Source organism: Sodiomyces alkalinus (genome assembly GCF_003711515.1).
Source record: "Sodiomyces alkalinus F11 unplaced genomic scaffold SODALscaffold_15, whole genome shotgun sequence".
NCBI lineage: Eukaryota > Fungi > Ascomycota > Sordariomycetes > Glomerellales > Plectosphaerellaceae > Sodiomyces > Sodiomyces alkalinus.
Window position 1 is genome coordinate 113965 of NW_021167093.1, and position 72089 is coordinate 186053.

At 40.6% G+C, this 72089-nt stretch overlaps 4 protein-coding genes across 4 annotated transcripts; 2 read left to right on the top strand and 2 right to left on the bottom strand.

The window, feature by feature from the left end:
- Positions 1-26489: 26489 nt before the first annotated feature.
- SODALDRAFT_285700 (SNARE complex subunit Tlg2) lies at positions 26490-27638 on the top strand (the record flags this gene model as incomplete). Its single annotated transcript, XM_028608497.1, has 2 exons — positions 26490-27066; positions 27127-27638. The coding sequence occupies 2 exons, from the start codon at positions 26490-26492 to the stop codon at positions 27636-27638; spliced, it is 1089 nt and encodes a 362-aa protein (XP_028462592.1).
- Positions 27392-30377, bottom strand: SODALDRAFT_329471 (hypothetical protein). The gene has a single exon (XM_028610954.1). It carries the CDS (start codon positions 30248-30250, stop codon positions 27863-27865), a length of 2388 nt encoding a protein of 795 aa, XP_028462593.1. The 5' UTR covers positions 30251-30377; the 3' UTR covers positions 27392-27862.
- A 538-nt stretch (positions 30378-30915) lies between these two features.
- On the top strand, positions 30916-32743 carry SODALDRAFT_329472 (HlyIII-domain-containing protein). Its single transcript, XM_028610955.1, has 2 exons — positions 30916-31841; positions 32004-32743. Exons 1-2 carry the CDS (start codon positions 31245-31247, stop codon positions 32391-32393), a joined length of 987 nt encoding a protein of 328 aa, XP_028462594.1. The 5' UTR covers positions 30916-31244; the 3' UTR covers positions 32394-32743.
- Positions 32744-32835: 92 nt separating this feature from the next.
- SODALDRAFT_329474 (hypothetical protein) lies at positions 32836-33112 on the bottom strand. The gene has a single exon (XM_028610956.1). The coding sequence runs from the start codon at positions 33035-33037 to the stop codon at positions 32843-32845; it is 195 nt and encodes a 64-aa protein (XP_028462595.1). The 5' UTR covers positions 33038-33112; the 3' UTR covers positions 32836-32842.
- Between the last annotated feature and the right edge of the window lie 38977 nt (positions 33113-72089).

Consider the following 72089-nt stretch of genomic DNA (forward strand, 5'->3'; position numbering starts at 1 on the left):
TAGGGTCCTCGAAAAAAAGACCTTTATCCCCCCTATTAACCTATACCTCTTAAGCCTTAGTGCCCGAAAGGTCCTTTAGATATAGAAAAAGGGGACCGAAGATAAGATATTAGCCTGAGTATACGCCGCGGCGAGAGCCTTAGCGATACCGAATCGGTATTATAGGACCTACGCTACCCTCGCGTAAATAGCCTAGCTTACCGCCCTAATAACCTAGGCCAGAACCTCGCCCCCGAGGAAAGCCCTTATAAGGGAATAGGGTAACGCCTAGGCGGAAACACGGCGGATATATACCTATACTATGACGGTACTAAGCCGCCCCCCGATATAACGCTCCCTCCAGAAATAAAGAGGACTACTTAAACTATACAGCTTTATACTTACTTAGATTATATTAGAAAAACTAGGCCTATGAGCTTTCTTAGCTAAAGTAAGGGTACCGGGATTCCTATTAACGCGGTGCCCCTATGGTAATAGAGAGGCAGAAATAGCGGTGTATATAATGCTTTAGTGCTAGGATATAACTAAGGAAAAGCGTAGGGACCTTTTCGGTACTATAAGGAGATCTATATAAGGTACTAGACTATTACACGGAAGCCGGGGCGATAGCTTTTTTTCTGAATAGTTCCTATAATGGAAGACGCTTAATAACTTCCGCCTTGCCCTTAAAGTTATAGTGTAACCGCGCAGATCGGTTATTAGGGTCAGGATAACCAATCAGGTCGGCCGCACGTTTTCTACCTAATAAAGTCAGGGGACCGAACCGGTTAATCGGGTTAACAGGATGCATGTGACCGATCCGAATTATATAAGGACCGTTTCATCCGACCTTCCTATATCTAGAGTTTTATCTATTCATCCATCTTTGGATCAAGCATTATAATAATTATCTGGCGTTCTAGTGCCGGAACGTCCCTGCGCAGTTATAATATAGCAATTAGAGGCGAATTCCTTCGGTATTCTGGACGCTCTTATTAATCTAATCAGGGTAACCAGGGTGCTCGAGAGCAGTTCCGGCCTGCTTAAACGAACTGCTATTCACGCGTTTAGACCGTTATGCTTATCGTGATACCTATTATCTAGGGGCTATACCAATTAGATGGATCGTTCTTCTAACCTTCTTTTAACCGATATTATTACCCGACGTTATATCGCCGGGATATCCCTTTTAATCTGAATACTACTGTAACTACGATATACGATATAGATTCGACTAACTAGAGACTCGGTCAGGGCGTTATATACCTAAAAACCAGTACGGATTCGGCTAAGAGAATACAGAACCGCCTTGGTGAGGGTAACGTAAGCCTAAAAAACGCGTTTAAAGGTAGAGATCTGTTTAGAGATACGATACTGTTTATCTGAATAGGATTCGACGGCTTTATATTCTGCCTTCGGTTAAGAGTATACGTCCTCGCCTTCTTTTTCTCCCTCCGGAGGTACCGCGGGGGGGCTATTTCGTTATTAAGTAGTAGGTAGGCTATATAGTCTTAGAGGAAGCTACTAATTAGGGTAATAAGCTAATAGAAAAAGCCTTTCCTTTTAAGTACCTTTAGGAGGCGAGAGTAAGGGATAATATCGAAGGCGCTTTTAATATCTAGTTAGAGTATGGAAGCGGTGCCGCTATAGGCCTAGCTTACATTTACGGCCTCCGTGACTCTTTATACTACTATTTCTATACTTTACCCGGTCCGGTTACCTATCTATCCCTCTAGGAGGAGCCGATACTCCTCCGTTATAACAGCGATATAGTCGGCTAGTATCCCCTTAAAGACCTTACTTATTATCCTAAGGAGTAATATCGGACGCTAGCCCTTTACTATCCCGTAGTCGGCTAGCGGCTAACCTTTTTTTAAGGACTATTATAGTAGCGTAGCGGCACCTCTTCGGATAATAGCCTATTTCGAGGCACGCTATAAAAATAACACTTAGTCTTTAGTATAGAGGGGGTCTATATACTTTTAGGAGCCCTGCCGGGAACCTATTAGGCCTTAGTACCGCTTAGGGTTTAGTCTTTTTAAGGTGCCCCTATATATCGGCTATAGTAATGTTATGGCGGACGTCCTATTTAGGGGGGAAATTCCGCTCCTAGGGGCCTAAGGGCGGGAAAGGGGGGGGGGGAAGAACTTCCGGTTAAGGACTTTAGCTTTCTTTATATATATAGTGGCTAAGTTATTACTATTATCTTAGCATAGTAGCGGTACTAATAGGGGGTTTAGCAGTACTCCCCCTTAGTTTATACCTATTTCTATAGTCGTTAGAGAAGGTTATTATTTTTCCTAGTCGAGTAGAGTAGATGCCATTTGTATAGCCGCTTCGCTACTATTACGGCCTTATCTTAGCTCCTCTCCGCTTCCTAGAACTTGTCCTATCGGTTCCGGGACTTCCTAGATATATATCTACGGTGGAGGCGTTTTATACTAGATAGGTAGTTATAAGGAGTAAGAAAGTAGTAGCGAGAGGGTCCCAAAGGGAATAGGCGTGGGTTAAGTGGTGGTCACGGCTAGTCCGAACATAGGTAGTCCTAAAGAATCCGAATAATCGCTGCCCTCTCTATAGTAAGGAGGGGGCACTATATAAGCACTCTATACTCCTAGGCTAATACTAGTATAGTTAAACGGATATCGTAAACGGATATCTACGTATAAGCCTAGGCCACGGCCCTATATAGTGGTATCGGCCTAGGGTAGCTATAGCCACGTTAAGATAGAAGCCCGGTCTTGTCTACATGGGAACCCGTTATATACCTAGCCTTTATCTCCTAGGCAGGGGCACCTAATAGGGCGACCTGCCCTAGAGTACTCCTATCCTTGGGAGCGGCCGGTGCCGGATAGGGCCACTTTTCCCGACTATACGCGGCGTCGGCCTATATTCCTACTATCCTTCTATTATTAATCCCGTACACGACCCCGTCATGGTCCCGTTATATTCCTATCCTTAGTCCCTTACTCTAATCCTATAGTCCTTTTATCCTTAATCCCGCTTACGACTCCGGTATAATCCCGTTATAGTTCTATCACTAATACCTTACTCCTTTTCCTATAGCTAGCGTCCGCCTCCCTTTAATTCGTATAAAAAACCGGCGCTGGTATCCCTTTAATCTAAATACAGAACCAGCGCCGATATCCCTTTAATCTACATAAAGTGCCGGCGCCGATATCCCTCTAATTAATATAAAACCGGCGCCGATTATATAATATTTCTAAAACCAGAAATTTATCTCCTTCCTTCTTATAACCCTTTTACCCTTATACCTTCTTTATAGGCAGGAACGGTAACCATATACCCTTTAAGGGGGATATCTGCCTTAACGCCTCTATAACTCTATTCTCTTCCGTTTTCCTTCTACTTCACGCCTCCAATTTTCGATTTCCGCTATATTCCGTAAGTTAACCCTCATAATGTTTTCCTTATAGGAGTAGGGCGTGATAGTTATTCTAGTAGTCGTTAATATATTATAGTATTATTATTCTTATAATATTTCCCTATTATTTTATAAATATCCTTCGGGAAAAATAACTTATATAGCTTCGCTAACCACCTTATATAGCCTCCCTCGCCTACCACTATTATACCTCCTAAGGAGACTAATAATAATAATAATAATAATAAGCGGCCGGTATCTAAGCTAGCGGCTAATAGCGTTTCTAAGAAGCGTAAGACTATAACGACTATAGCGTTATCGTTATTAACCACCGCTCGTTAAAAGGTGGTGGATATTAGGGAAGAGGCCTGTAGAGGCTTAACTCTTAGAGACCTTTACTCCCGCTATGCTAGCTAGCTAGCTAAGATTAATTTTAGTAATAAGACATCTCGCCTACGGTTCGAGTTATACCGGTACTCCGGTACGATCTCCGCTAAGTATACCTTTTACTTTAGGTATAATAGTCGTCGTTATAATAAGCTTCTTACCACGGGCCGTAACGCGGCTATTTAGTTATAGAAGGTCCTTATTATCGCCGCTACTAAGGATAGTCTTAACGATAGCTATCGCGTAAATCCTTTTCGGGGGTAACCTAATATAGGCGTATACTAACTATACTATAGACTATAGCTATAGAGTGCTAGAACGTCCTTAAGGCCTCCCTGGGTAAGCTTAAGAGGGAGATAACCTTTACCGCCGCCGATAAGTCTTATACCACGTATCGGGCGAAGGAAGAAGTTAATAACGCCCGCTAGAAAATAGCAGATAAAATCCTAGAGTCTTTTTAGGATATCGCGTTATCGTTTCGCCGGTATATCGATTAATAGAATTAATAGATAGCTATGCAGGAACGCCTCGCCGTCGCCTTTAAGAGGGTTATTACTAGTATAGTGTATAGCCCCCCGGTAATCCCCCTTCTTAATACACTATTAACTTCTCTTCCTCTCCCCCTTTCTTTTTTATAACTAGATATCCCCCCTCCCGCCTTTACGCCCTTTAATTTATTCGCCGACGATAAGGATAATAACGATAATAGTATATACTAAGACCCTCCTAACCCCTATAATATCCCCGAGTCTAAGCCTATAACGCTCACCCTTACGCCGCAGAAGAAGGCGCCGGCTAAGAAGGCTACGCCTAAGAAGATAACGCCTTTAACGCCCTTACCGAAGAAGAAAAAAAAGCAGTAAAAGGCTAAGCCTCCTATTATTCTCTCGGATAACACACCGTCTATTAACGGGTAAAAGGTAAAAGGGGATAATACCTATATAAGTAAAAGTGCTACTACCACGGGGTAGAGCGAGGTATATATAAAGGAAAATAGTGAGGGCCCTTAAGTACCTATACCCTTAGATTCGGAGTTAGAGGGTTACGCCGATAATCTATAACTGTAATAAGAATCCCTAGTAGATAGGGATTATACCGAAGATCTATAGCTATAGTAGGTAGTTAAAGGTATATACGGAGGATTAAGTAAGGGTTACGCTAAGGACCTATAATTATAGTAAGCGGTTAAAGGTATATAAGGAGGATTAAATAAGGGTTATGCTAAGGATCTATAATTATAGTAGGCGGCTAAAGGTCTATACGGAGGATTAGGTAAGGGTTATACCGAGGATCCATAGCTATAGTAGGTGGTTAAAGGTATATACGGAGAATGTTTTTTTTTTAATATAACTTATAGGGTACGCCCGCTCACCACTTTAATTATACCCCCTTAATAGTCCCGTCGTGACTTATAACCGTGTAACTGCCTAAGGGGAGGAGATAGAAAAGGAGGAATAAAAGAAAAGGATAGAAGAAAAGAAAACGCTTAACCACTTAAGGGGAGTAGATCGAAGAAGAATAAAGAGGGGAGACTTAACGGGTTAGTCGTGGTACGGTGCTTTAGGTATATCGTGGTTCTACAGTGCTCTAGTTATATCCTAGTCCTACGGTGCTTTAGTTATATCCTAGTTATACGATCCTTTAGTTATATTATAGTCCTATAATACTCCTGCTATATTAAGCTTTTACTTAAAGTAAGTATTAATAAGCTTATCCAGTATATCACGCTTAGACTCCTATATATTCTCCTTATCATTATAGCTAGTCTATTTAATAAGGTTTTAGCGCCGTCTCCCTTAGTAACGGTAGTTTAAGATTACTTCGACTTTATATTTATTAGAGTCCGGTTTTATATTAACGTCCTATAGTTCGGGCACCTTTTTATTATAGGTCGTTTATAATTCTAGTAGCGAGATAAGCAAAACGTTATAGATCCTTATAGTTTTCGAGGGGGCGAGTTAATATACTAGTCTATACGTGCTTATAACCTTAGTGATTTTATATAGTCCGATAGACTTATCGCTAAGTTTCTTCGAAGGCCTACACTATCGGATAGAGTAAGACGTATTCGTTAACCGTAAATTATCTTTAGGTCCTCCTATTATTATAGTATTATTTATACGTTCCTTAGGCTTTTTTAATTAGTTCTATATAAGAGGGGCGGCTAGCCACGAGTTACTCCGCACGTGTCTCGGCTTTAGCTAAATAAGCCTCCCCCGCTTTAGGTAGTTATACTTTATTAGGGCTTTTTGGATTATACCCTATTAGTGCGTCCGCAGGTATTTATTATATAGCGGAGTGCTACGCCGTGTTATACGTAAATTCCGTAAGGGGTAAGCGGTCTATTTAGTTATCCTATTCCTAGGAGTAGAAGACTTTAAGGTAGTATTCCACGTTCTCGTTCTATTATTTTATCAAGCTATTAGTCTACGGGTACTACGCTATAGATAAGCGTCGCTTAGTACTTAAGTAGCGGTAATAGGTAGCCTAAAAACGGCTTATAAATAGGGACTCTTAGTCTGATATAATCCTATTAGGAATCTTAAAGGTTCGAAAACTATAATGCTATAATATATCCGTAAGTCCCTTAGTAGTAAGGCTACTACTTATAGGGATATATAACAAATACTTTAGTTGATAATAAATGATAATAAGGATCGCGTTATATTTCCTGCCCTTATTATAGATATGCGGTAGTCCTATAATAAAGTTAATCGAAATCTCTGCGAAAGGATAATCTAGGATAGGAAGACTCACTAGCTTACTATATGGCTTATAATACCGTAGTTTCGTTTATTAGTATATCACATAGGTAGGTATAGGCTTTCTAGTATCTTAAGGGAGATAGTCCTAAAAATAGAAGTCCGATACGCGCTTTATAGTATATATGACCCGTAATAACCCGTACTAGGTTTATCGTGGAAAGCCTATAGGATTTTATCTTATAGCCCTAAATAGTTTAGCACTAATACTTATCCCTTAAAACGGAGGACGCCCTTAACGTCTCTAGATTAGTATCCCTTTATAGTTATATTACTATAGACCTCCCGCTACCGGTTATAGAAGGGGTCTTTAGCTTATATCTTAATAACCTCTTATACTAGAGTAGGATCCGTTAGCGCTATAAGTATAACTAGGTCCGTCGATACTAGAGGCGTATTAGGGTTTATCGATGCTATAGGTATATCGGGGTCCTATACGGTTCCTATACTAATCGCGGCGAGGATAAACTTCTTAGAGAATAACTTTACGGCGCGGGTCCGATTAGCGAGTAAGGACTATTTATAGGGGTATACTACGGCTTCCCCGAGAGGCTATTAGCGGGGTTTAACGTACCGAGCCTATACCTAATCTCGAAATTAAAAGGGGCTAGTTCTTCTAGCTATGGCGCGTGCTACCCTTTTAGTTATAGCTTATCGAGTAGGTAATAATAGTTTAGGTAGTCCGTGAGGACTATAATAGGGCTTTAACTATAAGCGACGTAGTGCCACTATATCCAAAACGATTTAGTTATTACCATTACCTTAGAATCGGGCATGCTATAGTTTAGCTCTACGCTATATAGCTTTCAGGATATAAATATAACGGGTCTCTATAAACTATCTTCGTACTAGCTTATTACCGCGCTAATAGTAAATATAGAGGTATCGGGTTTAACACGCATAAGTAGTATAGGGTTAAAATATCGTAGTACCGGGGCGTCCTAGAATACTAGTTTTAACTAATTAAATACGGTACTGGTATATAGGGAAAGGCGTAAGAGCCCGGACTAAGCACCTTTTAAGAGGTTAGTAAGGGGGGTAAAGACCTTAGAATAGTTTTTAATAAAGCGTTTATAGAACCTAGTAAACCCGAGGAAGATTTAGATCTTCTTTATACTATTAGGTGCTTCCTAATCCCGGATAGCCTCGACACGACTAGGGTCTATACATACCCTATTAGGGCTATAAATAAAATTAAAGAATTCTATATTATAGGTCTTAAATTCGTATTTATCGGGGTTAGCGTAAAGGGATTACTCCCAGAGCCTAGCTAGAACCTAATATACGTGTTTTCGGTAGTCTTCTAGGGTATTACTATAGATAAGGATATTATCTAGGTATATAATATAGATCGTATTAATATATCCGGCGAGGGCCTAGTTAATATATTATTAGAAACTCGTGGGGGTATTAGTTAGGCTAAAAGGTATTATAAGGTATTCGAAATAGACGTATTTAGTACGGAAGGCCGTTTTCTATTTATCGCCCGCGCTAATCCGGAGCCGGTAATAAGCGTCCTTAAGGTCTAGCTTAGTATAGTATTACGCCGAGGATAGATAGTCTAATATCTTATAAATTAGTAGTAGCAGGGTACGTTCTTTAATAGTTACCTTATTTAATCCCCTATAGTCCATATAAAGGCGTAGCTTATTATCCTTCTTAGGGATAAATAGGATAAGGGCCCTATAGGGATTAGATAATAGTCGGATCTAACCTTTACGGATAGCGTCTTAGATATACTAGCGAAGGACCCTAAGCTCTTATATGGCTATTAGGTTAATAGATCCAAAAGGGGGCTTTTTCTTTTCTTTGATTTTAATTATATAGTCCTATCGTTAATAGGCGAGGAGCCGTCCGGTATCGTTAATACTAAATACGTTAACGAAATCTTAGTATAGTTTCGGGAGGATAGCCGGCTTAGGGGGGGATATTGGATTAAGAGGATAAGGCTTAAGATTAAGGCTTACCCTATCTACGCATTAGACTAGTATAAAGGAGGATAGGGTTAAAACCGTTATAGCCTCCTTTATAGCTTTCCGTAATTCTTATCAGCTCGAGAAAACGTAAAGGTTAGAGCGTTCTAGGGGGTAATTCTAGGTACTAGTTTACTAATCGATTATAGGGTTAACGGCTACTAGCCAGGGTTATCCTGGGATAATTCGGGAGCCCTTAGGGTCTAGGTTTATAACGTGAAATTTAACGCGTTATACTTTTCCACATTTCTATTAGTCGGTTACGAAGATAAGTCGAGTAACGGAGCCGAGGGTGGATTTCTTTTATCCCTCGGTGATCTAGGATATAGAGAGGGGGGGTCTAGAGGGGACTTAGTTAGGACCTAGAAGGGATTAGTATAAAACGTTAATATCGGCTCTTTTATCTAGGAGAGCCGGGGTTTATACTTATTCCCTACCTTAGCGGAGGGAGATATACGCCTTTACTAGTATAGGCGTCTTTACCGGTATAGGCGCCTTTACCGGTATAATAGTAGTAATCGCCGCTTAAGGTGGGGTTAGTTCCTAGGCTATCTCGCTAATAACACGACCTACTATCGGACGTATTAGCGAAAGAGGTAGTTTATTTAGATTAGTATAAGTACGGGAGGGGTAAGTACTAGTATAATAACTCTTTTATTTATAGGTAAAGTATATAATAAGTTTAATTAGGGTATAATACGGCCTAGCCTAATCCTATAGTTCTCCTATATTCTTAGTAGTTCTAAGCGGGTTCGAAGTCGCTAGTATTTCAGGGAGGGTTACTCGGCTATAGTTAGTAAGGGGGGTAGGCGGGTGCTATCCTGTTACTAAGGGCTTGATTTTCAGTTGCTCGGCCCTCTTATATTTCTTATTATATTCTAGGTAGGTTTTCGGAGTTCTATATATAGATAAAATATAATCCCGAATTAGGGGTAGGACTTAAGTAAGGACTATCTATATCCGCTATTAGTCTAGTAGGCGACTCGGGAGTTCCGCTTTTAGGGCTTCTTACCACTAGATAAACTTTATAAAGGGTTCGCCGGGCTTTTAGTCTAAATAGTCGTTAGTTTATATCTATAGGGCGACCTTAAGTAAACGTGTATCGTAATCGTCGACCTATTCGCCTAACTAGGTTTTTAGGGCTTTTTAGATAACGCGGGACGAGTTATTATTATAGGCGTGCCGGAGGTAAGATTGCTATCTTTTCTTAAGGTAGTTTAGCAGGGAGGCTATAACGTAGTAGTTCTTCGAGGCGTTATTAGGAAGGCTATTAGGGTTAATTATAAACTATTACTTTACCTCTTTGATAAATATCCGGTATTTTATCTATAACTCGCTATTCTACTTAGGGACTATATAGTTAACCTTCGCCTATAAGAAATTAGCCCTGGATCTAGTAAGGGTCCGGGGGGGATTAGTATTAACGTGGCCCTAAATAGTGGAAGAAAAGGGGACTAAGGACTAAGTATCTAAAACGCAGCGATAAGGCTCCGCGATACGTTATCGTATAATAGCATAGCCGTTAAGGTTAGGATAAGTCAGGCAACTAGTCCTAGCGGCTTTAAGGGGGATAAGTCGGTCGAGTTTACGCTTCCGCGCCTCCGATACCTTAAACCACTTAATCCGTTCCTTAACCTATATATCGGTTAGCTAGTTATAGGGGATATCCTTATAAGGATAGAGTAGGCGGGATAGGGTAGGGGTAATAGGGGGTACTATGTGCTAAGGGGATAGGGGGTAGGGATTAAGGTCTATCTCCATTTAGGGTATAGCTTAGTTATATCGTGCCTATATCGTGGAGGCGCCTAGACGAAAGGGGTTATCGATATTCGGTAAAAGGTCGGAGGGGCTAACTATATTATAGGTCTAATTATTCTTATAGAAAGATATCGTTTTCCTATTAGTACTCCTTAATAGTCCTCGTGCCCTTTAGAAAGGTAAAGCGATTATTATATTAGATAGGTAGTTATAAGGAGTAAGAAGGTAGTAACGAGAGGGTCCGAAAGGGAATAGGCGTGGGTTCAGTAGTAGTCACGGCTAGTCCGAATATAGGTGGTCTTAAAGAATTAGAATACTCGCTACCCTCTCTATACTAAGGAGGGGACACTATATAAGCACTATATACTCCTAGGTTAATACTAGTACAGTTAAACAGATATTAGAAACGGATATCTACGTCTAAGCCTAGGCTATAGCCCTGTATAGTGGTATCGGCCTAGAGTAGCCGTGGCTATATTAAGACGGGAGCCCGGTCTTGTCTACACGGGAACCCGTCGTGTACCTGGCGTCTATCTCCTAGGCAGGGGCACCTAATATCTTACCTCCTAGGTAAGAACGGTTAGCTCCGCGTTCTACTAAGAGGTGGGTAAGAGTCCCGGGGTACCCCCGTAGTAGCGTGGTACGGCCTTATTAGCTAGGGTTATAAGGTCCTTAATTAGGTTATTTAGTACTAAGTTAATATCTCCTAGTATTATAAGGGGGCTAGTCTATTATAGTTACGTGGCGGCGAGCTAAGGGACTTATAAAGGATTAAAGTCCTTTTAGACCTAATAGAGCCCGGCTATGTGTTATAGTGGTATTGTCGCGGTACGCGCCGCGATATCTATCTCTATATAGATTCGGGCTATCTATAAGTAGTGATCCGGCCTAACAACGGTTTTATAGGGGCCGCTAAAGTCGTAGCAGAGCCTTTATATCGCCTATATAAGATCGATAGTGCTAGTATACTAGCCCGGGCAGTGCTATATAGTAGTTCCGGGGAGGGTTACTAGATTTAGGTTCTACTAGGTTATAAGGGTAAGCAGGGTATTAGCCCGGGGGTAGTATTATGGTGGCTATAATTATAAGGGGTACTGTAGGTCAAAGTCCTCTATAAGGACATGGCGGCCCTGTGGCGGTGCTATATTAAATATATCATATAGGGGTGTATTCTAGGGGGTCCTGGCTAACTAGTAGTTCTCTAAGTACATAGACTAGATTATAAGGGCATTATGTTTAGTCTCGAATATAACCGCATAGGCGTTATAGTAGGCCCACTATATCTATATATATAGCGGGTGTCTTTTATAGATATATAGGAGGGCGTGGCCCCCTCCTTAGATTAGCCGGTATACCCCTTAGGAGGGGTAGGCTAGGCTTTTCGTGAAAGGATTAAGGCCGGGTTCCTGGATTACTATTATATTATACTCGGCGCGGTACCGGAGTAAGAGCTCCCGCCGCGCCCAACTTCTCCCTATATTCTATAAAAGGATATAGATTCTTATTAGTTAAAAGGGGGGGGGGGTTAAGATAATATACCCGGTATAACCAGGGTCTAGCTTTAGGGCTTTTACTACGGTACCTTACTAGCCCCGCAGGAGCTATATAGGCGCTTATTAGGCCCGGTATTAGGGAGCCCTTTTATCCTTTAGTCCTTTTCAGGGGGCGTCCTCTACCCTTATAGAGGGGTTAGTCCTAGTCCTAGGCGACGATAATCGGGGGGAAGATCTACGGTTACTATAGGTATACCACTTCGGTCTAGCGGGTAATATTAAAGTCTTTAGCCCGGTGCTTATACGCTTTATAAGTCTTCTTAGCCTTTTTCCTTAATAATTAGTATAAATCGTTAAATATATTATAATCTCCGGTATAAGTAGTATAGCGGCGGGGGCGCCTAGGTACTATAGCGTTATAGTATTCTAGACTTTATAAGTACGCCGATTCGGGCTTAGCGTAGTAGCGGTATACTTTCTCCGCTATACTCTCTCCGCCGTAGGGCAGCTATTAGCCCTATAGCCGAAGTATAGATATTTATAATACCTTAGGGGGCTAAGGTTAGAGTTATATAGTTTATAGATATAGCTACCCCCCTTAAAAAGGGGGGTATTCCGGATAAGGCTTATTAACCTTTCCGGCGAAGCTAATTCGATAAGGAGAAGCGTTACTTTACTATTGTCGTGGCGGAGTAGTCGCTATTATACTCGGAGGATTTTAGCCTCGGAATTCGTGTCTTATAAGGATACTAATAGGTCTTTTTCGGATAAGGCGTTAAGGACCTCCCGGGGGATAGTCTTAGCTAGTATAGGGTAGGTACGTATAGCTAGGGTAGCTCCTTACTAAAGGCCTTCTTAACCTATTACTCCTTATAGGTAATTTACTATTACGCCCTTTTAGTAAAGTTAAGGTGGATATCCCCGCTTAGTAGGTTCTATACCGCTACGGCGTTATATCGAGTAGTCGTGGCATTTATAGGTTAAAGAATTTCCTTTAAGGTCCTGGCTTTAAGGGGCTATTCTTCGGGGAGGGTTCCTTAGCGGACGATTAGTTCCTAGTAGTATTTAGCAGGGATTATTTTATAGGGGACGGGGTCCCGTGGCGGTGCCGCCGTAGGAGCCTAGGCTATAATATTAGCCTAGGTCTTTTTTACGCCACTTATTCCTTTTCGGAGTTCCTCTCGGATAACGTAGCGGACGGAGGTATATAAGTATACTAATAGTATTATGCCGGTATTATTACGGGTAGTATATATCGTGATTAGTTCTTTTACTAGCTCTATAACCTACTTAATCGTGTTCCTATTAGCTAGTAGGGCCTGAGTTTCTGCCTTAATTTTAGCTGCTTTTAGTTATTAGGGGCGCGGTAGTCCCTTTTCGGTCTTATTTCGGTTCCACGCTACGTCCTGCCTTAGGAGGGGGGGGAGCGCTTATATTATAAAGAGTGGGTCTATTACGAATTCTACGTGGTCGAGGTCGGAATAACGCTATCCTATAATTCTTCTGCTTATACCGTAGCGCCGGTATTATGGTACCGCTACGACGGTATCCCGGGAGGGAGGCTTTAATTATAATCTCTATCTCGGTGGTTTTATCGATTTTACTCCTATTACGCGCCCGTGGTGGATAGGCGTGTCCTACATGAATCTACATATTTCTCTTTAAGGTAGGACAAATCCTTATATTTATTTATAGATTCTTTAGTCGCGAGCATAGCTAACTTCCTTTTTTTATAGACTTTATAGCTCCGAATTTCTAGTATTTATTCATTAGATATATTCATAGTATTCTTATTTATATATTATGAAGCAGTGGGGTTAATATAATCTATGCTATAGTATTATAGCGTTATGTTCTCTTTGTTATTTATTATTTTCCAGCGGTTATTTCGGTCTCTTTATTCTATTCTTTACTCTGCCGGTTCTCTTTATTCTATTCTTTGTTCTACGACCTATGTATTTCTTTATGCCCCTGAAGAGTCCGTCTTTAAGTGGATCTTTTCTAAGACCGTGTTCTTTATGTCTGACTATTTCTGTATTCCTGGAATAGTCCCTTTCTTTATTCCTTTCCTTTTATCTAAAATAGTTTTCTTTATTTCTGTTATATTTATAGTATTATAGGGCTATGAGAACCGTGACGACCCTATTACCCTCCTGTATACTAGGGCCTGTGCTAAAGCCTAGTAGAGGCCGTTTTGTAAAACGTCTTTAGTATAAGCGTCGGTGGATTTATTTTGGTTATTTTGGAATAGTATAAGCTGGTTATTTCCTGTAAGGCCGTATATTTTCTTCTTATCTGAGACGGGAAGGCTGATACTATTAGTATCTAATTCGGGAATATATAAATAGTTCTGAAGTAGTATTATTTTTCCTGAGTCCTTGAATTTAATATACTAGTTATTAGTACCTCTTAGTTTTATTTTATTCGTATTACCCTAGCTAGCAGTACTTTGAGTAGTTCTATAAGTAGAAAGGAGTGTTTGACTTGGAATTACGTGTGCTGTAGTACCACTGTTTATGCAGAAGTTTAAAACTAATTTAATTAAACTATCTAATATTCTATTAATATTTTCTACTACCCGTCCCATATTTATATTAGTATTTTAAAGGGTTTTATTTATTTGGGGTTTAATTTGAAGGATAAATACTTGTTTAATATGTTTAGCCTGCGTGGGTATCTTAAGAGCTCCTGAACAATATGTATTTTATTTATTTTGGACAGGAACTGACGAAGTTATAATATAAATAAGGACAATAAGTTCTTTCTTTGTTCTTCTCTTTATTCTGACTATAGACGTGGTTACTATAGCGATACCGTTACTCGTGCGGGTCTAGAGTGGAGCCGGTATATAGTTCTTTATTCGCGAGGATTCTAAAGTGGGTCTTCGCAGAGCGAGGGGATTCACAGTCGTATAGTAAACGCGATATTTATATAGAATTCCACGGTCGGAAAATATATAGATGGCGAAATCTAAGGTAAAAGAACTAAAGACGTATAAGTAATAAAAGATATCTTAGTATTATAACTAGAATAGCCCTTATAGTATAGTGGTTATTATATCTATACGTAAAGAATAGTGTACCTGTTTAATTCACGTAATCGTAGCTTTTATAATTTTTCTTTAGATTTTATAGATTTATAAGCGTACGACTAAGCCGACTAACCGATCGAACCGTAGGATTATAGATATAGGTATATAGGTTAGTAGGTGGGTAGGTAGGAAGGTAGGAATAGAGACTATTATTTTGAATCGGGGTTTCTTGTTTTGGGTTATGACCGTAGATAATTAAGGAATTGTCGTATGGGCACACGGACTATAACGTGGTCTATAGGGGATCCAGGGGGGATCCACGCTATGACTAAGGGCTTTGGATATCGGGGACCTCGGATATTAGGATATAATAGGGGCGGATACCGGAGAAGACCGGATAGGATCTAAATGACTTAGTACCTATAATAGAGTCTTTACTATGTAAATTAAGGGTATAAGAGACTCTCCTAGATATAACTTAAGATAATATATATATACGAGATTTCTGCTCTACTAAGTTAATTATCTAAGTGCCATTTAACGTGCGATAGTTATAAGCCCGGTTTATAACGCCTAAATAATAAATATTAATAAGGCTACCCTTATTCCACTATAAAGAAGTAATCACGTTTATATAAGCACTCTTAAGTAATTACTATCGACCTAATTAAAGTAATTAAGAGATTAAGTAACCTACCTATTAATTAACTAACCGATAAACTAGTAAAGATATCTTCTAACGTATCTAACGCCGAATAGAAGCCGGTCGTTACTACCCTTATTAACTAGAGGGATTAGGTAGTATAGGAGCGCGCCGTACATGGTAAATCTGCCTTCTACTAGGATAACTATCTTAATCTAAAGCTAAGCGATAAGGAGGCTAACGCCTATCTCCTCCCTATACCTGCGACGCCTAATATCCGTAAATACGAGCCCTTTACTGTAGACCCTAAGACGGCGGAGGAGGCCACGGCTACTCCGTCTTCTACTATTACGCTAGAGGGCGATAAGGCTATAAACGCTACAGACACCGCCGCTACTATGGCCGCTACTATAGCGGGTATAGCCGCCGGTAAGAAGAAGTCGGCCGCCCGCCGGAAAGCTACGACTATAGCCGTAATGAAAGAACTAACGACTAGGACGCCTACGTCTATCGATAACCTCTCTAAAAAGGGGCGTACGCGTTACCTATAAGATCGCCGTGTATACCGCGAGGAAAAGGCGGACTACGACGCGTAGTAGAACGAGTTTAACAAGGTACGCTCTTGTATCGAAGGGACTATCTATACCACGTTACGTAGCCTCCTCGTCTAGCTATAGGATAATACCGTAAATAACCCACGGGCTTAGATTACCCTCCTATACGCGTATATAGGACTAACCCCTATAAACCTCTATAAGGAAGCCTTAGTCCTGTATCGACGATATACTACGCCTATAAAGGCTATACTTAAGGATATAGACGGCTAGGTTATAAGCTAGAAAATAGCGATAATAGACTATAAATATATAGGCGTTTTAGAGCTATTAAGCCTGGACTATTAGGTAGAAGACGCGTTAAAAGCTATGAGACCTATTACCCAGGAATAGAGTAATAACTACCTCGTAAATAACTACGATAAGATTACGGAAAACGAGCTAACGATTAACGACATCGTAAAGCCTTTAGGGGCGGTTCTTAGTAATATAAAGAGCCTATAATCCTCCGCTATAAAGCCTAGAGTCGGGAGAGGCACCTTTAATACCCTCGGGAACCTCCCCGATAGTAAGGATACCACTAATAATAAAGATAATAAGAAGCGTCCTTATAGTAACACGTCCGTAAAGGCTATCCCTCCCGTAATAAGGAGGCCTTACGAGATATATAAAAACCCCTATACTACCGCCGTCTATTAATATATAAGGCCGGATATACGCCCTTATACCTAGCGCGGCGGCGAAGATATTACGAAGGTTATAGAAAAGAAGATACGTAACTATAGTTTTAAAAGCCGCGTGGATACCGCGACACAGAAAAGGCGGGAAGTAGTAGGGGCTATTACCGCTAATAAGATAAAGGAAGTCTAGGACAATCAACTCTATAATACTACGCCTACGACTATAATAGTTTATAAAGACCTATCCGTTATAGCGATAGGACTAGGAGCCCACTTAACCTAGGGGGTAGCGTGTTGTTATACGATAATACTATTAAGATTATAATAAGAATAGAGGGTATCCCTTTCTATTAACTAAGCCAGAGCGCTATTATACTACCCACGGATACTTTATTATCTTTTTACGTAGGTACTTATAAGGCTTCTATCGTCGGATACGGAGATATTAAGCTATATATATAATCTCTATTAGGCACGAAGAGGCTATTACGCCTCCGTGATATTATATACTATAAGGAATTCGTTACTAATATCGTCTCGGAACGCTAGCTACGCCTATAAGGCTACCGCTAGGATACCGTAAATAATACTATTATTAACTCCGCCGATGACCGGCCTATCTATAAGCTACTAGATATCCACGGCTAGTATATAATTGAGCGCGCGGAAGCCACGGCCGCTACCGCGTTCGCGGTCTCGGTAAGGCACCCCCGCGATAACCCGTATAAAAGATCACGATAACCGCGGTAACCGTAAAAGACCACGGTATAACGGTGGCACGAATACCTCAGCCACTACGGTACCGATACTCTTATAAAGATCGTCGACGCTACTTAGGGGGTAAAGATAAAAGGACCTCGTATAACGTACTATAACGCGTATAGGTAATTATAAGTGCCTACATAGATCCGGCAGATACTATCCCTTTACCCGTTAAAGCCCGGAGAGACCCTAGCTATTAATATTTATAATCTAGAAGAGGCGGAATCATTAGTAGGCGGCCTATATAAGTCTATTGTATTTATTATAGACGTGTATATAGGTTATACGTGGGATTACTACCTATAGAAGAGAGACTAAGGCTCTATTTTACACACGCTAAAAGACGTTTTTACCCTGCTTAAGACCTAATTCGACGCTAAGCCACGCGTCCTACGGGTCGATTCTAAGATATTTTAGCACCTAGAAGTCGTTACTTTCCTCGCTACTAAAGGGGTAAAAGGCTAGCCGTCGGCACTATATTTATAGAATTAAAACGGTGTTATAGAACGGATTAAAGGTATCATTAAAAGAAGGGCGAGGGCTATAAGGATTAGGGCTAATCTACCTATATCTATCTAGCCTAAGATCTTTAAGACTACTATATATCTATGTAATAGGACGCTACGATATATTAACGACTAGCGAACGCTAGGCCTACGCGGCCGTTAACTTAACCTTACGCACCTACGAGCTTACGGCTATAAAGCCTTTATAAAAACGCGCGATACCTAAGCTAAAAGGAACCGCCTATAAAGGCTAGAACCAAAGGCATAGATCGGTTATTATATCAGATACTAATCCTTGAATAGCTTCCGTATGTAGCTGCTATACCTAACGGATATTATCACCACGAGAGACGTGGTCTTTAACAAAGACGAGATATTTAACGGTAGGATTAAAACGCTATAAGGTATAGCTTCCGCCGAGGAAATCGGAGAACGCCTATAATCTATCCGTATCACCTAATCTAATAAGACCGCGAATAGGCTACTATTAAGGGGCATAGCCGTAGACGTATTAGATCTTAAGTCAGAAGACTCTAACGCTACCGCTATTACTACGGACAAAGGCGAGGCTATCGCTATTACTACAGATACCGATACTATTACGGATACTCCGGGGTTTACCGCTACGAGGTTCGAATCGTTTCCCATACCTCTAATATCCCCAGAAGGTCCTACGCGCGCGTTCCTTATAGCGTTAGCGGTAGTCAAGGGCGTCAAGGTAGAAGGAGATAAGAATAACTAATAGGCAGCTCTAGATACCCCTAAGGGGTGCCTATTAGCCGCACGCCTATTACCCGCGCGCCTATCTATTATAAGTATCTATAAGACCGAGAAGGTATAGAACGATAACCCCTAAAAGGCGTTCTTTAACACTAGAAGGACTTATAACCCTATACGCGCGAGGAAGTAAGCTATTAACGATAGTGATATTGGTACTATAGATTCTACTCCCTCTAATACCTCCTAGCCGCTATCGCACGTAATCCGCGAGGATCTCCCGCCTTTACTAAACCACTACCGCGATATACGCCTTTACCCGTTACGGGAGCGGTGGTTATAGGCCGAGGGGGAATACCTTAAAGGGCACCGATAAATAGGCTATTAGTAGGAGGTAGGCGGTGATTAGGCTAATAAGTAATAAGTCCTCGCCTATAAATAGGTATACACCTATAAATTTAATAAGGAGGGCACCCTCCTTAAGTATAAGGCACGCCTTATAGTATAAGGGGATTAATAAAAATAGTTAGAAACGGAAGATAACTACGCCGCTATATTAGCCTTACGGTCCTTTCGTATACTAATAGCGATCGCCGCACGATTTAATCTAGAAATAAGGCAGTTCGATACTATTAACGCGTTCGTTAACGCTAGCTTTAAAGAAGAACTATTTATAAAGATCCAGTAAGGCTACGAAGTACTATGTAAGGTCCTGCTACTACGGAAAGCCCTTTTCGGTTTAAGAGTATCGCTACTACTGTAGTAAGAGGAATTTAGCGGTACGCTATAAAGGATAGGCTTTATAACCGTCATTAATAATCCCTATATTATAATCCGCGACGGTTTAATACTATTCTTCTACGTTAACGATATCGGACTTATATACTATAAAGACCGTAAGACGGACGCCGACGACCTTAAGGCTGCCCTTAAGCGAAGCTATAGGTTTTTAGGAGGCGAAGAAATCCGTTAGTTCCTAGGAATTAAGGTCCTAAGGGATAAAGCTACCTATAGATTATAGCTGTTATAATCCTCCTATGTAGAGAAGATCGCGGTTAAATACTGTAAAGATATACTCTGCCGAAGACTATTAAAGGTCCTATTATTAACGATAGAACCGCTAATACTACGTGATAGCACGCGCGCGATGATTTCCGAGGTCCGTTAGTATCAGGGTATAATCGGTTTTATCCTATACGCCGTTATCGTGATAAGACCCGATATCGCGTTCGCCTATTCGAAACTTTCCTAATATAATATTAACCCCTCCTCTAACTACCTTAAGAGAGCTTAGTAAGTGCTATTATTCTTATACTATATAAGGTATTACTACCTGGAATTTGGTGGGGATAGACTCTTCCTGACCGTAAGCGACGCGTCCTTTAGGGATAATCTACACTGTAAGAGTTCGTAAGAATATACGATAAAGCTCTTCGGCGGTACCGTTAACTAGAAGGCGGGTAAATAACCCATAGTCACGACGTCGTTAATAGAATTGGAATTACTCGCTCTTATAAAGGCCGCTAAAGAGACGTTAATTATTAGCCGGATATTAAGGGATTTAGAGCTTCGGTTAGACTAATAGTAATTATATCTATACTACGATAATTAGCAGATTATTAACCTTATTAATAAGAAGGCATAACGCCTACGAATAAGGCTACGGCATGTCGATATTTATAATTAGTGGGTATATTAGTTAGTATAGTAGGGCCTCTTTAAGGTTATATACGTTAACACGAAGGAGATAATCGCGGACGGTTTAACGAAGGTATTACCAGAGGTAGGGATTAAAAGATTATAGTAATAGCTTAATTTAACTAATTAAAAGGATCGTATTAAGTAGTCTAAACGATTGTACGAAGAGATTAAACCCGCTAAAGCCACGGCCGTAGCGACTATAAAGGCCCCTAAAGGCGTTGTAGATCCGATAGATATAGATTCGATTAATTAGATCCGGCTAATTAGGATTAAGAAACTAATTAAGATAGAATTAAATTAAATGGTTAAATAGGGCGGATTTAGATCCCTTTTACGAGGGCATTTTCCCCTAGCGGTTGATTTTTCAATGGAAAAGTTAAGAGCGTTTAGTTTAAACCGAAGCCTCTAATTAGTTAGTTAACCTAGGAAGACCCACCTTAACTAAGAGGGTGTATCGTATAGGCACACGGACTATAACGTGGTCTATAGAGGATCTAGGGGGGATCCACGCTATAACTAAGGGCTTCGAATATCAGCGACCTCGGGTATTAGGATATAATAGGGGCGGATACCTGAAAAGACTGGATAGAATGTAAATGACTTAGTACCTATAACAGAGTCTTTACCACCTACATTAGGGTATAAGAGACTCTCCTAGATATATATAACTTAAGATAATATACAAACACGAGATTTCTGCTCTAATAGGTTAATTATCCAAGTGATATTTGACGTGCGATAGGAATGTGTTGTTTGGAGATTTTAGTCGAGCTTTTCCGGGCTTATAACCTTTTAAAGATTTTTCAAGATAGCGGATAAGCGGAAGGGATAAAAGTCACGAAAAGCTGTGGAAAAATAGGAAGGTAATAATAGGATTATAAGGTAGGATTTCTGCGCGCGTATGAATTAAGAAAAAACCGATTAAGAAGAAGAATAAAGAAAGGGAGAACCGAACCGAGGGAACGGGTTAATATCCTTTATTCTTTATAAAAGAATCGATATCGTAATACTATCGTAATTATTTGTCTGACTCGTACTAGATCCTTAATTTGACTCGTATTAGATAAACTAACTCGAAAGAGAACGGTCTAGGCTTGCGGGCAAGATATCCTTTATTCGAGTACGAAGGATATACTCGAAGGATATTATTAGTAATAATGATAATATCAACAAGAACTAAGGGGTAGTAATACTATCGAAATCTATACTAATACCTCCTTTATCGATATTATCCTTAATCGTAACAGTAGTTAAGTATTCGTAATACGATTATTTAGAGGAACTATCGCGTAGCGCGCTAATAAGTAAGATACGGTTAAAATATTAATAACCGAAGTAGAGCAATTAGTATTAGTATAAGGTATAAGGAGGGTATCTTTATATAGCGGCTATTATTTAGTATAGGAGTAGAACTTAATAATCGGGAATTAAGGATCGCATACGATAATAACTAAAAGAGTTAGTTAGTTAATTAAGAAATTAGTATATTAATACTATGTCTTCGATATATAGATATCTATACCTAGTAGTTATATTAAGTAAAGCAATAAGGGTAAATACCGATAACGTATATTACGAGCGTAGAAATGGTCGCAGATGGCCTAATAAAGGCGTTATACGGTGAGAAGTTAGAGATATTTAGGGCCTAGGTAGGCGTGGTGAGTATACTAGAACGGTTATACTAAAATACGCTAGAGGAAGTCCGGGTAGAACATTTAGAAGACTTAAAGAATACATTTAAGAGCGGCTATAGCGAAGAGATTATATAGCTATTATATCTGCCGGTTACGAATAGCTTTAGTCGCCTAACTAATATTTAGCGCAATTAGGGAGTATATCGAATAGACTATAGTTTTTACGGTTATGTAATAGACCGGATTTAACCGAGATTATAATCTCGGCCACTCCGGGTAAACACCTGCAGAATTTGCACGATATAGATTACGGTAGTAGCGGTTTCCTAACGGTCCTTATATAGCTATAATTATACATAATTGCCTTATTTAATTTTAACCTATTTTATAACGTTTTTAACTACACTTTATCAGATAACAGTTACTCTATATCGGACACACCGTAAGATTGACAGTTACGTAATGGGCACCGATTTGACCGAAGGATTATACGCTTAGTAATCGGGGTAGACACCTGCAGAATCTTCACTATAGAAACTACGGTAGCAGGAGTTTCCTAACGGTCGGGGATTTTGGATAGTTATATATATATATATATCTGTAGACTTATAAGCTTTAATTGAATTAACTGGATTAACTGCCCTATTACTATTCTACGTGATTATTTACGGTTACGCTGTATCTAATACTTAAGAGTCTTATATACTATCGACGATTTATCCCTTTTACTTATCGAACTACCGATTAAGAGCCGTCTAAGCCGAGCCGGTGTAGCGAACCTTTTATCGAATCTCTTATAGCATAAAGAAGCTAACCAACTATTAAGATCACCGTTCTGTAAGATCTCCGAGGTTAATACTATATAGAATTATACCTAAAGCTATTAGACCTTGTAGAAACGAAGTAACGACGCGACAGCTATAGCCTATAGCGTTCGGAATAAATTTACCAATCTTAAAGATAATCCCCTTTCTATAAACCGGCCTTAGAGCCGTTACCCTTATTCTAACTACGATACCGCCCGCCGGACTAAATCTAATAACTGCCGGAACGGCCGCGTATAACGTTAACAATACTACCCTTATTCTAACTAATATACCCTTAAATACTTTAACCGTTTACCTGCCTCCGTAATAGATCTAACGGACTACTGGAACGGCCGTAATACCCTTAGTTAATTTAATAACCGCGCCGTCTACCGCGCTAGATCTAATAATTACCGGAACGGCCGCGTATACTCTTAACTACGTCAACGGTTTACCTGCTTCTTATATTAGATCTAACCACTACCGGAATAAGGATACCTTCGTGGTAGATCTAACTGTTATCAGAAAGGCTACCTAATAAGGATACCTCGGATACCTCCGTGGTAGACCTAATAGTTACTAAAACGGCTACCTATAATATTCAATAATAACCGAAAGCTATTATACGTGTACCGAAGATAAGTTATAACCTTAGAAGAAGACTAGTATATATTTCCTGAATAGCCTACTCTAGAGTAGGCTTAAGGAATCCCCTTAAGTCCGTAGGTCGAACGAGTACTTATCTAGACCCGAAACTACTAACTGTAAGACTGCTTAGGAGGAGCCTTTATAAGAACTATTTTAATAACTATTATAATAAGTATTATAACTAAGGTATATCTATAGTAAGAGCTACCGCCTACCCTGCCTTTAGAGGCCGGTATATAATAACTACGTAATCGCCGGTAGTATAGTATTACTAATCCAAATACCCACTACGAGTAGAGGGATTTAGCCTGTAAGCTAAGTTATTTCTATAATTAAACCGTTATATAACTACGTTCTTTTAATAATACTAACTATCATAGCTACCGTCGTAGCATAGTTAGATATCCTCTTAACGGTATATACGGCTCCTGCCTACGCGGTGAATTATACTGATTTTTCCGAATTCTATAATTATATTTAAAGATATTAGATATTTACGGCGTTTTACAGGAGTTCCTATAGTGGTTTAAGCGGTAGCTCGTACCGTAATAAATATACTCGAGAGAGTGATATTAAACTAATATAATCCTGCGAAAAGATAGGCGTTATTAAAGGGCTTTAATATCCGACTAAAATACTCTACGCTAAAGATTCCTATTTAAGAATAAGTATCGTGGTAAGGCTTATAGCCCTAATATAGCTATACTCTTGTTTTCTCTAAACTTATCCCTTCCCCGGGTTCCCCCGAGGTTATAGTCTATTATTCTGGATATAACTTACCTTTACGGGGGCTGGTTTCCCCCGGATCTCTTTCCTTAGGGTCGCCGAGGTTACTTCTACAATACCCTTCTATAAGGGGTGGAGGAGGCTATCTTAAGTCTAGATAGATAAGATTTACGACACGAACTATATAATTTAGCTAGCGTAGCGCTTAATTAACGTTTATAGCTACCTATTCTATGACTTCCCCCTTTACTAGAAAAAAGCCCCGTTATCGATTATAGCGCTAATAGTAGCCGTAATCTTAGAAAATCGTGAATCCCCTATAGCTACAGGGTTCTTTATAGATAAAGGAATATAATACCACGATACCCCTATAGTTACGGCTATAGGGCTCTTATAAATAAAGGAGTGCGACAAATTCGGTAAAGAGATAGCTAGTAAAGAAACTAGAAAACATAGCTAGTAAATATAAGATAGTGCTATAATGTCCCTGTAGTTATAGCTATAGGACTTTTATGAATACAGGAACGTGCCCTTACTAGTTAAGAAAAAGACTAGATATCGGCGTTTAACACCGGCCGGAAGCTCTTCGTAATCCGGCTACCTAGTACCCGGTACCCGGTTCCCGGAAATAGATAGAAGACCGCTTAATATAACTACCCCCGGAACTACTAGAAGATGGGGCCGTGGAAAACTGTGCCCGTAAATATCGTAAAAAAATACTAAGTACCCGAGTCTAGAAAGAAATAATATATAAGGCTAATAAGTATATATTTCTATATAATTATAGGATATAGTTTATGTGATAAGGGGGCTAATAGTATTAGATTCCGGCTTCGTAGAGTTAAGATCTTCCTATACGCTATTAAAGCACGGGGGTAACGATAACTAAGATCTTCCTAACCGCCTTATATACTACCTCGTATACCGCCTTATATACCGCCGTCTATACTATCTTATATACCGCCTTATATACCGAAGACACGGTCAAGATCTTCTATCCGGCTTTTAATATACAGTACCTCCGTAAATACTATATCGAGTACTATATCGAGTATCCTTATAACGGTTAATAACCTAATAGATAGGAGAGACGACTATAGTAAAAGGAAGCTAGTAAAAGTCCTAACGGAATATTTAACAGGCTAGCGATTAACGCTATATTAGACTAATAGAGTATTAGATTAATGCTATTATAGTAACGGACGGATTAACGGACGAGAAGTTCGCGATATTTAAAGCCTAGGTAGGCATAATAGATATAAGGGACCCATTATAGCTAAAGTAGCTAGTAGAAGTCCTGATAGAGTATCCAATAGATTAAGGATTAACGTTAGGATGATTAACGTCGTGATAGATTAACGTAGCGATAGATTTAACGATAATTACGAAGTATTAGATTAACGCCGTGATAATGGATATTATAATAGAGTAATAGATTAACGCCGTAATAATTAACGGAGCGTTAGATTAACGTTATAATAGAGTATTAGATTAACGCCGTGATAATCGACGACCTAATAGATAGGAGGGACCGGTTGTAGTAAAAGAAGCTAGTAGAAGTCCTGACGGAATATTCTACGGAATATTTAACGGGCGCGATAATTAACGCCGCGATGTATTTAACGAAGACGCTTTTAACAGGCGAGAAGTTTACGATATTTGGAGCCTAGTTGGAAGTGGTGTATATACGGGAACGCTTATAGTAACGGAAGCTAGAGGAGGTCCTAACGGAGTATTTTAGAACGCCGAAGGTTAAAATTAAAGGAAGCTACGGAATAGTTAAATCGTTAGCCTGCTATAAATAGGGTTAATAACCTAACTACTATTATAGCTATTAATGGCGTGTGTCGGATAGGCTATAAGATTAACGGTTATATAACGGGCACGGATTTAACTAAAGAATTATACCCTTAGTAATCGAGGTGGATACCTGCAGAATCTTTACTATAGAAATTACGGTGGTAGGAGTTCCCTAACGGTCCGGGATTTTAGATAGTTACACACACATATATCTGCAGATTTACAAGCCTTAATTAAATCAACGGATCAACTGCCCTATTACTGTTCTACCTTATTCTTTACGGTTACGCTGTATCTGACACTCCACACGTCTAACATACTATAGTTTGTCACACCTCGATAAGGTGGCTGTGGGCATCTGACATCGACTCAACTACCGCCTTGACATCCTGACACCTTTCATTGCGGTGCCGCAGTCGTACCTGACAGAGGTATCGGACGAGAACTCCGAGACGTCAGCTTTCCAAGGTACCGCATGGAAATATCCTAACCACCCGGATAAGTCCTCTCTTTCCACAGCAACATCCGCATGCCGTTGCCCAACATGTGGCGCGACCGCACCAACCTTTATTTATCCTACCGGCAATCGTACGCCGACCATCCAGTAAAACGGGCCAAGTACACGGACTCTCAGGCGCGAGGCGCTTCATCTGCAGATAGCTACGGGCTGGCCTCCTCGGATACGCCTGAGGATACTCGAGCACTACTCTCCGCGGGTGCCTTTGACCGTGAGGGCGATGCTGTGATCGAGATGGATGTGATCCCACCACGTTGGGCTGATGTGTCCGACGAGATCACGGAACTGCTGGCTGATATTGCGCGCCGCAGCCAGGTGCTAGAGCGACTTCATCAGACACACGTGCTTCCAGGATTCAATGACGATGCGACAAAGAAGAACGAGGAACGAGAAATCGAGGGCTTGACACATCAGATCACAAAGGGGTTCCATGACTGCAATCGCTGCATACAGCGGTTGGAACGAATGATACAAGAAATGAAAGAAGCAGGCTCTCTAAGCAGAGCAGATGCGACCATGGCAAAGAACATGCAAATCTCCCTAGCTTCAAGAGTGCAAGACGCAAGTGCTTCTTTTAGAAGAAAACAGAGCACATATTTGAAGAGTAAGATCGGGTCCTGTTTCTGGGCGCTTAAGGCCAGTAGGTTGCTGACAGTACGCGTAGAATTGCGCGATATGGGAGGGTTTACCTCAATCAGCTCCCCAGGCGATCGGATGTCCGCTCTCCACTTGAGCTCAGGCGCTTACAGTGACCCAAACATGCTTGAATCGGATGAGGATCGATCCTTGTCGCAATCGACGCTGCAGTCCACTCGAAAATACCAGCATCACTCCAATGACACCATCATAACACAACGAGAACGCGAGATTGAAGAGATAGCCCGAGGGATCATCGAGCTCGCTGACATTTTCCGCGATTTGCAGAGCATGGTTATTGATCAAGGCACTATGCTGGACAGGATAGACTACAACGTGGAGAACATGGCAAACGATGTTAAGGCTGCGGACAAAGAATTTGTCATCGCTGCCGGATATCAGAAAAGAACAACCAAGAGGAAGATTATCCTGCTACTTCTCATTCTTATAGTAGGGTTGTTCATCCTCCTGATGATAAAACCGAAGGAAAACAGAGGAGCACCTGCCAATGGCAATAATAATGGCAAGGAGCAGGCCTGACTCCTACAGTAACACCTTGCCATGACGGCACCTCACACTTGTAGAACTAATGATTGATCTGTGAACTTCCTTCCAATGCTTCGTTTTTGAGAGAAATGCCTGTCCCGAAACTACCTATGAAGCGCGTGGGAGGAAGTTATCTTCAGCCAGCTTTATTATTTGACAAACATATTCAGAGACGATGTAGGTGATTCTATGGAGCAGATGATCCGAAGGAAATATCGTCAGGTTTCTTTAACCATCAAGTCTCGCAACTCCATGGCACTTGGAAGAAGCCAATCACCAAAGGTGAAGTTGAAGAGCATGGCCATCTGATTGAGGTCCAAATCATCTCGGCCGTCTCTAGGTGTTCCCTTGGCGGATAGGGAGTACCGGGCTATACACCGAACTACCTCCTTGCGGATGATGGGCCTGTCTAGAGGAATGCCACGACTCCCTAGCTCTTTGAGGAACCTTACTCCACGCGCAACGTGGAAGTCGGAAGGCCGAAGACCTGTTCTTGTGGTGGCGAGACGATGGAGAGAGTAAGGCGAAGTAAGCCCCTTCCGAAAACCCCACCGGACCATGGAAGCCTGGAGCCGGTGGTCCAGAAAAATTCGCCGGATAGGATGCCAGTCACTGGTGATGGGTAGGTCTGGAGGGATGCCAACACGAGCTTCCTCAAAGGTAAACTCGTGTGGACAATCAGACACGTGAACGGATATCCTCCCTGGGTAGCGAAGGATGCGGTTCTGGCAATCGTCGACGAGGTACATAGCTAGATGTTCCAGTTCATCCAGGCGGCCAAACTTGCCCAAGTTGAACAGGACCTTCTGCCAAAACCGAGAAGGTAGGTAGCCAGGAAGCAACGCCACCCTCTTTGCAAGAGCGATCAAGTCAGAGACCTGCTGCCCATGATCGGGAGTGGCAGAGAAATCAACAGACTCCAACGACCGCATAAGCTGTTGATGTATGCTGTGTAGCGTTTGTGGATGGATGTTGAGGCCCATCGCCCTCATGTCATCCAAGAGTCCGATGGCTTGGCGACACTGTCCACGGGATAGATGCTGGCATAAAAGATCGTTCGAGGTGGTCTCTATTGAATCCTGAGCGGCCGCAGGCTGTACGGCGAGGAGAAGCCGACTCGTGTGTCGTGAGTTTGTTGAACCACCGCCACCACGTAAAATCATGCCCTGAGTACTGAGGTCGTCGAAGACGTCTGGATGAATATCGCTTCGCAGCAACTGCGTTAGGAGTTCGCTATTCCCAGAGCGTGCGAAGTATCGAACAGCCCTGGCGTACGTTGAGTGTCCAATATCAATGCCCAAGTTTCGAAGCTGCTCCAATCGTGATGTGACAGCGGCTGGAGTTGCTTCGCGAATAGCAATGGATTGTAAGGATAAAGGTCCGATGTTCCGTACACCAAGCCCGCGTAGTGCATGGACTGCAATATCGAGGGGTATCCAAGAACTCGCGAACCATCTTGCACCAAGAACATCGTTGAGTCGTCTGCCTGCGTCATGTCCGGGCTTACCCTGGGTGACGGAGAGAGTTTCCCAAATGTTTGGACTATCGGCGCGATCGGGCAGTGCGGGAAAGGAGAGCCCTATGACAGCCTTCTCCTCCGAAGTGAGCGCCTTGTTTGGGAAGTAGCAAGCCAAAAACCGCAAGAAGGGCTGAGCCGTTGGTAGAGGCTTGGGAACGTCGCGGTGTCGAAGTAGTAGCTTGCGCCAGTCATAGCACAAGTTCAATTTCCCGCGCTCGAAAAGATACGGGATAAGTCTGTCGTACAGACCACGGTGCAAACTAGCCGTGTACATCGACATCAGTGTGTTTTGCAACCTGACTTCGGAGTTAACTATGAATTCTCGGAGGAGAGAGCCAAAGGAATCGATGCCTGGGTCAAAGTCGGGCATCAGCCGCAAATGCCAGTAGAAAGCCCCATGATATTTGCCACTACGAAGGCAATGAGCTACTACCCGGTAGTACAGGTCTGGCAATTGGATGGAGTGGGCGTCCAGGAGCCACAGGGCATAGTCATATATAGGCTCCAGAGACGCGTCGCGGGTGAGAAGAGTGTCGAGAACAGTCTTCCAAATATGCACCGCTTCCGGACTTTTCAAGGAGGATATGCCATGGTGCCTCTTCGCCATAATCCAAAGCTCAGGGACGCCATCTTCTTCGTAGATTCGTAGGGCCGCATATAGGCGGGCTACCCACGACGGTAAATCTTCTCGGGGTGCTAGCTTGTTTAACAGACCTGGCCCGATTGATGAGCCGAATCCAGAAGTTTCGCAAGCTTTGGCAAATCTTGGGAGATATATGGGGTTCCGAGTCGTGCCTGCCCCCCGACTATCAGGGGCAGCTATCGAAAATCGGTTCGGGTCTGGCGGATTCAAGGACACCGAGTCTTGAATTTGTGTATCGGTCTCGGGGGGCTGGTTTGAGGTGGAGGTGGGCAAGCCCGCCCATTCAACATCAGCGCAGGGTGATTCTCGGATATAATTCAACTTCCTGACAGCAGAGGGAATCGAGTTGGCTGTTGGAGGAGGTGTCGGGAGACTGTGAAGAGGTTGCGAGCGGCCAAAGCTTGCCCTGTTCAATCTCCCAAAGCATTGCAACACCAATGGCATTGCCCTACGACTCAGAGAGATGGGGAAAACAATAAACGTCTCGATACACCGAACATAACTGTCGAATGCTATGCAGGGTGTAGACAAGTAGCTGGCGTTCCCCAGATACCAAAGTCCATGATTCCAGACAAGGGCTGTGGAAAGTATGTAAATAACTTAGGGCCTATCTCAGGCGCCAGTACAGATGACTATTTTGCCAGTAAAACGGTGGGGCCCGCCAAGCATGGTAAACAACCCAAGTACCAACCTATTTTGTATGTATACTTAAGTACCCAAACACATAGATACAGTCTCTTTTCAATTAATCTACTAGTTTCTTATACACCGCCTCGTTAATTAAAGCATAACACTATAACCACGATATACGTAACCCACGATATAATTACTAAAGAATAATAGCGACCTTACGGCTCCGGCGTACCCTCTAAGGTTTATGCCTTATATAAGCACGACTTCGAAGCTCTTATTGCCCACGCCTACTCGAACGTGAAAAGAGAGACTATACTATATGTTTAGGTACTTAAGTGTATATATAAAATAGGTTAGTACTTAGGTAGCTTATCATGCTTAGCGGGCCCCACCGTTTTACTGGTAAAATAGTATTCCTTACTGGCGCCTGAGATAGGCACATACTTTATTCGCACCCAGGCCACAGCTGTTTGCGCCTGGTCGTAGTTGGTTTTCGGCCCCGCCGGGGATTCCGCTCTGGTCGGACAAGGTCGGACAACGGAAATCCATTTGTACGAATACGACTCGGACAGACTCTTGAGTGGATTTTCCCAACAAAAATACAAAATCACATGTGATGAAGCTGAGAATACGACTAGACGAGGTGACAGCTATGTGATCGGAATGGGAAGGCGCAAGACGATCGGAACGTGTTTGGAATCCCAAGTCTGTGATACTGCAGCTTTTATCAACTTCACTTTCGCATATTCAGACGCAAATCCTCATAGTCAACACCAGTTATCAAGACGTGGGTGTATAAAGGGAAATGCCATCCTCCACAACCGCAAGCGATGGTCTTAGTCACCGCCGTGGCTCGACCACCACAACCCTCCTCCCAACCGGCGATGACATGGAACCCAAAGTTCTCGCAGTAAAAGAAGGCCACCACATCCGTTTATTAACCTGGGACAACCTGCCCGCATGGCAGCGCGACAACACCTTCATCCTGACGGGATACCGGCGAGCGTCCTCGTCGTATCGCGCCTCCCTCGCCAGCCTGACCTATCTGCACAACGAGACGGTTAATATCTGGTCGCACCTCCTCGGCGCGCTGTTCTTCCTCCTCGTCGGCGCGGCGGGGGCCTACGCCGCCGTCTTCCTCGAGCATGAGATCGCCCCGCGCTACGCCACAGCTTCGCTCGCCGATGTGCTGGTTTTCGCCTGCTTCTTCGCCGGCGCTGTCGCCTGTCTTGGCATGAGTGCTACTTACCATGCTCTCAGCAACCATTCCCGCGCCGTTGCGCGCTGGGGGAATAAGCTCGACTATGCCGGCATCGTGGTGCTTATTGTTGGGAGTTACGTTCCAGCTTTGTATTACGGGTTTTGGTGCCATCCGGAGTTGATGACTATGTATCAGTCTACTGTGCGTTCCTTTCCTTTCCTCGGGCCTCACACACACACACACACACACACACACACATTCTCTCTCTCTCTCTCTTCTCTTTCTTTTTTATTTATTCTGTCCTTTCCGTCTTCGCCTTTTTCTCCTTACCTTTTTCTCCTTACTAACACATGTTTGTCATAGATCACTCTCCTCGGTTTCGGCTGCGGAATGACCGCATGGCTAGAGCGTTTCCGCACACCACCCTGGCGACCTCTCCGCGCGGCCATGTTCGTCGGCCTCGGCCTCTCGGGCATCGTCCCTGTGTTGCACGGCTTGAAGTTGTACGGCCGCGAGGCGCTCGAGCGTCGCATGAGCCTCAGCTGGGTCGTCGGTCACGGGGCGCTGTACGTGACCGGCGCATTCATCTACGCCGTGCGTTGGCCCGAGAGGAGTTTCCCTCGGAGGTTCGACATTTGGGGCAGCTCGCACCAGATTTTCCACTTTTTCGTCGTTGCGGCGGCCGCCACCCACTTTGTGGGCATGGGCAAAGCGTTTGATTATCACCATGGAGGTATGGCTGCTGAGTGTTGAGACGTGAGACGGGCCGAAGGATAGGTCCTGGGTTTGTCCTTGAGTTGTACACAAAAGGGCACCAGCGCATCAATAGAAATCGACCAGTGATTTCTAACCAAACGATATATCATATTCCATAGGCATCAGTTGTTGTTGTTGTTGTTGTTGTTGTTGCTGTCCCATATTGCTAAGCCTGAGAATCCCGAGAATCCCGACTCCTGCGCCGCGCAATAAGCACGCTCGCCTCGCGTGGCCCGCTTTCGCCCCTGGGCCTTTCTTGACGCCCGGGTCGATGCCATCATCTCATCTCTACTGCGTGTCGCATCGCATGCTGTATTCCGTCTTCCGAAGACCTCTATTTCTTGCCGCTCTTCTTGATACCGCCGGAAGTAAGGGGGCCCTTCCCGGCAGCCTTGGCTGCAAGTTCCTTACGCGCTTTCTCCTCTGTAATAGGGCGACAGGGGATGTCAGTCTGCATTCGCAGTCCTTAAGGGTAACATGCTCGTAAAAAGGTCATTTTGCGTACCGGCTTTCTTCCTCTCGAGGAAGGCTTTGTCTTCCTCGTCGAGATCGCGGGCCTGCTTCTTCGGGGCCTTCAAAGGCTTGGCCTTGCCACCTATGAGCCGATTGTCAGTTGCGCGTTGCGGCCGTGGAATGAACATCAAAAACTACCTTCACGGTTTGCGCCACCCATGGTTGCTATTCTTTTGTAGTGAGACTATTGTTGGAATTCAGCGAGTCTTTTCGTAGGGAAGGGAGTAAGTAGTGTCGTGTCGCAAAGTTGAGGCCCCCAGTTCAAAAACTTGCCCCTCGCTGGACAAACGGGGGCAAGGCAAGGGTGCGGCTGTCAGATGCCACCATACACGTACCGGGGTGTGACTTGCGCTATTTTCCACACCGATAGAGTACTTCCGACCGATATATCTATATCGATTTCCCCTCCTTTTACCTTATAGTGAGATATTCCCGTAGAGTACCTTTTACTCTGCTCTAATTCTGCTTTAATATATACACATATCTTTTACGTATCTTATTTATATACTAATAGGTATAAGCCCGGCGTTCGAATAAAACGAAGCTATTCCGAGAGATTCTATAGCTTTAAGGCAGTTAAAATAGCCTTAAGTCTATAACGGGTAGTTTAGTATTATCGGCTATATCCGCCTGCTTTATTTTAACCGTTATTCCGTTATTGAATTACTATATTCTATCTCGTCCTATCTTATTTAATCGCTCCTTATTTAATCGGTTATTTATAGTCGGTTTTAATAGTATATTTCCCTATAGTCCTGGTTAGGTGGATAATAGCTTTAGTTATAGTAATGTCTATAATAGGCTATATAATTCTTATCTTATTAAAAGAATAGTGTTAGTGGATTAAGGCTATTATATAGATAGCCTATGCTAACTAGGTATCTAAGCATATTAATCAAGACCTCGAGGAATCTAAACGTCCTCGAAGACTTATATCCTCTAAACTTCTAGAGTTAACGGAAGATAAAGAGAAAGCCTAGAATCGTAAGTTTAAGCTATAGCAGGTAAAAGAGAATAAATATTATTAATAATAATATAGCCTAGCTACTCTTGACGATTATATCGCGAAGATAGTTAATCCTATCCTTAAAGATTAGCATATAGAGAAGAAGGAGGTTAAAGATATCCTGACCGCCTTAAAGGATTATCTTAAACGTACTAACGCTACCTAGAAGTCCTTAGTTAAGAAGAGATAGAAAGAGTATGTATAAAATATACGGCGGATACCCTATAAGCGCTAGCTTTAGGACTTTATAAAACTATACCGAGATTCGAAGATCTATAGCATTAGATCCTCTAATATTAAATAGAGTTACCTTAACACATTTTTCAGGGCTATTAGTACTATAGTTCTAGACTAGTTAGAGCCGTGTTTTATAGAGATTTTAAGGGAAGATAAGGATAAGTAACCTATTATCGAAGAGGTTATACATAAATATACGGTTTAGCTATACTATAGATACTCTTATAGACTTAATAAGAAGCCTATTACATTATCGTTTTATATAGCGATATTCCTAGGAAAGGATCAAGATAGTAGATAATAGCCTGCTAATTAAAGAGGTTAGTAGTAATAAGGAAAGATGGATTATTTAATACCACGAGAATAGATCTATGACTACGTTAAACGCTACTACTCTGCGTGGAGTAGCTACCCAAATATTAATCGGACATGCTACTAAAAGGGCTTTACGCTCTTAAAGGAGGTAATAGAATGCTACGACCGCGTTATTAAGCGCTAGAATACTTCCTAATAAAAGAGGTTCACAGAGTATATTAAAAAGGATATTAGTAAGGCGAAAAAGAAGGTAAAAGAGTCTAAGACTAAGTTATAAGACAAGGATTAGCCTAAGGAAGTACCTAATTTTATTAATAATAGGAATGACGATTCTGATAATAGCTCTTATAATATATATTTTACTTCTAATTCTATAGGTAAAGAGGTAGCGTTAAATGACTTTTTCATATCGCTATCGGTATTCTCGCTTCTATAGATTAAATAGGTGGTTAATAGCGACCTTTGTAGATAGTTCTTAATTGATTCAGGGTCCTTATAGTATATAACTAATTAACGCTACCTACTTAAGAACTTCTAGCCTACTACTACTATTGTTAGAATTTAGATAGGTAGTGGCACCTTTAATCTAATAAGAGGGTACGGCACGCTACGTCTTTAGGTTATAGATACTAAATGTTAGCTATATTCCCTTATACTAAACAACACAGCGTTTAGAAATAGATATTCTATAACGCTGCTAGCCATATACAGGCTATAGAAGGATTAAAAGGCTGTTTTTATGACCGGCAGGGATATCTTAGTAATAGACCAATAAACATACCTACCGTTAAATAATGTAAGCAGTTAATATACTCTTAAACTAATCGAGGGCACGCTATAACGATTATAGTAGCAGAGCTATTCAATAGCTTAAGGGAATTAAAGCCTATAAACGTGGCCGACGTCTGCTTATAGCACGAACGACTAGAGCACGCGAACCCCTAGGCGTTAGTATAGCCAAATAAAGGTTATACCGGCGGAGTAGTGTCCAGAAGTGGACTCTTAGTAGTTAACTACAAGCCTTATACTATTAGTAAGGTAAAAATAATAGTATCGCGACGACTACTCACCTATAGACTAATAAGGCCTTTTTAGAGGATTAACGTGAATCTATTTTTAATAGACCCTACTGGTAATGGTAACGATACTATTACCCTTTTCCACGATCCCTATATATAATTTATTTTACCAGAATAAGACTACGGTATAAAAACATACTATCTACGATAGCTAACTTCGAATTCTTCTTATAGAGATAGTATAAGCTACTTATTACTATAATCACACTCGATAGGGAGAGGGGGCTATAGAAGAAGCTAGATACTTAGGCTTTAGATCGTGGTATTCTACTAGAAAGATTAGCTCTATATATAGCCGCACAGAACGCTAATACCGAATAGTATAGGGCTATTATCTTCCGTATTGCGAGGGTACTAGCAGAGGTATTAGGCTTCTAGTAGAATTTATAGCCAGAGATTATTAAAGTAGCTATATACCTGTATAACCGGATTCCACGTAAGGATCTAGGTTAGTAAACCCCCGAGGGAGCATTAAACGCGTGGCTGTAAAAAGAGGGTATCGTTAGCTTTACGACCGACGGAATAACACCCTTAATTACTCACCTAAAGAGGTATAGTTATACGACGTACGCGTTAACTGCTAACTACCTACGAGATCGCCGTAAAAACAAGAAGCTTACGCCGAGAGCGTATATCAGTTATTTAATCGGCTATAAGAGCACTAATATTTTTCGGATTTTAGTTCCTTAATTAGGAGATAGAATCCTAAGAACAAGGAACATCGTTTCTAACGAGTTAGTTCTTTATAAAAATAGATGGAAGGAGCCTATACCTATACCTATAAAGCTCTTTAAAGAGCTTAATCTATCGTTAGAATAAGGTCAGATTCATAATCCTTTTAGCGTTATAACCAATATCGTTGATTTCGGTATACCTATAGTAACGGAGCAGAACTCCACGATAAAGGCTGTGTAAGAGGAAAGGTAACGTTAACAGCGTTAATAACAACCTTAATCGTTAAGATCTAGGGAGGTGGTGGCCGGTAGTGGTAGTAGTAAAGAATTAAAAACCACCACTAATGCAAAAACCATCGAAAACGCCTCTAAACACTAATAGGCTACTAACTAAGAGGTATCACGTAGAACGGTCAAGGCCATGGCAGGCATTACTATTATGCCTGCCTTTAATTCAGCCTCTTTAACTGCTATTTTACCCTCTTCTTTAGTAACGGCACTAATATTACCCCCGCCTTTAATAACCTCTTCTTTAAGGGTTACTTGTACGCTCTTTTCGCCACCTCCTAATAATTCTCTAACACCTATAGCTGCGGCAGTTAAACGTAACGATTAAGAGGAATCTAACGGTACTAACGGTTCTTCCTACATCTTATAGGAGGCTATAGGCGAGGCCACCGACAGTACTATCGAAATAGAATTAGTATTATCTAATTAATCCATTTTTAAAAAGGCCACTGCCTCTGCTCCTTAATCCACTAATCTATAAGGAGTAACCCTATCTTTAGTAGCTAAGTCTAATTCCACTACTACTACTGCTATTACGGCTTAACGGCTACCCTCTCGTTTGCCTACTTTAGCTTTAACGCCTGCCTCTATAGGGAGACCTACTCGTAACCGTCGACCTCCTTCTAGATACGACGATTACGTCTCCTACTATAATAATAACTTCGAGGTACCGAAAAAGCCGATATTATACCGCGAGATATCTAAGGAACCGTTAAATTAGTCTTAGATACTAAAAAGCCCCTATAAGCTGCAATGGCTTATAGCAGCCGTATAAGAGGTAGATACACTTAGGTTAATAGGCACCTTTAAAGCAGCTAAGCTGCTCTAAGATAGGAAACGTGCCTTAGACCTTAAATAGGTATTTAAGTATAACGTTAACTCGTCGGGATATATTAGTAAGTTTAAGGCTAGGTTATATATGCGAGGTAATTAATAGCCTTAAACCCATATTAATGCCTATGCCTCCACCCTCGGCGGAAGGACCTTTAGGTCGGTAGTAGCTATTACTATATATTTTAACCTAGAAACCCGTTAGCTTAATACCGTTAACGCCTTTAGTAACACTACCTTTAACGAAGACATTTACGTTAAGGATCCACACGGATAGCAGCTACTATAAGTAGTAAAAGGCACGAAGACTAATAGTAACCTCGAAGCCTTTTTAAAGCAATCGCGACTACCTGCACATAGTATATAACGCCTACGCAGAGCGTTATATAGCCTACGTTAGTCTCCTAAGCTATAGCACAAATAGCTCTTTTCCGTTTTAGGTAAGTACGGCCTAAAATAACTAACTAAAAACGATTACGTTTTTAAAAATAACTAATTAATCGTTTTCTTCTACGTGGACGATATTATACTAGTATATAGAAAGGAATATTAACTTGATGTTAATAGCCTTATATAATAGATATAGTAGTTCTTTTAGATCCGCGACCTTAGCCTAATTAAATAGTTCCTAGGGATTAGAGTAATTCGAGATTGCTAATAATATCGGCTTTAGCTATCGCTTAAGAATTATATCACTAAAAGGATTAACGCATTATAGGTGGGTTATACTAGGTGATACGCCCCCAACCTCTAATAGGCGCCAGCACTATCCGCCCTACTATAGAACGGATAGCGCGGGCATTATTCGCGCGGGTAGGGAATATATAGCTCCGGGGCTATCCGTACGGATAGGGAATATATAGCGCCCGGACTATAGTAGAAGGGATAGTGCGGATTATAGTTAGGCCGGGCCGGCCGGGGAATATACCCTTAGCGCGGTTCCCCCTTAGTTTAGTAGGTATTATCTTTATTATACCCTATTTTCTATACCTAAAGGTCGCTAATCCGAACCCTAGAAGCCCTAGGTCCGACAGTACTGGCTGGCTAGAGATATACCTGGATAGGGTATATTAAATAGTAGTAACTATGCTTTCGAGCGAGGTTCGCGTACCGCCGCTTAACGCGAGCTATATATCCTATAACTATATAGACATGTAGTATCCTAAGAAAACTATAGGACCGTCGGCACGCCGAGCGAAGACGCCTCTCCTTTACTAGAATAAGACGTGGAGTATATAAGAACCACGGCCTATTATTTATATATAGATTCGGCGATTATACTAACTCTACTAAACGATAAATCCGCCGTGGAATTTAAAGCTCCGCTATTATAACCGATGTAAACCTCCTTAACGATTATCCTTATCCGCGAAGCGCTAAAAGCGCGAAAAATCTTATTAAGTTCTTAGATAATTTCCCGGACCCTATCGCTAATCTCCTTACTCCCGAAGATATAGCTCTGCTTAACATAGCTAGGAGGGCCGTGTACACCTTAGGGATAGCCGGCGCGAGCGGCCTAACCTTAAGAGGAAGAATCTTGTGATCGGAGTCCGTGTCCGATATATCCTACCTAAAGAAATAGATCCGAAGACCGGATAAATTTATAGACACCTTCGAAAAATAGCTTAATAAAGAACCTATTTATAGGGAGATCCTAACGGGCATAGGAGAACTCTATAATATTAAGGGGAAATAACCTATATAACCGTTTACTATTAGTCCTACCCCCTATACGGGCGAGCTAGATCCTAAGGCTAACCTAATCGACCGTGTTAAAGGGAGCCTTACTAGCGCTAGCCTTACTAGTACTAGCCTTATTAATACTAACTCTGCTAATACTAGCTCTACTTTACCTAGCTCTGCCTAGCTTATTATAATAAGGCTTAGGATATAAGAGCTAGGCAGTCGGCGTCGCCTTAAGATTACGGGAGAGCTAGGGGAACCGTTATTTACTATAATAAAGCCTGCCTTACTCTTTATCCGTCCTACTATAAAGGCCACGGATAAAGAGCCTATACTTAAGGAGGAGGAATTAATATACTCCCTAAATAAATCCTCCTTATACTAATCGGCCGTATCCTATATATCTCTTACTAAGACTATTATTCGCTATTTAAACGCTATAGAACGCTAAACGTCTAATGCCCCTAACCGGGCTTTTTTAGCCGATTACCCGGTTAACTCCGAGAGTATAGTATCTAACGCCCCCGGGCCTAGCCGCTAAAATATCCGCTAAAGCACCGGTCTACCGGATAAAACGCCTCCTCCTCCTTCTCTAGCGCTTACTTATCCGCCCGTTATAGTCGGAGACTAAACGTATATACGCTAATCGGACTTATTAGCTATTATCGGCGAACTCTAGCGCGGATTATAGTCGTACTAACCTTAGGTTCGCTTTGAGGCGGACGACCTTAGATACTTCGACCCGCCGGAATACTTTACTATTACGTAGGATATCCGCACGGAAAGCACTAAGCTAGTCTTCCTTAATATATTCCGCTTCACGGACGCTATAGAGTAATATGCTAGGATAAGCCCCGGGTATAGCGAAACCCTTACCCGCGGTATCTCCCGCTACCTATTACGTAAAGCCTTTAAGTGGCTAATAACTATAGACCCTAGACTTCGCGAATAGTATAATAAGAATATTACCCTAAAGAACTAAAAGAATAGTTTAGAGAGCCGATTCCGACTCCCGCGCGAAGAAGCTAAGTACCGATTATATAGGGAAAAGTATACCCTAGAAGATATTATAAACCGCTATAATATCCGCGTATTCGCTAATAGGGTCGCCCGACTTATAAAGGCTACCGATAAACCCTAAAGAAAGCTTTTGTTTATTGTTTAGGATAAGCTCAACGCTAACCTAGCCGCGACTATAGTCCGACTAGGCCCTAAGGTAAAATTAGCCGATTTCTTAAATTCTCTAATAAACCTAATACTAGGATAGTACCGGACCTATACCTGAGGAGTTTAGAAGCATTATATTAGCCGATATAGCCTCCCTAAATAAGACCGCGGAATATATAGCGCTCTACCCCCTATTATGGTAGTTTAGTAACCCGCGCCACGGTATTACGATAAGCGCTTAATACCCGAGCGCCGCTAAACACTATAGCCTAACCGCTATTCCCCTAATCCTAACTAACTCCGCCGCTAAAGCGAGAATCGCGCGCTATCTACGCCGAATGCTAACTATTATACTAATAATAAGGGTTAATAACACCTAACTAATAACGCTAACGAATAGTCTAATCGCCGGTATAGAGATTATTACCGCGATTATGCTTAAGACTAGGTTAACGCCTCCGCCGAAGAAACCGCTATTAAGCCCGTATCCGGAGATAAAGCTAATATAGAACCTAAGTATTACTATACTAAAGGGAACTCTAAGGGTTTTATAGACTCCGAGAATAATAATAGCGCGGATAGCGAATAAAGTAACTAACTATATTAGGTCGCTAATAGACCCGGATTTAGACCTAAGTACGCTAATCTTTCTTAGGTATATTGGGAGTATAGTAAATACTATTAGCCCATAAGATTAAATCTAAAGACTATCTGATATACGAAGACCTATTTCTAGCTATACTAACTAAAGGAGTAAAGCGGATAGGACTCGCCGTTAATTAACGGTACTATCTAGGAAGTCGGAGACCCTTTTAATAGTCTTTACGGGTATATATACGCCCGGATTTAAGCCCGTGATTCCCTTATAGGCGTATTATTCGATATTTATAATAACTCGGGAGCCTCCCGCTATATAGTAAGCTAGTAACTCCCTTGTCGATTTCCTAATAAGTATATTAATTTTACTAAGCGCACTATATTATAAGGTATAGTATCGATAAAGACCCTAGGATAGGCTACTTTTACCGTGCTAGTTTAAGGTATAGTAGGTAATAAGAAGAAGATTAGCCGCCTATATATCGGGGCTTAGATTATACCTAAGCTCGACGCCGGTCTTCTCCTAGGATAGGAGTTTAACTATCCTAGTAGGCTAGATATCCTTAATACGTAAGAAGCTATGTATATTAATGCCTATTAAGGCCTAACGGTTCCTGTGAGGGTATTTACTAAATATTCTTTAATTTAGCGGAAACTTAAGGCCGCTGAACGTTTAGTTATCCCGCCACCAATATATAGGTTTATACTAATTAATAAGCCCGATATTAAGCTTAATTCTATAGAGTTTTTCCCGGATATAGAGGGCTCTCCGAACTATATCCTTAATAACTAGTCTATAATACCTATTTTTAACGCTAATAACCGGCTATTAGTCATCGCTAAAGGTATTAAGCTAGGTTATATAGAGCTATTCTAGGTAGATAGTTATTAGTATACCGACCGCGACGACGCGCGAGATATCCTGCTTAAGCGTATAAAGGAAGAACCGCCTAGTAAGGCCGAAGGGGATATTTTCCGTGGGTATATTACTCCTAAAGGTAAGCTAGGTATCGCTAAAAGCCTAAACGCCCCTCTAAAGATTACTAAAAAGGGGGTAACGATCTACCGCTATAATAACCGGTTTACACGCCGGTTTAGTAAGATCGTCGAGAAGTATCCGAAGGTTTAGACTAACTAAAGCGTTATTAATATACCTCCTAAGGAGTATATAAAGGTCCTTTTAGTTAACGGATAGTATAATTAAAAGATTAGCTAGAAGCTATATCCCCTTAGCCGTAATAATTAGCGATTCCTAGATAAGACCCTTAACGAACTCTATAAGTAAGGACGAATAGAATAGCCGACTTAGCCTATACTATTTAGGGCCTTAGTATTTATTATATAGCGAACTATAAACGGGAAGCGTAAAGGCCGAATATTAGTTAATCTCCGTGCCCCAAATAAGGTTACTATTTCCGACGTATACCCGATACCGTTATAGAATAAGGTAATCCGGCGCCTCCGGGGAAAGAAGTTTATCTCCGTTATCGACGCTTAAGTCTTTTTCTATTAGTTCCTGGTATATAAGCCGTACCGTGAAAGGTTTATTATCGTCTTATATTAAGGATAAAAGCGTTCGAAGGTCGCGCTTATAGGCTTCCGTAATTCGCTAGCTTATATCTAACGCTTTATAGATAAGCTACTTAGACCGTATAAGAAGTTCGCCGCCGCCTTTATTAACGATATCGTCGTGGCCTCCGATACTAAGGAGGAATACGCCTAATATCTAAAGCCTATCCTATCGCTATTTAGCCGGAAGCGGATCTCTATCTCCCCGGGTAAATCCTTTATTAGCTACTTATTAGTATAGCTTTTAGGATTCGAGGTCGATACTTTAGGCCTTTTTAATACGAAGGAATATATTAATACCCTATAAAGGATCCGTCAGCTATTATCGCTTTAATCGCTTAAGTAATAGATTAGTATAACCGGATAGCTACGGCACCTTATCCCGAGGTTCGCCTACCGAATCGCCTCCCTCTAATAATAGAAAACTACCCTACTCGCGGAGGCTTATTAGCTTAGAAAGGACTAGGGCTAAGTATATACGGCCTATACTAAATAAATAGTATTCGAGCTTACGGCTAAAGAAATAGCGTCGTTTAAGGATATTACGGACGTACTTACCTCTAAGGTCTACCTTTTATACTATAACCCAGGGAAGATCCTCTTTATTTAGTTAGACGCCTTTAAGGAGCACGGGTTCTTAGCTATACTATTCTAGCTTATCGATAAAACCGAATAGCTTACTAAGGGTATTATTAGTAAGACCCTTATTTATCTAATACTTTATATTAGTAAAGGTCTTAATATAGCCAAGTAAAAGTACTAGCCGACCGAACTAGAGGTTACCTACCTAGTATAGGCTATTTATAAGACCCGAACTATTATTTAGTCCGCTTATCGTAATCCGACCGTTATCCTTACGGACTACGCTGCTACTATCAGTATTATAAAGTTTACTATACTATCTAGTACGGATAAGACTAGGTTAAATATAAAGCGTATCCTCTCCTCGGAGTTCTTTAGCTAGTTTTAGTTAGATTATTAGTATATCCCCGGGAAAATAAATATTATAGCTAATACCCTATTATAGCTACCTATAATAGACCCTCCGGAAGCGGAAGACGATAGGGAACCTGAACGGATTTAGCGCGATTAGGCTATTTATTACTTCTCCGAGCTTAAAATAAACGCCGATCTACGATAAAGAATTAGCGATAGTTATACTAATAATACTAAATAAGGACTTATCCTTACCTAGCTATAGAACTATAATTCGCCGGTTAAGATTCCTTTCGAGTTAGAAAACGGTCTCCTTTACTATCTAGAATAAAGCGGGAAGCGTTAGCTTTATATCCTATTCTCCCTATATTAGGAGTTTATTTAGGCCGCGCACGATAAGCGCTACCACTTCGGCGTTAAAAGAACCTAGTATAAGCTAGTTAGCCGATTCGTTATTCCTAAGCTCTATAAGGAAATTAAGACCTATATCGCTAACTACACGATATACGCCACTAATTAGACTAATCGTTAACGCCCGCTCGGCGAGATATAACTAATTATAACTCCCCCTATTCCGTTCTATACTATCGCTATAGATTTTATTATCGGCTTACCCAAGGTACCCTTAGCGAGCTCTCCCTAGTAAAGGGAGGGCATTCCCCTATTCGACTCCCTCTTTACGGTAACAGATAAATTCACTAAAGCCACCCTCCTTATTCCGGGGTATACCTCCTATACCACAGAGGACTAAACTTACATCCACTTTTAGTTCCTCTAGCTCGGGAACTAGGGTATCCCCCAAGGGATTATTTTAGATCATAACCCTAAATTCCTATCCGCCTTCTAGATAGCGCTCTAAAAGGAGGCGGGCACACTACTTAAGTTCTCAATAGTATAATACCCGTAAACGAACGGACTATCCAAACAAAAGAATTAAATAGTTAAGATTATTATCCGTATATTCCTTGCTATATATTTAGACGCACTGTGGATAAAGGGTATCGTCGCGTTATAGTTTAATCTAAATAACGCCTTTAGCAAAGTTTTAGGGTGTTTACTAAATAAACTGCTATACAGTATAGAGATAAATAGTCCTCTTAATATAATCGACGATATAAACCCGTAATTCGCTCGGGAACTATTCTAGGAAGACGCTAAACTATTTATTGTTTTAGCCTAAATATATATAAAAAGGCTATATGATAAGAAGTACTGTAGTATTCGGTTCGCCCCCGGGGACTTTATCTTTATTAAGCTCGGGCAGGGCTATTCGCTACCTAATACACCCTCGATAAAGCTCGGTTATTAACGGATAGGCCTATTTAAGATTAAGAAGTAGGTCTCGCTATTAGCATACCTTCTAAAGCTACCCGTAACGCTTAATATCTATCCCGTTATTAGTATCGCCTATCTATAACTAGCGACGGAACCGGGCATAGACCCGTTCCCCGGCCGGATAGCCGATAAAGGGCCTATTCGCCCCGGCGACCCTAATAAGGACGGATATAAATAGCGCGACTTATATAAGCACTATAAGATCGAAGCTATCCTAGATAAAAGAGTTACTAAGAAAGGCCGTGGTAAGCCTTATATTAAGTACTTAATCCGATAAAAGGGATAGCCTAGTTAGTATAACGTTTAGATACTAAAGGAGGCTATAAACCTATCGGAAATAGTTAACGCCTTGAAGGAACGATAAAGAGCCTTAGAGACTCTACGAGCGGTAATAAAAGAGGCGAAGAAGGATAAAGCGCTAGAATTAGGGGATATTAAAAGGACCCGAGGATTAAAGGATACTCGAAGTAAAGGGCCTTTAAGGAATAACGGCTTAGCCTTATAGCCTCGCCCGGCACCGAATAAGAAGAGTGAGTCACCTAAGGTAACTACGCGCTATCTAGGTATAGCGAATAACCTCGAACTCGAGTAAGGGAAGGTATAAGCGTTATCCGATCTTCGAATAGTAGGCACGCGAAAGGAAAATAACACGGAATAATAAGGGAAATAGCGCGAACCGCGCTATTCTGCTAGATTAGCCCGCCCTCCTACCCGGCTATAAAAATTTCCTTATACGCTTGGCTACGCTTACTAATCTTCTCGTACTCTTTACTATCATAGCTAGCTTTATAATTATCGTGATTCCTAGTACTCGCACGAAATCACTATTACTACTTATATAAGTAAATAAGCGTAGTACCCTTAGTTATCCTCTCGTTATATCGCGTATATACCCCCTTTTTTCTTTAGTTTCACCGAGTACTCGCTACTTTCCCTACTCGTTTATAGTAAGTATCCCGATATACTATATAGTTAAGTACCTAATAGGCGTCTATCGTTCTAAGGATTAAGAGTTTATATAAGAGTTCTCTAGGTATTTCGCTAAAGGGAAAACGGGCGCGGGACTTATATTCGACGGATACTTTAGAGCTATCACGTGATTCGGGAACGAAAACGGTGTGATTATAGAGCTATAGACTATCGGTTTAGTATTTAACTAATAGCGCCGGGATAATAAGTTAACCGTCGTAACCTACCGTTAGTAAACGATCGACGCCGGCTACGATAACCCTCTTAACCGCCGTCTCCGCCGCACCGTGTTTACCCTAACGGAAGAAGTAAAGCGAGTAGTATCGGCTAACGTCGTATAGTATATCGTCGCCTTATACCCCTAGCCCTAGCTTTTACTAGATAGTAATATCGATATCGCTAATTAGCCGTAGTGCTCCTAGATATTCGAGTAGTATATCGTTATAGCTTATTATAACGCCCCTAAGGCCGCTAATAGCTAATTTCTCCCTAACCCCCCTTTTAGCCGCCGGCTAGGACCTACGGTGACTGCTTTAGGCTCCCCGTTACCGTGTAATAGCACCACTACTATTACCTAGATACTAGCCCCTAGCACTCCTCTACTATAGCTGCACGACGCGATAGTACCCGCCTATATTCTTTAGTTAGTTCACGAACTAGTATCGCTAAGCCTCGAACTAATAAACTCGCTAGAACATCTATAGAATAACGAGATTAGCGGGGTAGACTTTATCGGTAGTATAGTAGATTACCTAGCTAATATTAAGCCGCGTATCGCCGCTATGAAGACCTTCCTGTAGTTATTATAGAATATACCGGCCCTAGTTATCTAAAGCGCCGCTACTATCCTCGCCAGGTTACGGCTAGGCGTACTAGCCCCTACTACTACCGGCGCTCCCCCGCCCCTCGCGGGCACTAAGCGCCCCTACTAAGGCTATACCTTATCCCCCCTAGCTAAACGTATATTCACACGCTCTAGCCTTAAAGTGCTATATATATAGACCGCTAAGAGCTTCGCGGCTAGCTTAAACGATCTATCCTAGCTAGCGTAGTATACCGAGTTCACGTATAGGGATTAGACGTTCGGCGAAGTTAAATAGAGATCCCGCGCCGCCGTGCTCCTACTCCCGGTCGCTATTTAGGCAGTAGTATTCCTTAATAAGCACGTGGTTAACTATAATATCTAGAATATAGCCGAGCTCGGCTTACTTATCGGGTTTTAGTATATAGATAAATTAGTTCACCTCGCTAAGCTTAATACGCTAGGCGTTATAGAGGATAATAAGCGCGAATATCTGGCTAAAAGATACGTAGATAACACGGATCTAGCCGAAGCAGTTATTTAGCGGGTAGTAGTGATTACGCGCTATTATGCCTCCTATAGGAAAAGAGGCGTTGTGGTATCCTACGAAATCTCCTAATAGGCTATCGAGGAATAGGAGATAAGCCTTACTAAAGAGGATATAGCCACTACACTTAAGCGCGAGGTATCGTGTTAGGGATTTCCCGACGCTAACCCGTAGCCCTTAGAAGTTACCGAGATTTAAGTAGCGGTAGCCCGGTAGAACGTTATAAGATATTTAAGGTCTAGTATACGGTTTAGGCACTAGGTTTTAGTATACGGGTGTATTAGTGTAGCTTAAGCGTTTAGGTATAGGCGTGATACGCGCCACGGAAATTCGCTTAGTTTTTTTTTTTTTTCTTCTCTCTCTTCTATTTACCCTTCGACTATTATTTACTCCCTATCACCGCCGGGCGATTTACTTTCCCTATTCACTATTTATTATACGGAGTAGTAGTTAGCGTAGTAGGCGTAATATATTATATTACTATAACCACTATTTCCTTTCTATTATAACTACTATCCCGCGCCGACAGTTACTAAGTAAGTAACTATACGGTAATTAGTCTATATCGGCGCGTTATAGTTCGCGCGCCCGACTTTATTCCGGGACGGAGGACGCCCGCGGGACGTAGGGCTTTTTTCGCCCGGGGTATATAATACGCCCCTAACCTCTAATAGGCGTTAGCACTATCCGCCCTATTATAGAACGGATAGCGCGGGTATTATTCTCGTGGATAGGGAACGTATAGCTCCGAGGCTATAGTAGAAGGGATAGTGCGGATTATAGTTAGGCCGGGCCGGCCGAGGGATATACCCTTAGCGCGGTTCCCCCTTAGTTTAGTAGGAATTAGCTTTATTATACCCTATTTTCTATACCTAAAGGTCGCTATTCCGAACCCTAGAAGCCCTAGGTCCGATAGTACTAGCTGGCCAGAGATATACCTGGACAGGGCACATCACTAGGCGTAGGGTTAATAGCCCTTTTCCTTTTCCGAACGTTTTAGAACTATCTACGACCTATTAATAAGCCTTTATAGAGTTACTCTACCTATATCTACGAAAGGTCGGTTCTATTAATTACGCTGCTTATTAAACCCGGCCTAATCTCTTTAAAACCGCTGCGAGGCTTACTAAATTTCATACTAACCCGGTAAAATAGTATTATAATATCATAGGTAGGTTTTTAAAGTACCTCGCCTCCACTAAGTTCTTATATTTTTACTTTAGACCACGTAATAAGCCCCTATAACACGCACTATACTATACTTCTAACACGGCCTTTAGGGATAACCGTAAGACTCGGTATAGCTCCTAAAACTACACTATATTACTATTTAGGGGTCCTATAGACTAGAAGGTAAATAAGCAAATAGGTGTCGTGACCTCTAGTGCTACAGCCGAGCGTATCGCACTTTTTGCTACTACTTAGCAGTATATCGCGACGAGGCGTTTAATAAAGGACCTAATCTGAACCTTTAAGGAGGAACTACTAGTAATATACTACGATGACAACTAAATAAGGATTCTTTTAGAAGCTTTATACCCTTAGGTTACCTTTAGATTAAAGTATCTAGATATCCACGCCCTTTAGATCTGTTAGACCGTTTAATAGAAGAAGATCCTGACTACTTAGATCTCGACTTAAGAGATGGTTAGCGATAGACTAATTAAGGTACTCCCGCCGTAAAAATATAAGGCGTTTATATATACATTAGGGATAGAGGTCCCAAGCTAAGGGGATTAAGGTAATTTATAAAAGGCGCGGTGCTAAGTTTAAAATCTATAGGCTAGATTAACTGTGGCTTTAGTATTCTTAGACTATTATTTAGACACCCGTTCTTAATATTACTTTTAGGGTTAATTTAACTACCTGTTTTTATATGGTTTTAACGTTTTTACGCACAAAAAGAGCGCGCTTTTTAATAAGCCGTTTAACTATTAGATTAATATCTAGGCCTTTATTTTACCCTAGATTTACGGCTTTAAATTTAAGCAGAATAGTCAGGATTAATTCTATAGTTCTAGGAGGGTATATTAGACACTACTATACACTTACCGAGGTATAACTTACGCTACTTTCCACAGGGATAGACTACTTCCGACCGATATATCTACATCGATTTCCCCTCCTTTTATCTTATAGTTAGATATTACCGTAGAGTACCTTTTACTCTGTTTTAATACATACATATATCTTTTATGTACCTTTTTTATATACTGACAGCGGCTGTCAAATGCCACTACACACTTACCGGGGTATGACTTACACTATTTATATACACGGACAGAGTACTTCCGACCGATATATCTATATTGATTTCCTATCTTTTTACCGTATAGTTAGATTTTTCCGCAGAGTACCTTTTACTCTTGTTTAATATATATATATATATATCTTTTACGGACCTTATTTATACACTAACAGTTATATGTCCGGCGTTCTAATAAACGAAGCTATTTCGACAGATCCTATAGCTTTAAGGCAGTCAAAATAGCGTTAAGTCTATAGGAGGTAGTTTATTATTATTATATTAAGGAATAGACTATAATACTAGCGAAAAGATACACCGTAACGGATAATACTACTCCGACTTAATAGTCGTATATGATAAAGACTTTAACTTAAGAAGGAAAAGAAAGACTTTTCCCCCTCTACGCTAATATAGTAATCTAGTCTCACCGAGTACTTGGCGATCCGAGCGTATCTCCGATCGTATATAGTGCTACTCTATAATACTACTTAGTTCCTCATATTAGTCCTTCTTTAATAGAGCTAGTCGTTTTGGCCTATTCTATCCCCCCTTACTAGGCAGAATATATATATAACTCCTAGCCTTATATAAACTCCGCTATTTAGTTAGCGCTTATAATTAATCAGCACCGGTAAAGCTATATAGCTCCTTCTAAATATCACGACTTTATTCTACGTATCGCTAGGTAATTAGTAAACCGTTAGCGGTAATTACGTAGCCGACTCCCTTACTAATTATTATTCCCTTTTTAGCGTCCCGCGAAATAGCCGGCGATTACTCGCCGCGTTTCGTAATATCACCTTTATCGCTATGCCTTCCTTTATTATTATAGTCTATAGTATTACTAAATTAGTTCTTACCGTTTTTCATACTTACTCACTCTTTAGCCGGATTCGTAACTAAAATAACCGCTTATAGCGTAGATAAATCTTCCTTACTCCCTCTTGTAATTATTTTCTTTTCTTTCTTCTTCTTATATAATCTTTATTTTTTTTATTATATTTTAGTTTTAGTATAGGTTTATATTTATATTTATAGTATAGCCGAATAATCGCCGTTATTTATATTTATTTCCTAATATTAACTAGCCGCTAATATATCTCCTCTACTCGACGTTACCCGAGAACTACGCCGTATACCTTATAATACTAGTAAGGGGTGGCTAAGGAGCTACTCTAATAATCCGCCTTATAGATATTATTTAGGCTCCCTAGCCACTAATATTTATATAGATTATATTAGCTACTGTACTCCTATTATATATAGGTGCGTTATATATTTCCGCTCGTATTAAGCGTGTATATCTATAAGTTTATCCTTACCCTTACCGAATATTCGGCTTCTAATATATCTTGATCCCGGATAGTCTCCTAGGTATTACCTAGACTATCTAGAATATTACCACTAGTATCCTTTAGAAAAAGATAGATAATGAACTAATAGGGATTAATTGGTGCTATTTTTATTTATACTTTTAGGCCGTATATAAGTGGTTTAGTAAGGCCTTAGATAAGGCTACTTATTCCCTTACCGCCGCTATCGCTAATCGCCTTATACTTAATAAGCTTTTATCTATTCGATCACTTCTAACTATTAATCTTACAATACGGGTTTATACTTACTATTCGCTATTAATCGGCTCTCGCTAACTCCTCCTAGATTAATAATATTCCGGCTAAGGACGTTTATTCCCTTACAAGAATAGTTATACCTCTCCGCGACTATAGCATTATTATCTTTATTACGCTAAGGCGGGCCGTCTATAATCTCCGGGGTACCGATATTAAGGAATATTCCACTAAGCGTACGGCTTAAGCCGCCGGCCGTAATTAGCGCGGTATAGCTTTCTTCCTTTATCTACGGGGTCTAGCTAACGCCGATATTGATATCGATAAGGACCGCTATCCCCTTATATCCGCCGCCTTTACCGGCTACTATACCGCCGCCTATAAGCCCTAAATTTATATCTAATCGGATAATAAAAGCGGTATTATCGAGTAATCGCCGTCCTCTACTAATACGCCCTATTCCCTAGCCTCCGCAGGAATAGCGCGGGAGCTATTCGCCCGAATAGGGAATATATAGCTCTATAGATAGAGAACGAATAGCGCCCGGACTATCCGTCCGTATAGCGTAGGATTGGTAGTACGGATTATAGTTAGGCTAAACCGACCGAGGGATATATCCTCGGCGCGGTTCCCCCTTAGTTTAGAAAAGATATCTTTACTATACCCTATTTTCTATACCTAAGGTTCGCTATTCCGAACCCTGGAAGCCCTAAGTCTGATGGTACTAGCTAGCCAGAGATATACCTAGATAGGGTATATTAAATAGTAGTAACTAAGCTTTCGAGTAAGGTTCGCGTACCGCCGCTTAATACGAGCTACGTATCCTACGACTATATAGATACGTAGTATACTAATAAAACTATATAACTATTAACACGCCGAGCGAAAACGCCTCTTTTTGGCTAGACTAAGGCGTGGAGTATATAAGAACCACGGCCTACTATTCGTATATAGGTTCGGTAACTATACTAACTCTACTAAATAAAAATCTGCCGTAGAACCTAAAGCTCCGCTATTATAACCGATATAAACCTTAACGACTTTCCTTATCCGTGAAGCGCTAAAAGCGCGAAAAATCGTATTAAGTTCTTAGACGATTTCCCCGACCCTATCGCTAATCTCCTTACGCCTAAGTATATAACGTTACTTAATATAGCTAAGATGGCCGTATACGCCCTAAGGATAGCTAGCGTAAATAGCCTAACCTTAAGAGGAAGAATCCTATAATCGGAGTCCGTGACTAATATATATTACCTTAAGAAATAAATCCAAAGACCGGATAACTTCGTGGACGCCTTTAAAAAATAGCTTTAATAAAGAACCTGCTTATAGGGAGATCCTAGCGTAAATATGTAAACCCCGCGATATTAAGGGGAAATAACCTATACGACTATTTACTATTAGTCTTATTCCCTATATAGGCGAGTCTAATCCCGAGGCTAACCTAATTAAACCCGGCCGTATTAAAGGGACTTTCTCTAATACCAGCCTTACCGGTACTAATCTCGCTAGTACTAGCGTTACTAATACTAGCTCCGCTAGGCCTAGCTCCACTTAGCTTATTATAATAGGCCCTAGGATATAAGAACTAGGCAGTCTACGCTACCTTAAGATTATAAAGGCATAGAAACCGTTATTTACCTTAACGAAACCTGCCTTACTCCTTATCCGTCCTACTATAAAGGCTACGGATAAGAAGCCTATAATCAAAGAGGAGGAACTAATATACTCCTTAAATAAATCCTCCTTATACTAATCGCCCGCGTCCTATATATCTCCTACTAAGACTATTATCCGCTATTCGAACGCTATAGAACGCTAAATATCTAACGCCCCTAGCCGGGCCTTTTTAGCCGATTACCCGGTTAACTCCGAGAGCACGGTATCTAGCGCTCTTAGGCCTAGCTATTAGAATATCCGCTAAAGTACCGGATTACCGGATAAAACGCCTCGCCCTTTTCCGGCGCTTACTTAGCTGCCCCTTACAAGCGGAGATAAAATATATATACGCTAATCGGACTTATTAGCTATTATCGGCGAACTCTAGTACGGATCGTAATCGTAATAACCCTAGGTTCGCTTTAATGCGGATAACCTCGGATACTTTAACCCGCTAGAATACTTTACTACTACCTAGGATATTCGTATAGAAGGTATTAAGCTAGGGTTCCTTAATATATTCCGCTTTACGGACGCTATAAAGTAATACGCCGGGATAAGCCCCGAGTATAACGAAGCCCTTACCCACGGTATCTCCCGTTACCTACTAAATAAAGCCTCTAAGTGGCTAATAACTATAAACCCTAGACTCCGCGAATAGTATAATAAGAATACTACCCTAAAGAACTAGAAGGATAGTTTAGAGGGCTAATTCCGGCTCCTACGCGAAAAAGCTAAGTACCGATTATATAGGGAAAAGTATATCCTAAAAGATATTATAAACCGCTATAATATCCGCGTATTCGTTAATAGGGTCGCCTAACTTATAAAGGCTACCGATAAACTCTAAGGAAAACTCCTATCTATTATTTAGCATAAGCTTAACGCTAACCTAGCCGCGACTATAATCCAACTTGGACTTAAGGTAAAGTTAGCCGACTTCCTAAATTCCTTAGTAAACATAATACTTAGATAGTACCGGAATTATACCTAAGGAGTTTAAAAGCATTATATTAGCTAATATAGCCTCCCTAAATCGGACCGCGGAATATATAGCGCTCCGCCCCCTATTATAGTAGTTTAGTAACCCGCGCTATAGTCTTACGACTAATGCTTTAATCTAACGCCTAAGCACCGCCGTATACTATAGCCTAACCGCTATTCCCTTAGTCTTAGCTAGCTTTATCGCTAAAGTAAGAATCGCGCGTTATCTATACTAAACGCTAACTATTATACTAATAATAAAGGTCAGCGACTCCTAACTAATAACGCTAATATAGAGTCTAATTACCGATACGGAGACTATCACCGCGACCGTTCTTAAGACTAGGTTAATACCTCCGCTAAAAATGCTACCGCTAAGCCTATATCCGGAGATAAAGCGAATATACAACCTAAGTACTACTATACTAAGAGGAACTCTAAGGGTTCTATAAACTCTAAACATAATAATAGCGCGGGTAATAAGTAAAGTAATTAACTATACTAGGTTACTAACGAACCCGGATTTATACCTAAATACGCTAATCTCTACTAAGTATATTAGGAGTATAGTAACTACTAGTACCCTATAAGATCGAATCTAGAGACTATCCGATATAAGAAGGCCTACTCCTAGCTATACCGACTAAAGGAGTAGAGCGGATAGGACTCGCCGCTAATTAATAGTACTATCTAGGAATTCAGGGACCCTTCTAATAGTCCTTACGGGTATACGTATACCCGGATCTAAGCCCGTGGTTCCCCTATAGGCGTACCGTTTAATATTTATATTAACGTAGGAGCCTCCTACTATATAATAAGCTAGTAACTCCTTAGTCGATTTCCCGATAAGTATATTAATCCTACTAAGCGCGCCGTGTTATAAGGTATAGGATTAATAAAGACCCTAGGATAGGCCACCTTTACCGTGCTAGTTTAAGGTATAGTAGGTAATAAAAAGAAGATTAGCCGTCTATATATCGGGGCCTAGATCGTCCTTAAGCTTAACGCTGGTCTTCTCCTAGGATAGGAGTTTAACTATTCTAATAGGCCCAATATCCTTAATACGCAGGAAGCTATTCGTATTAGCACTTACTAAGGCCTAATAGTTCCTATAAGGGTTTTCGCTAAATATTCTCTAATCTAATAAAAACATAAAGCCACTAAACGTTTAGTTATCCCGCTACGAATTTATAGGTTTATACTAATTAATAAGCCCGATATTAACCTTACTTCCCTAGAGTTCTTCCCGGATATAGAGGGCTCTCTAAACTATATCCTTAGTAACCAGTCAATAATATCTATCTTTAACACCGATAACCGACTATTAGTTATCGCTAAAGGCACTAAGCTAGGTTATGTAGAGCTATTCTAGGTAGATAGCTACTAGTATACCGACCGCGATAATGCGCGAGATATCCTACTTAAGCGTATAAAGGAAGAACCGCCTAGTAAGGCCGAAGAGAGCGTCTTCTATAGGTATATCACTCCTAAAGGTAAGCTAAGTATCGCTAAAAGCCTAGACGCCCCCACGGAGATTACTAAAAAGGGGGTAATAATCTACTATGATAATAACCGGTTTATACGCCGGTTTAGTAAGATCGTTAAGAAGTATCCGAAGGTTTAGACTAACAAAGGCGATATCGATATACCTCCCGAGGAGTATATAAAGGTCCTTTTAGTCGACGGATAGTATAATTAAAAGATTAGCTAAAAGCTATATCCCCTTAGCCGTAACGACTAGCGATTTTTAGATTAGACCCTTAAGAAACTCTATAAGTAAGGACGAATAGAATAGCTAAGTTAGCCTATACTATTTAGGGCCCTAGTATTTATTATATAGTAAACCGTGAACGGGAAGCGTAAAGGCCGAATAATAGTTAATCTCCGTGCCCTAAATACGGTTATTATTCCCTATATTTACCTAATACCGTTATAGGATAAGGTAATCCGGTGCCTTTAGGGGAAGAAGTATATCTCCGTTATCGACGCTCGAGCTTTCGTCTACTAGTTCCCGGTATATAAGCTATATCGTAAAAGGTTTACTATTATCTTATATCGAGGATAAGAGTATTTAAAGGTCGTGTTTATAGGCTTCTATAACTCGGTAGCTTATATTGAACGCTGTATAGATAAGATACTCCGACCGTATAAGAAGTTCGCCGCCGCTTTTATTAACGATATCGTTATAGCCTTAGATACTAAGGAGGAACACGCCTAGTACCTAGAGACCGTATTATCGCTATTTAGCCGGAATCGGATCTTTATCCCCCCGGGTAAATCTTTTATCGCTTACCTATTAGTATAGCTTTTAGGATTTAAGGTCGATACTTTAGGCCTCTTTAATACGAAGGAACGTACCGATACCCTATAAAGGAACCGTCCGCTATTATTACTATAATCGCGCGAGTAATAAAGTAGTATAACCGGATAGCTATAGCACCTTATCCCGAGGTTCGCTTCCTAAATCGCCTCTCTTTAATAATAGAAGATAACCCTACTCGCGGAGGCTTATTAGCTCGGAGAGGACTAGGGCTAAGTATATAAGGGCTATACTAAATAAATAGTATTTAAGCTTACGGCTAAAAAAATAGCGTTACTTAAGGATATTACGGATATACTTACCTCTAATATCTATCTTTTCCACCACGACCTAAGGAAAATCCTTTTTATCTAGTCAAACGCCTCTAAGGAGCACGGGTTCTTGGCTATACTATTCTAGCGTATCGATAAGGCTAAATAGCTCGTTAAAGGCATTATTAATAAAACTCTTATCCGCCCGGTACTCTATATTAGTAAAAGTCTTAATATAGCCGAGTAGAAATACTAGCCGACTAAACTAAAGGTCGCCTACCTAGTATAGGCTATTTATAAGACCCGAACTATTATTTAGTGCGCTTATTATAATCCGGCTATTATTCTTATAGACTACGCCGCTACTATTAGTATTCTAAAGTCTACTACGCTATCTAGTATAGATAAGATAAGGTTAAATATAAAGCTTATTCTCTCCTCGGAGTTCCTTAGCTAGTTTTAGTTAGATTATCGGTATATCCCCGGGAAGACGAATATTATAGCTAATACCCTATTATAGCTACTTATAATAAATACTCCGAAAGCGGAAAACGATAAGGAACTAAAACGGAGTTAGCGCTATTAGGCTATTTACCACTTTTCTGAGCTTAAAATAAATACAGATCTATAATAAAGAATTAGTGATAGGTATACTAATAACGCTAAAAGAGGACTTATCCTTACCTAGCTATAAGACTTTAATTCGCTGGTTAAGATCTATTTTAAGTTAGAAAATAGTCTCCTTTACTATTCAGAATAAAGCAGAAAGCGTTAGGTTTATATCTCGTTCTCCCTATATTAGGAGTTTATTTAGGCCGCCTATAATAAGCGCTATTACTTTAGCGTTAAAAAAACCTAGTATAAACTAGTTAGCCGATTCACTATTCCTTAGCTCCGTAAGGAAATTAAGACTTATATGGCTAATTATATAACGTACGCTATTAATTAGACTAATCGTTAGTGCCCGCTTAGTAAGATATAGCTAATTATAACTCCCCTTATTCTATTCTATACTATTCTTATAGATTTTATGATCGGCCTACCTAAGGTACCCTTAGCTAGCTCTCTTTAGTAAAAGAAGGGCTTCCCCTTATTCGACTCCCTCCTTATAGTAACGGATAAATTCACTAAAGCCACCCTCCTTATTCCGGGGTATAGCTCCTATACTATAAAGGACTAGGCTTACGTCCTCTTCTAGTTTCTCTAGCTTAGTAACTAAAGTATTCCCCGAGGGATTATCTTAGATTATAATCCTAAATTCCTATCCATCTTTTAGATAGCGCTCTAGAAAAAGGCGGGTATACTACTTAAGTTCTTAATAGTATAGTACCCGTAAACTAATAGACTATCTAAACAGAAGAATTAAATAGTTAAGATCGTTATCCGTATATTCCTCGCTATATACTCAGATACGCCGTGGATAAAATATATTATCGCGCTATAGTTTAACCTAAATAATGCCTTTACTGAAGTCTTAGGCTATTCGCCTAATAAGCTACTATATAGCACGCGAATAAATAGCCCCCTTAATATAATCGGTGATATAAACCCGTAGTTTACTCGGGAACTATTCTAAGAAGACGCTAAACTATCTCTCGCCCTAGCCTAGATATATATAAAATAGCTATATAATAAGAAGTATCGTAGTATTCGGTTCCCTCCTAGGGACTTTGTCTTTATTAAGCTTAGGCATAGTTATTCGCTACCTAGTAAGCCCTTAATAAAGCTCGGTTAGTAACGAATAGGACTATTTAAGGTTAAGGAATAGGTCTCGCCACTAGTATACCTACTAGAATTACCCTTAATGCTTAATATCTATCCCGTTATTAGTATTACCTATCTATAACCGGTAAAAGAGCCCGGTACGGACCTATTCCCCGGCCGGACGGCCGATAAAGGGCCTATCCGTCCCGGTAACCCGGATAAGGATAAACACGACTAGCACGACTTATATAAGTATTACGAGATTAAAGCTATCTTAGATAAGAGAGTCACTAAAAAAGGCCGCGGTAAGCCTTATATCGAGTACCTGATTCGATAAAAGGGATAGCCTAGTTAGTATAACGTTTAGATACTAAAGGAAGCTATAGATATACCGAAAATAGTTAACGCCTTTAAGGAATAATAAAAAGCTTTAAAAACGCTACGAGTAATATTAGAAAAAGTAAAGACAGATAAAGCACTAGAACTAGGGGATATTAAAAGGGTAAATGGTTTAAAAGATACTCGAAGTAAAGGACCTTTAAGGCACGCTAGCGTAGCTATATAGCCTCGCCCAGTACTGAATAAGGAAAACAAGTCATGTAAGGTAACCACGCGCTATTTACGTATAGCGAATAGCCTTAAACTCGGGTAAAGGAAGGCATAAGGGTTATCCTATCTTCGAATAGCAGGTATATAAAAGAAAAATAACGCGGAATAATAATAAAAACAGTATAACCCGCGCCGTTCTACTAGATTAGCCCGCCCTCCTACCTAAGTATAAAAAACGAAATCTCTAAACGCCTAGCCACGCTTACTAATTCTCTCCTACTCTTTACTATTATAGCCACCCCTTTTATAAGTATTATAATCCAGGTTTTTGTATATACTCACCATTATATCTAGTAAAGTAAGTATTTAGTAGTCCCCCCGTTATTATCTTGTTATATTACGTATATACCTTTTTTCTTAGTTTAGTAAGCCCTGCTAACACTCCCTATCCGTTTATAGCAAGTTATTCGTTATACTATGTCGTTAAGTACTTAACCGATATCCATAGATTGAAAGACCGTGAATTCTAATAGGAATTCTTACGTTATTTTACTAAAGGAAAGTCAGGGGCCGGACTTATATTTAAAGGATAATTTAGAGCTCTTACCCTTTTTAATAATAAGAACTATATTATTACTCGGCTATAATCTATTAGCTTAGTTTTTAACTAATAGCGCCGTGATAATAAAAGTATTAGTATATAATATCGCTAGTAAGCTATTAACGCCGGGTATAATAATCCGCTAAACCGCCGCCTACGCCGTACTATAGTCGTTCTAATAGAGGAGGCGGAATATATAGTCCCTATTAACGTCGCGTAATAGCTTATCGCCCTATACCCCTAGCCCTAGTTTTTACTAGATAATAATAATAATATCGCTAATTAGCCCTAGTATTCCTAAATATTCAAGTAATACCTAGTAATAGCATATTATAACGCTCCTAAGGCCGCTAATAGCTAATTTCTACTAAACCCCCTGTCCTAGTATTATTTAGGACCTATAGTTATCCCTTTAGGCTCGCCGCTACCGCGTAGTAGCACTTCGCTAGTCACCTAAACCCCTATTACTAGCAACCCCCTATCCAGCTCCGTAATACTATAGTACCGGCCCGTATCCTGTAGATAGTTTATAAGCTAACGTCTCTAAGTATAGGCCTTACTAACTTACTAGAAATACTATAAGGTAATAAGATTAGCGGGGCCGACTTTATAGATAAGACGAGCGGCTACCCGACTAATATTAAGCCCCGGTTAGCCGAAATTTAAGTATTCCTATACTCCTTATAATCTACCCCCGCGCTAGTTATCTATAACGCGGCCGATATTCTCACCGGGCTCCGGCTTAGACCCGCCCTAGCCTCTATAAGTATACCGCCGCCCGTCACGGGAACTAAGCGCCCTTACTAGGTTTATACCTCCTCCCCCTTAGTAAAGCGTATATTCTCGCGCTCTAGCTAAGAAGGGCTATATATCTAAGCGGCTAAGAGCTTCGCTACTAGTCTAAATAACCTCTCCTAGTTAGTTAACTTTCGCGAGTTTATATACTAGGACTAAATATTCAGGGAAGTTAAATAATACTTATACGTCTCTATACTACCTTTTCCGGTTATTATTTAGGCCGCCGCTTTCCTTAATAAGTATATAGTTAACCACGATATATAAAACGCCGCTAAGCTTAGCTTACTCGTTAGCTTTTAGTATATAGGGAAATTATTGTACCTCGCTAAGCTAAACCCGCTTAGCGAATTAGAGGATACTAAATATAAGTAGTTAGCTAAATACTACGTCGATAACACGGATCTCGCTAAGGCGATTATTCGGCGGGCGGCGGTAATCGGGCGTTATTACGAGTCTTATAAAAAGAAAGGGGTCCTGGTTTCCTATAAGATTTTCTAGTATATAGTAGAGGAGTAAGAAACTAAGCTTACCGACGATAATATAGCTACTATCCTTAACCGCGAGGTATCGCGTTAGGGCTTTCTAGACGTTAACCTATAGCCCCCCGATATTACTAAGATCTAGGAGGATAGACTAACGGAATATCGCCACGATAAAGCGCGATAAACCCGAAACTTATATTTACTTTTTTAAGATATAGACTATAGCATCACGCTTAGGTCTAAAGTATTACTATTAGTTCTACGGTATAGTATAGGGTTTAGGAATTATAGTAATAGTGTATAGACGGTTTAGTATAGTTTATGATTTTATTCTTTTTATTATTCTATTTTATTTCCTCCGCTTCCTGACCTGCTCTATCTATAGTCTTACCCCCTTAATTACTCCCTAACGTCCACTTATTCGCGCGTTTATTTTCTTCTTGTATATAACCTATACGGAGTAGTAATAGCGCGTAGCCGGCGTAATATATTATATTACTATACCCACTATTTCCTTTCTATCATAAATACTATCCCGCGCCCACGGCGGCTAAGTAAGCCACTATACGGCTAATAAACCCCGTAATAGCGCGTCGTAGTTCGTACGCCTAGCGCTATTATCCCGACACGGAACGCCCGCGGGATATAGGGCTGTTATCGCCCGGGTCTTATAATACGCCCTATTCCTAAGCCTCCGCAGGAATAGCGCGGGCACTATCCGCCCTACTATAGAACGGATAGCGCGGGAGCTATTTATCGAACAGACCACAGTCTTTCCGATTACGTAATAGGCCGGATTGCCACGAGTATAATCCTGGTGGACGCTTACAGAATCTGCACTATACAAAATACGGTGGCAGCGTTTCCCTGACGGTCTGTGACAGTTATAATTATATATAACTGCCTTAATTAATTTTGACCTATTTTATAACGATTTTAACTACGCTTTATCTGATAATTAAGAGTCTTACTTACTAAATGAATTACCTACCTTTTTACCTTTACTACTACTACCGATTTAAGAAGCTATCTAGCTACGCCGATATAGCGTGTTAATCTATAAATAACTATTAAGATATCGTATCTTAGCCCTATTACGTATAAAACCTATAAGAATTAGAAGCTTTAGTGACGTCTATACGAATCGGTTACCACCTATAATAATATGTGGCGGTTTCTCCGCCTAGTCGATCCGACTTAGACCCCCGAGGAGCCTATAATACCGAGTTACGACTCTTTCCCCTTTATAACGCCTAAGCGTACCCCTACATAATATCTCGACCTTATAAACGCCGGCTAGAAGGCGTATAACGTTAAAATCACGTGCTAGAAGATCCTATAAGCGTCATACGATAGCTACCTAAAGGGGATTAACGCTATACTAACCTAATAGGTTAATACTATCGACTAAAGCCGTAGATAACTGCTATAAGGAGGTATACCTTATAAGGTGTACGAAGCCATTGAACGCGATACGGATTAATACCTGGCCACCCGCTAAACCGATACCTATAAAGAATATATCGAGTATACTTATTACCCTGCGAATAGCCTTAAGAAGCTTAGGGAATAGTTAGATAAGTGGTAGCTACTGCTATAAAGCTATGAAGATACTGGTTCGAAGCCCGCCACGTATATATAGGTTATAGATTTCTTTAGAGGTTTACGCCCCTATACCGGCCGCGAGTAGACTAAGGCCGAGGGACGCCTTATAGATAACTAAGTAGTTATACCCGAAGACCTTTATACCCTCGGTTAGAAATATCTTAATACCAGACTTAAAGACTAAGGAAAATGCGGAAGCCACCGCGCTATAGTATTCCCTGCACTATATACCGGAAGCGAGGAGGGTGAAGATACCTTAGAAGCCACGGCTAAGCCCCGTAAGAAGGGCGGCTATAGGAAGAATAAAGCTAAGAATTCTATAGCTATACCTTTTACTACTTTAGCTAACCGTTCCTCTTCTAAACGCCGCTAATCTACTCTATAGAGAGGGTAGATCTGCCGTGTATACGCTATACGTAGCGACGATATTAACCCCTGCTCCTATCTATTCCTAGATACGGTATATGATGACTAGACGCCCTTCGAGAGCACTAAAATAACCGTTTAACGGATCTTTAAATACGACCCCGCTCTACGTGCGGAAGTAGAAGAACTACGCACCGTAAAGAAGGTGAAGAAGGATATAAGCCGGGACTCTGTATAGCTTAAAGAGGCGTGACTCGTCTATAGTAGCGTCCGTAGTATCCGTAGCAGCGTCTCCCACGCAGCTAGCTTTATAGCAGGAACCGCTGCTGCTAGTTACCCTCTTCGAGCCTCTGCTATCCTCGATTCCGGTGCCACGATATATATATTCAACGATTTTTCCCGTTTTTCTGATTTTATACCCGCCACGTAGGGAGACTACGTGGTTATAGGTAGCTTATCGTTACCTATTAAAGGTTACGGTAACGTGACCGTGAGATTAAACGGACTAATAGGAGGCCTTGACTTTAGATTATTGAATGTCGTATACTACAAAGATTTTGCCTGTAATTTAATCTTAAACTAACGGTTACGATTATAAGGATACTAGTAGGATTAGAAGCCACTAAATAACTATATTCGGCGTTCCGATAGATTTATATTATACTAGCTAAGTCACCGCTTCGATTAAACCGTTATTAAATATATGCCCTCTAACTAATCTACGACTGCTTTTCTAGGCTCTTCTTCTTCTACTACCCGAAAAGCCGTCTATAAATCGACGATACGGTATCTAAGCACGGCAGAGGGTATCCTATAGTATCTATGGCTAGGGCACGTAGGCCCTAAACCACTTCGGCACCTAAAAAAGCAGACGTAGGGGGTTAAAATCAAGGCACTAATAACTATCGACTATAAGGCCTGCGAGCTTATAAAGATAAAGAAGCACGTTAGCAGGCACCCTCGTAACGCACCTACTTTTATAGGGGACCGGTAGGCAATTAATTTCACGGATTTTAACCGAACGTCCGATAGGCACTCGCGGTTTATAGTTTTCACCGACCGTTATAGTGGTTTTACGGCTACATACGTTATAAAGAGTAAGCTAGTAGTGGATATCCTTATAATAATTAAGGAATTCCTCGCCTAGGTAGACCGTTAATTAGACTATAAGGTGCGCGTTTTCGAATCTAATAACGAGCTAACCTAACCCCACGATATCACCTAATTCCTGCATAAAGAGGGTATCCTTTTAGAGGCCTCCGCTGCCGATACTTAAGCGTAGAATAGAGGTGATAAACGCGGTACTATAGTAGCGATTTCGAAAGGTTATATAATAAATATCCACGTAAACCTGCCGCCGTTTATATAGCTAAAGGCTATTACCACGGCTATATACGTTTATAACCGGATACTACGGACGTAGTAAAAGGATTAGAAAACGCTATACGAGGTCCTCTTTAAAAGGAAGCCGATTTTATTATATCTTCGAGCTTCCGGCTATAAGGCGTACGCGATAATAAAGGACGCCTAAAAGGGCGCTAATAAGCTATTAAATCGTATTACTCCCGGCGCTTATATCGGCTACCTTATCGGCTACGATTCCACTAATATCTTCCGTATCTAGGTGCTAGGCCGGCGCTACTACTGCGTGATTCGCACGCGCGATATGGATTTTAACGAACGTGCCTTTTTTAACGGCGATATTAACGCTTTTAAGGACGACCTTCGTTAATTAACCGAGGAGTAACTAGAAGACCTGATTAGTTAGATTAAGTAGGTTAGGGCTAGAGATTCACGGCCGTTTACGGACGTATAAGCTAAGGACCCCCCCCCCCCCCTTATATAACTGCTTATTTTGAACTTGACTCTGTGCTGGGGGAGCCTCCCCCCGGATCCTATTCCTTGACGGCTTTGCCGTTAAGGTTATAGTCCGTAATACCCGGCCGTAAGAGGGTGGAGGAGGCTATCTCGAGTTAATGAGGATAAGATTTAGGTCATGAATAGTGTGATTTAGCCGGTATAGCGCCTAATCACTATCTATATCCGCCCGATCCGCTACTTCCCTCTTTACTAGTAACCTCGCTATCGGTTATAGCACTAATAGTAGCCGTTATATTAGAAACTCGTGATACCCCTACGGCCGCAGGGCTCTAGGATAATATAACACGGTGCTACGATACCCCTATAGCTACGGCTTTAGGGCTCCTATTAAATAAAGGAGCGTAGCTAATTCGGTAAGAAGATAGCTAGAAAAGAGACTATTAGGTAGCTATATTTAACGCTAGCCGCCACGCCCTAAATATACGCACCTTAGATAGGACCCCGCTAACTAAACCACGGTTAAAAAGGACTACTCCTATAACGCTATAGCGGCATGTATCGCCACCACGCGAACCTATAGCCTCGATAGCTATCTCGGACAATATAACCCCGGCGGTAGCCTCGGGAAGCACTAGTCCGGCGGTTACTCCAGCGGTTACTCCGGCAGCCTTAGCCCCGAAGATCTATCGTAAAAACCTCCCTCCTCCTCTAAAAAACCCTCGCGATATACTCTCGCACCCTTACGGCCACCTATTCTGATAAGTATAAGAAGACCACCTATAGAGCCACGAGGAGATAGGGTCGGGGATACTGGTACCGGCGTCTACCGCAGATAGGAATCAGGGTCTTAATTCGATATAGGTGATAATATATAAGTTCGATAAGTATAGATTTCTATATAAATATAAGGTAAGGCTTATAGTGCGAGGAGAATAATAGTATTAATCCTCGCTCGAGGAGATATACATAATAACGCTAGCCGAACAGTTATTCTGCGCGTTAATAGCTATCGCCGCCCGATTTAATCTTACGCTATTATACTTTAACGTTATAAACGCGTTTATACACCCGCCCCTCCCCTATAATATCTTTATATACCCGCCGCCAGGCTTTCTGGCCCCTAGGAGTTATTTATACCTGAAAAAGACGTTATATAGACTTAAGGAGTCCCCGCTACTTAAGTCAAAGCACTTTTCGGCTATCCATTTAGCGGACGGATTCTAGATAGTACCGTAGGAACCGTGTTATTTTCTACGCCCCGGTTTAATCCTATTCTTCTATATTAACGATATAGATATTACTTATAAGGAATAATATAAGGCGTAGATAGAGTAGGCCGTTAATAACCTATAACGCTATTATAACCTATAAGGTAGTGATCCTTTATAGTGGTTCTTTAGCATTAAGGTTATTCGCGACCGCGTCGCCCGTAAAGTCTAGCTATTATAACGCGACTACGGTACTAAGTTAGAACGCCTATTAAAGCTAAATAGCAATAATAAGTATAGCAGTAACTATTGCCTAACGCACCTAATTAAGATCGTAGAACTACTACCCTATTCAGGGACCTCGACGGACGTTAAAAGCTATTAACGGAAGATAGGATCTATACTATACGTAGTAGTGATATCGCGGTCTAATATCGCGTTTATAGTATCTAGGCTATACCGGTTTAACCTTAATATAGGGCCTATTTACTATAAGGCGACCGATTATCTAATCCTTTATCAAATTAATAGCTAATCATTTATATTACAACTAAGGGGTAGGGATACTATTAAAATCTATGCTAACGCCTTATGTACCGATAATATCCTTAATCGAAAGAGTAGTTAAGCGTATATGATACGCTTATTTAGCGGTATGACTGCGTAGCGTGCTAATAAGCAGGATACGGTCACGACGTTAATAACGGAAGCAGAGCTATTAGCGTTAGTATAAGGTGTAAAAGAGGGTATCTTTATATAACGCCTATTACTTAGTATAGGAGTCTAATTTAACGATCCGGAATTAAGGATCTTATACGATAATAACTAAATAATTCCATTAGTTAATTAAGAGATTAGCACGTTAATAACGCGCCTCCGCCACGTCGATATCCACGGCCACTAATTACGTTAAGCAAAGGAATAAGGGCAAATACTTATAACGTACGTTATAAGCGCGGAAATAGTAGTAAACGGATTAATAAAGGCGTTATACGGCGAGAAATCTAAGATGTTCAGGTCCTAGGTAGGCGTAATAGATATACGAGAACGGGTATAGCAGAAATAGCTAGAAGAAGTCCGGATAGAATATTTAGAGGACCTGGAGGATGGATTTAAGGGCGGCTATAGCGAATAGATTATATAGCTAGATTATCTGCTGATTACGAATAGCTTTAATCGCCTATCTAACGTTTAGGGCGATTAGAGGGTATATCGAATAGACTATAGTCTTTTCGATTACATAATAGGCCGGATTACTAAGAGTATAATACGGGTGGACGCTTACAAAATCTACACTATACAAAATACGGTAGCAGCGTTTCCCTAACAGTCTATGACAGTTACAATTATATATAATTGTTTCAATCAATTTTGACCTATTTTATAACGATTTTAACTACGCTTCATCTCATACTATTCGCCTAAATAGGGAATATATAGCTCTAGCACTATTCGTATAGATAGAGAACGAATAGCGCCCGGACTATCTATCCGTATAGCGTAGGATTAAAAGTACAGATTATAGTTAGGCCGAACCGACCAAGGGATATATCCTCGGCGCGGTTCCCCCTTAGTTTAGAGAAGATATCTTTATTATACCCTATTTTCTATACCTAAAGGTCGCTATTCCGAACCCTAGAAGCCCTAGGTCCGATAATACTGGCTGGTTAGAGATATACCTAGAAAGGGCATATCACCTACTACTAGTATCGCCTCTTTTACCGCCTAGCATATTACCGCTAATAGCCCTAAGGCCGTTACCGAGCTATTGCCTATAACCGCTCTCTCTAAGGAGGAGGAGGAAAAAATAAAGGAGGAGGGTCTAAAGCCCGATTCCGATAATATTAAGATAAAGGATACCGATCTTTTAGAGGAGGTTCTTATCGTTAGTCGCGATAACGACTCCTTTAAGGGTTTCGATAATTAAGAGGTAGAGTATCGGCGGCTATAAGGCACTATAGCTATAAGGCTAGGATCTAGTTTACTTATAGTGTAACTAGATAACGACGTAGTGGCACTAGATCGTCAAGACAAAGATTAGATAAAGAGTTTAGTCTAGTAAAACCACGATATATAACCAAAACATGAATAACACCGCTATAACCTTTAGCGAATAAGTATATTGGTAGTCACTGTTCTAATTAGGGTAACGTAAGTTAAACTAGAAAGATACCTTAAATATTGAATATGTAATTATAAAAGAGGATAATAATTAAATAATGATCCCTTAATAGGGATGTCCGGAGCCTGTTCTTAATATATATATACGAGGTGGATCCCGTAGCGTTGGAAAAAAGGTGGTTATATAACCGACTATTACAACTACTCTAAAACCGTATCTACGCGGTTATAATACGGCCCTAGTTATCTTATTTACGCTCTTATAGCGTAGATAACTCCTACAAATAAGTAACTATAAGTAAATAAACTAAGTAAAAAGCCATCGTATACCCTTATTCCTCTACTTACCCTATCCTCCACGTATACCTAATTAGGGATCCTCTTAGTTTTAGTTCCTCCGTATATACCGTTCCCTTACTATCTTGACTAACCGTATCCTTAAGACGTCGTTTATCTAATCCTCTATATATACCTTTACTTATGCTTTTATAAGGTTGTTCCCCCTACTATATAGTTAGGCTCGCTAGCCTTCTTAGCCTTTTAATTAGTAGTAGCTTTATATACCTCCTATTTAATCCCTGCGTTATAATAAAGCTATTCTTCCTAAGGTATTACCCGAGGTAGTGGTAGATATAACGCGCTATAAGCTATTATATCTCGGAGGCTAGCTCGGTACGGGTTATTGAAGGACTTAACCTATTCTTCATTAGTGTATAGGCTTAGCCTAATAGGACCAACGCGCTTAGCTAAAGGCCGTATATCTCCGAGTCTATAGTAAAGGAGGTAATAAGATATCTTAGTACCCTTAGCCTAGTACTTCGCTTCCTCTTCCTACTTATCTTAGATATCGTAACTCCTCTTCTTTAAAACGGTAAAGGGCTTAGGCGCTTTTAGAGTCTCAGGTGTCTTCGGCGTTTTATGAAGCGGCGCTTTCTTAATAGCTAGAGGTGTTTTAGGAAGCGGCTTTCTTACCCTTAGGCGTCTAGAGCTTAAGACTACTAAGACCTGCGTTATTAACGTTATTACTGCTATCGGATAATATTAGGGGGTCCTGGAAACTCTGGCCTAGCGTGCTAGTAAGGTCTATAATCTCAGGATTAGGGGAATTAGTAAGGTTAATAGACTCCTCCTCGACTTTAGGCGTCTTAGGAGTCTTAGGACCCTTAGGCGGATTAACAGGTATCCACTTCTTAGTCTTATTAATAGGCTAGAATCTAATTGTCTTAGGGGCTTTAGGAGGCGGCGTCGCGGGCTTTACAGCTAGTTCTATATAGTGACCGAAGCCGAAGAGTTTATGGATATAAATTACCTAGCCTTTTTTAATATACCGAGTATATTCCCTTATATTATTCCTATAATAGCGGCCTTATGTAAACCTATAGATCTTAGAGCTTTAAGGGAATAAGTATCCCTCTTAGACTAAAACTCTAATCTATTTTATAATAAAAGGACTATATAAGTAACTGTCTACCTATATAGAGCTAGGGATAATATAGAACTTCTTAGCTATACTATTAACGGCTTTCTTAGGGACTTTAATAGAAATTATCTATAGTATTATAAGATAGGCGACTCTGAGAAGGCGTTATTTACCTTTACTATTAGACTATATACTATTATACTTATATATAATCTAAATCTCCTAGTCGATAATTAGGCTAACGAAATAGTTACCGTTAACGTAGTAGATTATAGGGATAAAGCGGCTAGTTTTAGCACGCTGCTATACCTTATTAGAGAGAGTTATAAACTCCGCCTTACCCTTAGTATTTATTCCCTAGCACGGAATTTTATTAAGGAATACCGTAGGCCTTAAATCCCCATATCTATGGCTAACCACCGTACTTATTATTTCTTCTATAATACTTTTCTCTTACTACCTATTAGCCTTAATATCTTTACGTAGCCGGTAGGCAGATATTAAGATAGAACGGACCTTAAGATATCCTTCGCTATATAAGACTATTAGAGGCGATTATAATACGGCGAGCCCTACGGCATCTGCGTCTAACCTGTTATTCTTATTCTTATCTAGGAGTCCCTAAACTATCTACTAACCGTCCTTTAAGATAGCTCTAAACTTAGTATAAAAGGCTTTATTATCTATAGCCTTAAAGAGGCGGTACGGTAAACTACTCGCCGGGAATACCTACTTACTTTTCTTTGGGTTATACTCGTTACGGGCCCTAGTACTTAGCTTAATAGCGGCCTATCCTTTAAGTTAGATACTTTTATTTAGCTCCGAGCTACTTAGGGTAACGGCCTAGTAGTCCGCGGAGTTATTAGCGGCTATAGCATTAATATTTATAGGTTCTAGCGTCTACGGTTACTTATATTAGCCTCATTAGGGTTTTTAGCGATAGTTCCTTATACAAAAAGAAGAGAAAGGGAAAGGAGGGCGTTTAAGGGGGGGGAAATAGGGAGGTCGAAATAGTAAAAAAGGGGTAAAATATAGTAGGAAAAAAACGGGTAAGCCGGAGTGTATAAGGATATTTTAAAGGGGAAGATTAAGATTAAGGCTAACAAGGGTTTTATTTATCCTCCGAGGATTTCTTCTAAAGGCCCTTTGCTTTAAGCAGGAGTCCTTAACTTATAACTATAGCTCGAATAGTCTTTTAATTGTTAAAAGAGGTCATTTCCTAAGTCGTGATATAGATAGCCTTTATAAATCGGAAAGAAGGTGCTAAAATAGGAAATCGATATTAGAAATGCTTACTATAATTAGCTAATTAGCTTCGGCGCTTATTATAATTAGGTAGTAAATATCGGATAAGGCTCTTCGTTTATTATTAGGTAATAGGCGGAGTCGTAATTCGATAATAAAGGGAAATAAAAGGAGGTAGCTATAAATAGCTATAAAGGTAGGTCGAATAGTTATAATTACTTTATTAGTAATACCTCCTCTAACCTATAGAAGCTATAAGCCGTATAGTTAACGTCTTTACGTATCGGTCTCTTAATTATAAAAGACGTAGGATCCCCGGCTCTTTATCCCTCTTCTTCTAAGTAATATCACCACTTCCATAATTATCTTTCCTAATAGTATTATTACTATAATAACTTCCTAACTTCTTAAGCACGTATTATAGCTTCTAAGTATATAATTAGGGTATTAAATAGAACGGAACTATATAAACGTAAGAAGGCCGTTAGCAGGTAAGAGTCCGTTAAGCCTATTCCGTGGTTTTAGTCTAAGACGTATTTAATAAAGGGCACCCCTAATAAGTATAATATTTAGGTAACGCCTATAGATATAAGTATAAGTCTTCCTTCTTTATTTCTCGTAGTTACCCTAATTAGGGCGTACTAACTTCGGTGCTAAGGTTAATACTTATATCGGTTAGTTCGAAGTAGCTAGTAAGGGCGGCGTTTTATATATTAAGCTTAACCTTTTATTTTCGGTCATTAATTTAGATACTCGGCTTACCGTTATAAACCGGTTTTAGGATACCTTATTAAATATTATTAACCGGGATATAGAATAAGCTTTATTTAAGGAGATACGTGATTTTTTTAAGATGCCCTTATTCTGTTATCGTATCTTTATAGCTAAGGACCTTACGGGTCCCTAGAAAGAGTATATTATAAAGATCGTGATAAGGCCTTACACCGCTAGGGCACTTATCGTGTAGGTATATAGCGTAGTTAATAAGGTGCCTTATTAATATTATGAAGAATACTAGATAGCTATAATAGATCGAGTTGATAATAAGATTATATACCTATTCTATAAGTGCGTCTCCCTGCTATAGAATCCACGCTTCCCCAATTACGCTAATTATCTATTCTATAAGTCTACTTATATATTGCGGGACGATAGCCTTCGTAAGGAGTTCTAGTAGGCTAAGTATAAGATTAGCTAGCCTAATAATGATTACCCCGGCTTTAAATACTATAATCCCCTCCCTAAGGATAACTTAATACTACCTTAGTCCTTCTATAATACTAAACGGTACCCGATCTATTCGCCTTAGATTAGTATCTTCCTAGTTAATATAACCGCTATAGGCTATAAGATTACCCGCTAGATACGCTAGGCCTATAGCGGTAAGACCGCTAAGGCTTATAATAGCTTACTTAGTCTTATCCTAATACTCTTAGCTTAGTATAGAAAAAAGGTAGATAGGTATTATAGTATTATCCGTAAGGCTAAAGAGGTGCCTAACCGGGAGGAAATAGTTATCTACTAGACTATTCCGCTCCTTAAGGGGGCTTAGGTCTAGCGCCGGGTCTCTAAAAAGTATGGTCCTAAGGAAGGTAACTATAAAAGCGACCCTAACCTAGAAACTAAGTTACTTACTTAATAGGGTGCTTTATAATTAGGGGAATAGATAATAAGATTAGGGGAAATAGGTATAAAAGGAGGTCTTCTTCGTGGCTTATCTTATTCGTTTTTCCTTCTCTTTATAATAATCCGTTTTCTACTCCATACGAGTAGACTCTATAAGCCTATTTACTAATAAAGCGCTTATAAGAAGAATAAGATTTATAGGTAACGGCCGGTAATCGCTTAATTAGGCTAATAAAACTAGGGAATCCCTGGATTTCCCGGTTTTTATTATTATTATCGCCGTTATCGTTATAATATTATACTTTTCTTTTCTAGGGGTTTTTCTAGCAGGGCTTTTAACACCGTTAACTTAGTATCTTAAACTCTTTTAGTAATAGGTATAGTGTTGGTCTTTTCTTTCCGGATAAGGAACTTACGTATAGTAGGTTTAAGGGTAATATATATAGGTGTAGTTAGGGGAATAGGGGTATAATATTAGTAATAGGGAGAGCGATTAGTAATAGAGATCAGGAAAAGGGGCTTTAAGTAGTGGGAAGCAGAGGGCTCTTATACTTCTAAAATCGGGCCTT

Excerpts from the sequence above, each read along its gene's own strand:
- SODALDRAFT_329471 (XM_028610954.1), bottom strand. The coding sequence starts at position 30,250 with ATGCCATTGGTGTTGCAATGCTTTGGGAGATTGAACAGGGCAAGCTTT.
- SODALDRAFT_329472 (XM_028610955.1), top strand. The coding sequence starts at position 31,245 with ATGCCATCCTCCACAACCGCAAGCGATGGTCTTAGTCACCGCCGTGGC. Across the intron at positions 31,842-32,003 it reads TGACTATGTATCAGTCTACT|ATCACTCTCCTCGGTTTCGG; the intron begins GTGCGTTCCTTT and ends TGTTTGTCATAG.
- SODALDRAFT_329474 (XM_028610956.1), bottom strand. The coding sequence starts at position 33,037 with ATGTTCATTCCACGGCCGCAACGCGCAACTGACAATCGGCTCATAGGT.